Here is a 68467-nt window from a genome sequence, read left to right on the forward strand (position 1 = left end):
TTCAATCACAGAGGGCCAAAATTAAAAATTGGGACCATGTTGAAGGCCAAATAGGGTCAATATTTAACAAACAGGATAGAATGGATGTTGGAGAAAGTGCAAAAAGAAATGGGCTACATTCTTTTATGCATATGTGAGCCAGATGTTTGGCTTTTTTGTTTTTGGCTGCCAGTTCATTAATGTCTGGGTTAGGTTCTGTGCTGTGGAAACTGCCAAGATGGAGTGAAGGTGTGCATCAATGAGATGACTCCTGTGTGGGTTTTTGTTAATCTTCATCACAGAGAAAAGCTGCTCACACAGGTATGACTATTTGAGCAGCATGTAGGCGGAGTTGCGGCATCGTTTCGCGGATGAAGCTTGGAGCAGCGCCCACAGTTACTTTGCCTTGAGAGTGTCATTACACTGGAGGTCTATCAGCTCCATTTGATTGTGCACAGGTGCTCTTTCCACTTCAACGGATTGCTGAGCAGTTAAAATTTAAATTTCTGAACTGCAATGTCGGCAAATCGCCGAGTGAACTCCGCGCCAAGTGCGCCCAGTTTATCAGCAAAATGCGCAGTCGAGAACACAGCGGTGGAGACACGGTTTGTCAGTGTTTGGCAACACGGAAAGTGACCCAAGTTTCCTTGCTGCATCTGAGTCTCCCACAGGCGCAGCTTGGCTTAGAAAGCTCTCACTGCATCATACAATGTCTGTGATCATACATGTCTGTGATCATACAGGTCTGTGATCACCCGTCCCCGTCCCTGAAGCTGGAGGTTTAGCGCAGTGAGATGCTTCGTCATGTCGCACAAAAAGGCCAGCCACTTTTCATCCCGGAGCTCTTTTTTTGACATACCATTCTATGACTTTTTATTAATTTTTTTCGACATCCTATTATTTTACTTTTTTGGACATATTTCATACTGACTTATTTTGACATATTATACTATGACTTTTATCTTGATTTTTTTCGACATATACTATGACTTTTTAATTATATTTTTGACATATACTATGACTTTTTAATTATATTTTCGACATATACTATGACTTTTTAATTATATTTTCGACATATACTATGACTTTTTAATTATATTTTTGACATATACTATGACTTTTTAATTATATTTTTGACATATACTATGACTTTTTTTTTGTTCGACATGCTTTTTTCAACTACTATAAAATTACCTTTTATGAATTTATTTGTATGACTTATTGTGACTTTTTTCGACATACCGATGACCTATTTTTGACTTTATTCTCGACATACTATACTGTGACTTATTTATAACATTTTTTCGACATTGAAATAACATTTATTTTACAATAAATGTTGTAATAGCTCTGTACAAGATGAAGAGGAATTCATCTTTGACAGTTAAAGGAGTTTGAAGTTTGATCTTTTTGTTTCACCTGTTGTCGTCACTGCACAGATGGAGGCAGAGCAGGCATGCGCAGTCTGGTCCCTGCATCTTCATGAAGAAATCATATTTCATTCTTCATTACTACAAAATGTTCCGCTCTGCTCCATCATGCTCGCGGGAGTTAATCAGAACTGTGCCGGAAGTATAAAATCTCTTTCAAAATAAAGGTTACACTGAAATGGCTACAGTTTAAATATTCACCATTATCTCAGTTTGAGGGGCATAAAGAGATTTGCACAAGCAAGTCGTTTACATTTACTGCATGGCCAAAAGTATGTGGATGTTTTCCATACTGACTTTTCTTTGACATAGAAATAACATTTATTTTTACAATCAATACTTGCAAATTACAAGGTAGTAAAAATATAAACGGTACTTTAGTATTTCATTGACTATTACTTACCTAGAAGGAAATAGATCAAATGAGAAGAGAATGGAAATACAAACTATACAAGAGCAATGACACTAAACATTTACAAGGAAAAAAAAGTAGTCCTCGCCGTTTTACTCTGAAAGGGTACGCCGGAAGCTCGTTGCTGTACGTCAGCCAGCTTGTTGCGTGGCTCTCGGTGTGTTCTGGCATCGAGTAACGGAGCGATGTCAGGCGTCTGACCGACGGGACTGAAGGGATTGACGGGGTTTTGACATCAGACCGGACCCCTCTGGGATGAGGTCTGGGTGAGTAAAATCACACCTGACTTTAATATTCAACCATTATCCTCAAATTGACAAAACCCATAAAACCTCACCGTGTTTACAAACGAGGTGTGATGACGGCTGCAGCCTGTTTTCACACGACGACTGCCGTTTAAAAACTCATATTATCACACATTAGGACATTTGTTTGATCTTCAGAAGATGTAATTGTCTGTCTTGTTTTCCTCTGCGGTGTTTTTAAAGGCTAAAATTCAGAAAATACGATGTTTTTGGGGTGTGACTGGGGAAGAGAAAGACTTCAAAATAAGAGTGTTTCAGTTAAAGGAAGAAAAAATAAAATACACTTAATGAATGAGCAATCATTTGCAGTAAATATTGTCCTGGTTTCGTGGCCAGTTCAGATAAATTAAATGAATAATTTATGTAGTTTATTTTTCACTAAACCTAACATGTTTTTTAGATAATAAAATGAAATGTGATGTGTGTGTAGGCGGTATGAATAGGTCTGTTAGTATGAGTACTAGTTGCAGTATAGTCAGTAATACGACTATAATAAGCTTCAACCCTCCTCTGACGGTAATCTGTTGTGAAGGGGGGTGGGCGGGGCTTAAAGGTAGACCACACCTGGTACACGCACGTCACGAGGTGCTGCAGGTATCCTCTCAGAAACTGTAACTACGTACATTTACTCAAGTACCTGCACTGGTTCTTGTACTTTACATAAATATTAATTTTCATGCCACTTTCTACTTCTGCTCCACTACATCTCAAAGAGAAATATACTTTTTACATCAATTAATAGAGAAAATAATTAGCAGATTAATGAAAATAATCATTAGTTAATATTTTAAAATGAGCTCCAGCTCAATCTACATAATGTAATGACATACTGTACGATACTATAACAGTCATAGAGTACGTTTTCCTGATTACACTTACATATGTTTACTTAAGTGACATTTTCAATGTAGGACTTTTACTTGTGTTGGAGTGTTTACTTCAGTAAAGGAGCTAAATAAATACTTCCTCCGGTTATTGACAAGATGAAAGCATCAAAACACTCTTTTAGAAACCAGACACCGGGTCTATGATCTTTGCACTTGCTTGTCCGCCATCTTTTTTTTTTTTGTAAATCTTTAAATTTCTTTCTTTATGAAAGGTTGGTCACACTAACTGTGTCTGCCTTTAATGACTGTCGGTGAGGAGATTAAGCTCTAAACGTTGTCAATCTATCATGTTTTATTACTAATGAATGCACTGATTGTACTATACTAATGAAGTACTCTAGGTATTAGTTCACTGGGAATACTTGCGGTTGACGTTTGATGAAGCCGTTTGTCCTTCTCCTGCCGTGAGATAACAACAGACTACATTGCCCATCATGCTTTATGGCGCTCTGATTTCATTTTATTGTGTGAATGTCACTGTTTCATTTCCTCCACAGTGATAAGGACCAGACAGGAGCAATAACAACAACCATGGTGACCAACAAAATCCGGACGGAGTACATGAAGAAGTTTAGGGATCCCAGATGGGAGACGTTCTCCAAATGTTACGAGGACTCTCTGAAGTACCGTCTGAGCCGGCGGGTGATGGAGCATTCCCACAAGCCCTGGTTCTGGGAGGGCTGGGACAGCAGCTCCGAATCCAGCGGCTGGTCCACGCCGAGGCTGAACAGGAACAAAATCGCCCCCCTGTCCCTCCCGCCGCCGGCCTCGGAGGTGAAACATAAGGTGGCCAGCCCCGCGTCGAAACCGCCTTCTGAGGAAGGACGGACTGAGCTGGGAGGAGGAGACGCAGACGTAGACGCTGCACCGACCGCCGGTGAGGAGACAGTTACTGACTGTAGTTTTAATAACTGATCAATAACCACATACATCAGTTACCAAGTAAACGTCTTTCTTTTTGGACCGTTGGTCGGACTAAACAAGCAGGTTGAAGATCCCTCTTTTGTCTCTCAGAACCTCTGACGGGCATTCCCCACAAACCTATAATATAGTTTGATAAGTAGAATAAACAACATATTAATTGAACATAAGAATATTTGTCAGTATCTAATTTAAGCTTCATCAATCTGAGTTCAAGCATTCAGAAACTTTTACATATTTGGGGGCCGCAAAATATTAGAAATATTAGAGATGATTGTTTTTACTATCAATCAATCTATTGCTCAAAAACTGTCTTTTCTGTCGACGCTACTCTGACGATTTATAGACGAATGAAAATAATCACCGGTTGCAGCCCTGCTATCTTCATCACTCTGAGTTCAGGCGTTTTGAAACTCTAAATTAATTTGCGTTTAAAACCAAATGTTCAGTCAAGGACTCTAATCTCACCCGGGTTCGGGATTCATGTGAGAAAACAGGGATTTATACGACTGGCTATGTACTGTGAAGAGAATGTTCCCGCTGTTTCCTGTCCTCTCTTCCAGGGATATTTTTGGGATAATCTAACAGAACCCCAGGAGGAGTGTGTGTGTGTGTGTGTGTGTGTGTGTGTGTGTGAGCGAGCGTCACTCTGACCGTATAGAGGGCCAAAAGCTGGTTAAACTCAGGAGACACTGATGCTAAAAATATTTGCACTGAAGGTTCAGCGATCAGATGGGACTGTTTCCTCCCGTTCAGACACTGAGCACAGATATAAAAGACCTACTGGGTCTCCAGACAGGAAGGTCTTTATACACAATATTCAACAACATGATAAACGGAAAACCAGCCAGTTATCATTGTGCACCAATAAATATTTAATCTTCTCAAAGTCACTTCTACATGACAAACAAACACATAGACGGTAGAAACGCTGGTTGAAACTAGAGCAGAGACTTTTTGAATATTAATTTTGGTTAGTAGAAAATCCAATACGCAACGTAGCCAAGTGTAGTGATGTCACAGTATTGCCAAAGTTTTGACCTAAACTGAACGATACGTTGACCAAACAGACAAAGTGTACAAATCAATGAAAAATGTTTCTTTGGTAGAACGTTTGTCTCTGTGTCTGTGTGTGAACCAGCAGTTGTAGAAAACGGTGAGAACGAAGCCGGCGGTGATTCTGCGACGGCGGCTCCACACCCCGGCGGATCCTCTGGGGACACGGACAACGGTCCCGCCGACACGACGTCCTCCGACGGGGAGCCGGTAAACCCGGTGCCAAAGCGCCGCCCCCGCCGCCGCAACCCTCGGTCCGAGCCGGGACACCGGGACAGTTCCCATGAAGATAAACCAGCCGTGGACCGCAAAACGCCGAGAGCGAAGAGCCAACCGCCAATCAGCACCAAGGAGAAGGAGAACCGGAGGCCGTCCAGCCGACTGGACTGGACCGAGAGACACACGGACGTCAAGAGGACGCCGAATGACGTGAGTGTTGCAGTGAATGATTGAAGAGGCGCCGGATTATTTACACAATATTATCATGTTTGTTATTAACACGATATCAATAATTCATTTTTAAATATCCGAAAGCAGCGTTTCATGTTGTCATCTTAAGTGCTTTTTATACCGTTGGGTAGTTTAATCAATAACAACGAATCTATAATTACTCATATTTTATAAAGCGAGCGTGTGTTTTGTTGTTTGTTGATCTTTGAACAGACGACATCACATCACATCCTGGTTTTAGTTCATTTTAACATCTTACTCATCACTTTTAAAGCACGTCTGAGTGCTGGCCCCAAAACTTATATAGAAGAAATGTAGACCGCCTTAGATCCTCAGGTGGGGCCCTTCTGTCTGCTCCACAGTCGAGGATGAATCCTAAAGGTTACCGTGCTTTTGCCTTCAGGACCAGTCGGCTTTGGAACCACCTGGCTGAGGATCCATCTATTGTTCTGTTTAATCAGGGTTTAACTCTCATCTTAGTTTGTTTTGCTTTGTTTAGGCTTCACTGTCTCTTTTTTAAAGGTGCTATGTAAAATAAAGTTATGATTATAACGTTACATAAAAAGCAAAAGTGTTTGGATGTAAAGCTTTAATGAAGCCTGAGGAGTCTGTCAGAGCGGCCGGACCTCGTTCACAGGACACCAGAGAAGTGAAGCCGAGTCACCAGAAACTCTGCGGCCATTAATAATAAAACACCGGTGTGCTTTTCGGAAACGACTCCTCTCTCCCTCTCTCCCACTCTCTCTCTCTCTCCCTCTCTCTCTCCCTCCCTCTCTCTCTCTCTCTCTGTCTCTCTCTCTCTCTCTCTCTCTCTCTATCTCTCTCCCTCTCTCTCTCTGGTTCCTCCTCTCAGAACAACACGTCCGACGCCTGCTGTCAGACCCGGCGGGAGTCCGACAAACGGAGCTCCAACCTGGACCGCCGGCGGGCTCGGTCAGCCGACCTGGAGAAGACGAGGCGGTCGCAGCTGACGGTGGTGGACGACCGCTGGATGACGGAGTACATGCGCTGCTACTCTGCCCGGCTGAGGTAGAAACGGGACCCCCCCCCCCCCCCCCCATGACCCCTGACCTCCACCACGTTTCCTTATCAGACGGTGGAACTGAGAACCATGTATGTCTCGTTAAAGTCCAATCAGGGTCCTTCAGAGTGAATCGCTGCTGTCGAAAAACAAACAACCAAGAAGTGTCTGAATTTAAAGTGAATCCCCATTAAATATCAAGTGCAGCTAAAACACAACAGACATCTTTATATAATAAATGATTAAAAAGTCTCTATTTAACTTGTGTGAGGACCTACAGAGTTTTGTTTAAACTTCTCTCCACTGATAAAAACACATCTTTTTGATACAAAATCAGATTTTAAACAATAAGTGTTTTCATTTCAAGTTACTATTTCCTCTTAAAATACACTTTTATAGGGTTGATTGCAGTATTCTGCATTGTTCAAAGGCCCTTCATACGTTTGTTTGCTCGACAGCAGCGAAACAAACTGAACCGGAACAGTTCGGTTCCTCGGGTGTGACGGACTGAAGTATGTTTGATAATGAACAAACATCGGAGAGAATTGACTCTTTCTGAGCTTTTTATTTGAAAACAGAAATCAGTCAGATAACTATTTGAATGTACTTCATTTTATCAGCATGAAAGCCTCCAAACAAACTGCTTCATTTCTTTATTGTTGTTTAGTTTTCTTCCTCGCGAGGCAGCTGTGAGTGTTTATAACTCAAAGGCAGCAGAAACGGACCAAACCGGAGTATTTTTGATATTTGACTACTTTGGATGTCAAGTTTAGATTAGAACAAACTAGAAAATAAGATTTATCAAATGACAAGAGAAGTGTTTTCTGAGTAGAAGCTATATTTAAGATGCGCTGCCTTTATAACAGTCTCAGATTTAATTGTGTTTTTCTTCATTGAGATGCAGCTTCTGGTTTACATTGATTTTAACGAGGAATACTCTGCTACGCTGACAAAACTTAATTCTCTTAATTCACATGTAAGACCAACAGATTCAATAACAGAAGGAGTCGAGCTCAACTTCTTGAGGGTGATTATGCAAAAGTAAACTCTTCATTTAAAGTTTCAGAGTAGAAGTTTTACATAATAACTCTGTGAGATTAATTTAAATGTAAAACTATAATATTATTAATTTATGTTGCTTAAAACAGCTGAAGAGGAGTTGCTTGTTCGCCTCGAATGAAGACCGACGAATTAATAAACTTTTATCAATCAATCAATGATTTAAAGTTTTATTTATAAAGCAGCTTTACAAATGATTGACGAGATGAAAACAAGAGAGAAGATGAAAAGACTAATGCACAACAAATTAATAAAATAAAATAAATGTTAATGAATAAATAGAATACAACACAGAATACATTGATCATGGTAAAAAAAATAAAATAAGAGCGAAATGAAACATGAATAAAATAAAACCTTAATATTCAGATAATTTAAAGCTTATAAAGTGATGTATTTAATGAGTGATCTGCTTTAACGCCTCATTTACTTTTTATTTAACAGGTTTGTCTTCTTCTAGTTCAATGTTTTTTTTTCCTGTTAAATAAAAATGTTTTTAAAAAATCACATAATTTATAAAGAAATGAATGTGCTTGAATATCGGGATGTCATCTTTAAATACAGTAAATAAATAATCAGTGGTTCAAACATTAATTGTTAGATTATTGAGAAATTACAGTAAAATAATGTTTTAGTGTTTAGATCCAGCGCCGGGATGAAAAGGGGAAAAAATAAACGTTTATTTCCAATATATTATAAGTTTTAATCGATTTTAACATATTTTAGCGCCTTGTTGCATTTGACGTTTAGACTTTATCTGTTTAATCAAACTGACGGACTCAATCACCGGTTTTTGACCGTCTTTCTGACTGATCAATGAAACTAACGATTGTAAAAACATGCTGATGTCAGCGTCGCGTCCCGTGACTCAACCCGAGGGCTAAAGTTCACGATGTGTTTCTACTTGATGTACAGTTTGTGAGAATACTTTTGAAACTGAATGCATTTAAACTCACTGAGAATGTTTATTGATTTTAACACCGGCTGAACCTCGTCACTCTGAATGTGCAAAACTATTTGTTTATCTTTTTATTTAATATCATTCTTTATCCTCAGAAGTGTCCAGTCTGAAACAACACAGTGCCGTTACTTTACTTTAACTACACGCACCAGTCTGTGTTGCTATTTATGTTTCTGTTCAAAGTTAAATCCTGTTGAACTCCTGATATGACTTTACTCACATGTTCTCTTTATCAGAACAGAAATACAAACATCCAACTCTGAACATTTGCTGTTTTTGGGGGAAATTTTGGAATATAGAAAATGAGAAAATGTAACGTTTGAAAGATTTCCCTTTTTTAAAACCATCAAAATAATCAAAATGGCCACAAAATATCAACTTCTTCAGGTATTTCAAACATGCTTTTCATCTGGAAGTGAAACTTATATGTGGTTTTAAACTGGACACGCGGACGTCTTCACGTCTCTTCATGTCTTTACTTTAGTTCGTGGCTCTGATGTCTTCAGCATCAACAATCTGACCTTTGTTTCTGCGTCTGAGACTCGTGAAGCGTTGATCTGGTTTCAGTAGAAGTCAGAGCTGCAAATTACTTAAAAGAAGTCTTATCCTCTTTATATTTAAAGCTAATTAAAATCCTGACAGACTTACACATTCCACATCGGCTTGTTTCCCTCCACTTAAGCTGTATTTCACTGAGTAAAACGTTTTGTTTCTTACAGCTTTCAAACATATTCGGCTTCTTTTGAAACTTTGGCAGCTCAACTAGAATTACTAGAAGCAATAAAAGGTTCTTTGTTTGAGCAATGTTTGGCTGCAGAGCGTAAGTTCAGGTCTTCAGAGGGGCTGAAGGGGTTAAAGGAATATGTGATGATAGATTCATGAAGTGATGAAATATGACAAATTATATTTTAAGGAAACTGATTTTGAAGAGATTTCCACATTTAGAAGCAACTTTAAAACCTCAAAACAAACATGAAATTAGAAGCTCTTATGTTTAAAAGTTCAGCAGAACAATAAATATTTAAACATTTGGGAAAAATGAATCTACAGAAAGATTCTGACAGATATACTAATTCTGTGTTATTTTAAATATACAGTTATAAACGTTTCTTTAGAAGAAAAAACAAAGCTTGTGAGAAATCGTCTCTCGGGTGTGAAGAAGACGACATTAAACAGATAAACTGTTCAGTATTTGATACTTTGTTTGGTTCCTGATGAGTCCAGACGTTTCAGACAATCACGGTAAAATATGAACTCGATAAATCGGCACTAAAGTATAATGTTTATGTGAGGAGTTTGTGAAATGCACTGTTGGCTTTGATTTACTTGCTGTATCTACAAAAGCTTTGAGTTAGTGTGGTTTATTATTATTATGTTTGAATATTGATTCATATTTTATCTCCGACTGTTTACATTTTTGGTCACTGTATTTGTATTTGAAAACATGCACTACTACATAAATATATATATAAACACTATATATATATTTTCATCCACTTTGCTGTGAGTAAATCATATTTGAATAAAAATCTGATTTGAATAGTTTATATGTGTCTAGTAATTGAATATGGAATATTGTATTATTCATCTGCATCACTAATGAGATGTAGTAGAGTACTTGTACTTAATAAACTTTAACAAGACTTTATTTTTGTGGAAGGTGAGTGATGATGCATTCAGGGTCTTCACAGAGGAATCAGAGATCTAAGCACTGCACTCTGCTGGACAAAAGAAACCGAGCTGTGGTTCGTTGAAGTCGTGTTACAGCCTGAGCTGAGCTTCAGTGACGCTTTAAACCTTTAATCCAATCAGAGGAGCGGCTCGGATCAAGACGCCCGACAGTTAAACACGTCGGTCCCGGTTATTCGGTTGTCGTGATCAGGACTTAAGATTTCAGTCTTGTGTGATTTACAAATTATATTCGAGTGAAAATAAAATGAATTGTGCTCAGAGTTCAGTCTGGAGCTGGTATTCAGGATTGTTCTCTATTGTATATATTACACACACACACACACACACACACACACACACTAGAGAATAATTGTAATACTGCATTATTTCTCTGGGAACGTCGCCACAGACACAAAGTTCATAATACTGCAAATATACAGATTATGAAATAGTTTCACTGTGCGTTAGATAGACATACCTGAGATAGAAAGTGACCGAACAGACTTAGAATTTAACTTTAAGTGCGTCTTCACTAACTGCTTGTTTTGATCTTTAGTCTACAAACTTTTATTTATGTTGAACGGCTTATTTACAAGAACCGTATCATCATCATATTGTTTGTTGTTTGATTATTTGTGGAGAAAGTCGGTTGACAGATGGAAAAGTGTTACTGTCACGAGTGATGAATCCCTTTCTTCTGATGAATTCTTTTACTATTTCTGACTAATCTAGTCTCTCTGTCCGAAGCACAAATAGTGATATTGGGAATGAGAAAAAAATAAAAACATACAAGAGGAAATCTGATTAAAATGTCTGTACATTTGTATATTTACAGCATAAAAATAGAAACGTTTCAAACTGAAACAAAATGCTGTAATATCATAACCGACGAGTTAAAAACATTTTCTCAACAACTCAAAAACAGAGCGTCAACATCAGTATGAGAAAAACAAATAAAAAGATAATATTATCATAAAATATATACAAATTCTCTGCAAAAACAAGAAAAAAAAAAAAAAAAAAAAAAAACACTGCAAAAAAACTTTGTAGATAAAAAGTAAACTGTGATCATGAGGGGAGTCCTGCAGCGAGGATGCTTCCCAGCAGCGTTCGGTCCTTCAGAGCGTTTTCAACGTCTTTCTCCTCGATCTTCAGAAACACCTGCAGGAAGAAACAGACGTCTGAGATTAGATCCTCGACTTTAGGATTCACAGGTAACGCACGGTGCAGTTTGTGAGTCGAAACCAGAACATAAAACGCACAAAAAGCAGCGAACTGGAAAGCTACAGAGCGACGCGACACTATTTTCTGGCATCTCCTTGATCTCCAAGGTTACCTTAGTGAGACGAGCCTCTTTGGCTTTCTTCAGAGAGAAGATTCCTCGACTCTCCAGCAGACCGCAGAGAGACAAACACTCTCCCTGACCGACAGCGGACACCTGCCGCTGGGCGCACAGACGGCTGTAAACCTCGTGGAGCTGAAACATGAAACGCAGAAAATCAGTTTCACACTTTGTCTAAAGTTTAAATGATCTGAGCTAAAGCGACACCTGCTGGACATTTGAACTACAGCAGCTGAGGAAAGGAATTAGGTTATTTCCATTATATCTGTGTATAGTAACAGTAGCTCTACTGTAATGTATTTTACAGGATGAAATAATGAGACGTTATTGTCTCAGTATCGTGCAAACATCTACTTTGGTCTATTAAAATTTTTTTCATTTGAACACGAACCAGTTGAGTGACTCACCTTCCCGAGGACGATCTCTCTGCTCTTCCCGTTGCGCGTGAGCAGCAGCAGGCAGCAGACCAGCAGCTTCTGCTGCAGCGGGAAACTCTCTCCGTCTGCGCCGCCGGACCGAGACGCCATCCGGTCGCCGTAAACCTCCGACAGCACACGCGCCACCTGAGGAAGGCTGACCCGCGACGCTGCACGAGGACAGCGAGTGGTTCGAGTTGTTAGCGTTCACGGTTCTTGAGAACGTTCGCACTTTTTTTTTTTTTTTAACCATAATTCCTCAGTGAACGGAGGAGAAACTCACCTTTCGTTTCAGCTTTTGGATCCGACGCTTTCTTCCTCTCGTCAGACTCCACAACCTCAACCGCTCTCCTGAAATAAAAACAATCGAATGTCAAACAAACGCAACTCTTGACTTCACGAACTCAAAGAATCAAAACAGGAAGACAAACATACTTGATCCAAAAGGTTTGTTAAGATTTTCACCATCTTCCTAAATTAATATTTTATTATGATGAACCACATAAATAATGATCAGATCAAAAAGCAACACTGGCAGATTTAAACTAAAGCAAAACAGCTTATGCTCTAAAAAAACAAAAAAAAACACCAAGATTGAACTTTACTTTGGCGGGAGAAACTCGTACCTGCAGATGTCCAGAGCTTTCCTGGCGTCTCCCGACACCGCCGACACTTTTCTGGCACAAAACTGAACCGCCGAGGCGTCCAGGATCCCTTCAGCCGACGCCTGAGAGGAGCAGCGGCAAAGCAAATCAATACAAACGTTTAAAAGTCAAGACAATCACACACACTCGTGTTTTACTTTGTTCAAGATGTTGAATCTCAGTCTACCTGAGAGAGCCGGTCCTGGACGATGGCCGTGAGCTCCTGCCGGCTGTAGGGAGGGAAGTGTAGCAGCAGGGGGCGACAGTGAGGCCGAGCCTGCAGTCGGGGGAGGATGCGGTCGGTCAGATCCAGAGCGTTGGCGATACCTGAAAAATATATATCTTTATTTATGTCCTTTAGTTTAGACACAACACAGAATGTCTCTTTACACCGCTGATACAGATTATAATAAAACGCTCACATAGAATCACATTTAAATGTCTTCACTCGTGTATTTTACAGCCGATGCGTTATTGTTGGCGGGCGAAGCTCTTACCGACGAGACAGAGGCGAGACAGAGGCAGGTACGGCCACTCAAAGATGGTGTAGAGGACGTCCTGAGCTTTACTGTCCAGCTGGTCCATCTCATCCAGAACTAGCAGCCTGAGGACCAAACAGAGTCCCGGTTATTGATCGGATCAGAACCTCAGCGAGGCAGAAACGACACGGAACCAAACAAACGCAGTTCTTCTAAAGTCTTAACCAGCAGTTGTTCAATATTTGCAATTTGTACTTAATTATTTATCATCTGCTTTGCTTTATTCCAGCACGAATGTTGACGAATTCAATTTGTTATTAAACTAAAAGACTTCTAGAGGCAGAATGTTCCCCCAGTGACCGGCTGCATCACATATCTGGTTCTCTGTGGTTCCTCAGAACCGGGTCAGGTTACTCACACAGCGGGCCCCGGGGCCGTCAAGAACCTCTGCAGCCCGTTCTGCCCGCCGGGCGCTCGCAGCTTGTCGGCCAGCAGCGGGAAGACGGCGTGGGAGCTCCGCAGACTCATACAGTTCACCAGCACCGTCTGAACGGACGCCAGCTCGGCCTGTTAAAAACAACAACAACAACATAAAAACACTGAATGATAATTATTATTATTATTATTCTCTAAACAGGAAGCAGATCGATACAACTTTCTCTTCACGGTCTTATCTCCAGAACACTAAACTTCATTGTGATCAAATCTCTCCAGCGTGTTTATTTCTTCCATTCTCCTGTAGAACCGAGTACACGTGGTAATACTTCAGCTTAAAAGTACTCTATTACAAGTAAGAGTCTTAATTAAATTACATGCATCATCATCATCAAAATATACTTTAAGTACCAAAAGTACAAATTATGCAGATTGGTACATTTTAGAATCATGCAGTGACTCAAAGTCTCCAGTAGGTGTCACTGCAGCCTTCAACATCTACTTTCACTGTGAACTACTACTACAGTAAGATACCCTCACTACCATAAGTACTACTAAAGTACCTTCATCTCCTGCAGCACACAGTTGAAGCAGGCCGTCTTGCCGGTTCCCGGGGCTCCGGAGATGTAGAGGCTGCCGGGGAGGCGCCGCAGGGCCTTCTCCTCCAGGAAGGAGCGGATGGACGCCCGCTCGGCCTCCCGGGACAGGAGCCGCTCGGGGACGGCGGTGTGGAGCGCCTGCTTCACGCTCACAAACCTCGACTCTGGAGGAGAAAGGAGAAGTGATGGAGTGAGCGACGCTGAAGTCAAATTCATCCTCGTTTAATGATCAGATCCCTGCAGCTGGATTTACATCTGTGAGACGGAGTTAGCTGTGGACGTTTGCCACTTAATTAATACTAATCATTTTGGATCATACAACATCTGAAAATGTCCATCACAGTTGCCCAAAACCTGAAGTGAAGTCTGCAGACGTCTTCTTTTTGTTCAGCAGATCAAAACAAAAAGAATTCTGTTTGTAACGACGCAAATCAGCTGAATCCTCACGTTGGAGAAGCTGGAACCTCCTCCAACACTTAAGGCTTAAAAACACATTTCAACAAATAAACACTGAATATTGTTTCTGTGATATTACACGGAACATATTTGGGTTTTGAAACAACAAAATAAGACATTTTAAATCGAGTCAATTCGGGCTCTGGGAACCTGTGATCTGTTATCTTCTGGACCAAAACGGAAGTAAACACAACGGCTGGATTATTAAGTAACACACGTCGTCTCTTACTTTCTCCAAAGAGCCGAACGACCGGCGGCCTCCTCTCTGGTTTCTGGTGTGCCGGGCTCCCGGCGGGCGTTTCTTGGCGCCTCGGAGACAATCCGGCGGCGGGAGACAGCGGTGACGAGGACGGGACCAGCCGCCGGCGAGCCGAGACCGGCGAGTTCTCGTCGGAGACCGGCTTCCTGGGCGAAGCAGGGGTCGGCTTGCTCTGCTTGGGCGGCGAACCCAGCAGGGCGACGCCGAGGTTACAGACGTTTTCATCACCTGGAGATTAAAAAATAAATAAAAAAATACAAAAGCGTGATGACGTTGATGAAGAGCAAGACCTCGAATATAATAATCAAAGCCAAACAACAAAGCGGCCAAAACCAGAACGTTTGTGAACAAACGTGGATATTTGTGACGCTGTAAATAACGTCACGGATTAAATATTTGGTATAAAGCTCAACGACTACCAGAATGTTGTTGTTTGCTCATTAAAAAAAAGCAACTTCCCCACAACCACGCACCACCTTTAGAGCTTTGTAACCCTCATATAGACGGGTGATGGGAGCTAAATTCTCTCCGGTGCTCACCTGTGCGTTTTCGGGGGCTGAGTGGAAGCCGTGGCTGGAGGGCCGGAAGTGAGAGGTGAGACGGGCGGCCGGCCGGTAGTTTGGGGGAGAGCGGTCCGATCCGGGTCGTTACGGGCCGCTGGGGTCCGGGCTCGGCCGGTGACGGCGCTGGAGGAGATTTGTCCAGCTGGGGCGTCTTGGATGAGACTCTGCAGGATTTGCGGCGCGGGAAGGAGAGCGTGGGCTGAGCCCGACCGTTAGAGCGCGTACTCGGCATGTTGTGTTCACTCTGAAACATGACAGAGAAAGACAGATCGATTAATACACACCCGGGGAACGCCTGGAGACGTGAAGTTATCCGTCAGGTACCACAATATTTAATGTTTACCACAATGTATTTTGTGTTTTATTTCAGTTCGTTACTGTTGTTTCCATTCGACTACAAGTACTTCAGATTTTAAATCATGCAAATATACTTCTTTACTTTAATGAGCACACACCAAATGTTCCTTTATCTTTCTGTATTTGTCTGAGATGAAGACTGCAAACTAAAAAGGTACTGAAAGAATATTTAGGCACCGATAATATACTAAATACTACAACATATCATACAATGGCAGCTGTTGTCTTACGGCCGTGGTGGTGAAAGTAAATGTTTTAAGTAAACGTAACAATACTTCAGTGTTGAAATACTTCATTCAAAACTTAACTTAAGTAAAAGTACAAAAAGTAACTAAAAGTACAAATAGTAACAGCATTAGTAAATGCACTTAAAGTACAAGTACTCATTGTGCAGAATAATGCATATTATTATAGTGATGCAATAATGTGTTCATCACTTGGTAAAGGTAGAGCTCATTACTTTACACACTTCTGGGTAGTTTATTATATCATCTGTAACTAAAAGGTATCACGTAAATAGAGTACAATATAACACAAAATAGAAATACTTAAGTAAAGTACAAGTACCTTAAAGTCGTACTTAAGTATAGTACTTAGTAAATGTACTCAGTTTTGTCCCCCAATGGTTTACAGCACGGTTATTGTAATTGAAAGATTACAATAAAGTTTCGGTATTTTGAATGTAGCTCCTTCATGTTTAACATCAGATTAACCAACAAATACTACAACATGGGAATCTATACTATAACTGTAACGTGTGTAGAGTTCGTAAAAACTTATCCAGCAGGTATATTATATATAATATATATTTATTTACAGTAAAATACCAACAGAACAAACCATGCAGCGTGGTTGTTAAATGGCGCCAAGATAGCAGAGGTCCAAACGGATGATTTTACATAAAATATACTCACATTTCGGGATTTACATGACTGCAGTTTAATCGGAAACATATTACGGTATTATGAGAATATTTCTGCATAAGTGGAACGAAGTAATTGTTGTATTTTAGACGCTAAACTAGCAAACCAACTCTGAATAGTAGAAGAAGAACTCTCTTCCGGTTACGATGCACAAACATATTAAACGTTTCCCGGCTTGTATTAAAGCGTTAGTGACAGATTTACCTTTTTAAACGTTGTGAGAAGTGTTCTCAGCTGAGAGCAGAGTGTTTCCTCTCGTCTTTAAGTCCTCTGCGTGTGTCTATCCGTCTGTCTCCTTCCGCACACTGAGCTCCAAACTAGCGCCAATTCTCCTCCTGGGCAGCTGTGCGCTACGTCACCGCGCTCTGATTGGTCCACTGAAGGTGACGCAGCAGCTTCGCCGACGCTGATTGGCTCAGCGTTGTAAGGGGGAAGTTACGTCAGCGCTTGAGAAGCCGGGCAGGATATGTGGCGGGAGTTTCAATAGAACACTGTTTTTTGGCGGATTATATTTTCCCGGGAACTTCAGTTGTTGTTTTGTTACATCCGTCTGTGACGTCCCGAATTTTAAGTACCAGAGTCCATTTAAAATATCCCTGTTTTTAAGGTAACATTAGATAAACTCAAGGGCAGTAGAGAACGATGCAAATTTACCCAGAATAGTTTGAGGAAACAGACAAATAATCAGGAAAGTTACAAGAAACTTCATAATTAAGTCCGTGAGTGAAGTGGAAGATCTTCTGATGATGGTCCGACTTGTTGCCGTGAGAGAATGATACTGAGGTAACCCGGTGACTCCTTTATGTTCTACGAAATACGACCTCTCCCCCTCTTATCTCCCTCTCTCCCTCTCTCTCCCTCTCTCTCTCTCTCTCTCTCTCTCATGATGCCCATCCACCGTGATTGGCTAGTGATGGTCTTGTACTTAAGGGACAACACCAAGGCCCAGAGAGTGATAAAAGCTCCTTATGCTACATCAGCAAACATCCCAGTTTGATTTAATGCAAAAAAATTAAGGTATCAAACACACATTACTACTTTGCAGTTAAATATTTAACATTTATTCCAATAAGAAAAAAAGCAGTAAATAACACTTTGACAAACACGTCAGGACATCTTATTGTTGTCACTCTCACAGGGAATTCAGTATAATATTCAGTATATACATATATCATATAATAATATTCAGTATAATATAAAACACACACACACATATACATATATATATATATATATATATATATATATATATATATCAATAAAATATAATATAATATAACATGTTTATTTATTGAGATGCCCCTATGGACCTTGTTATAGGAGGTAAAGATCAGGAGAAGTAAACATGAAGTGTAATTATGAATAATAGTGTTAAATTAATTAAGATATGATGAGTTTTCACTGTTAATTTAACATCTCAATTAAATGTTGATGCCTCCATGACCAAGTTAAGCAGATGAGACTGCTCATCTCTCGAGGGGAATAAATAGTCTCAAATAAAACATTTAAAATGAGAAGTGACAAAAACACTTAAGTATCTGAGAACTCTCTCCGACACCTGAAGAGGAGATTGTATCGGCGTATTTTGGGTATATTGAAAGGCTTAGATTAGTTTTATAACCAGACAATAAAATAGTCCTTAATCAACCTTGTTGGATGGTTTTTCCAGATGAATGGTTCTCGTCATGAACCACCACCTCTGTCAATGCTTCTGCGGCGCTGTGAGGGTCTTCATCCCCCTCTTTCACAGAGCTTCACTGAGAGGAGGAGCAACTGTGAGAGAGGAGAGCTGCTGAGTCACTTCTCCTGAAGTGAAAGTGAAAGTTAGTCTGAGCTACAGCAGAGCTGCAGTCGAGACAAGTCTCTCTGTTTCTCTCCAAAGAAACATTCAACTGAATCCAGCAGCTTCTTCTCAACAACAGAGTCTCCGACAAACTCTGGTGAGTTCACTGTTCTACAGAGAAACTCAACATTTGGTCAAAAGTGAGTTCAAACCAGGATCCATAACAAAGAACAAAGTAGCAGCAGATAAGCTAGGCCTGCTAGAAGCTAACTAGCCTAGCTGCTGCTCCCTTTGGATTGTCCAAACACAGAGAACAGCATCTGATGTAATGTGTGGATGTATTTATTGAGTATAGAGGAACAACATTGATGTGTTATAACTTACATAACTGTTCTGTACTTTGGTAAACATCCTTGAACTGTAAAGCCTTTCCTCTAAACGTCTCTGTCTCTGTAGTTCCTGCTGTCTGTCTTTGTGAGGAAGTTCAGCTGATAATATTTACTGTGTTTCAACTCAAACACTTCAGCTCGACTCAGACAGGAAGTTCACCTCACATTCAACCTGAGGTCCAAACATGTCAGTAAATAGTAATGTGTTCAATATAAAAGTGGAATTAAAATGATTAGGCTCCTTACAAATGATATAAATTCACTCTGATAATATATAAGCAGCAGGGTAGCAGTATTATTATTTAATATGTGATGTGACAGTGATGGAGGATCACTCTGTGTGTTTAAATTCTATTTAGTGAGCACCTTTCTAAAGTACTCAAACCCTCTTCTGTAATGTTCCTCTACAGTAGGTGTCTCCAGGACACATTCTACCATGATGACACACAGAGACACACAATGTGAAAACAATACCTGACACACACTGTTGCTGCTGCTGAAGATGTGATAACAGTTTGTTTTCTCACACTTGTTGTCCTCAGAGTGTAGATATGTCTGCTGCCAGCTGTCTGCTGACTGAAGATCAGTTTCTGTGCTCCATCTGTCTGGATGTGTTCACTGATCCAGTCACCACACCATGTGGACACAACTTCTGTAAAGCCTGCATCACTCAACACTGGAACGTTAATGTCCAGACTCAGTGTCCCAACTGTAAAGAGGTGTTCAACTCTAGACCTGAGCTGCGGGTCAACACTTTCATCTCTGAGATGGCTGCTCAGTTCAGACAGTCAGCTCAACAGAAAGCCAGCAGCTCAGAGCAACAAGAGTCCAAACCAGGAGAAGTTCCCTGTGACGTCTGCACTGGAACCAAACTGAAGGCCCTGAAGTCCTGCCTGGTGTGTCTGGCCTCCTACTGTGAGACTCACCTGGAGCCTCATCTGACAATGTCAGGCCTGAAAAGACATCAGCTGATCGACCCTGTGGAGAACCTGGAAGACAGGATGTGTACGAAGCACGATAAACCTCTGGAGCTGTTCTGTAAGACCGACCAGATGTGTGTCTGCATGCTCTGCACTGTTTTAGACCACAAGACACATGATGTTGTTCCTCTGAAAGAAGAATATGAAGGAAAGAAGGCCGAGCTGGGGAAGACTGAGACTGAAATCCAGCAGATGATCCAGAAGAGACGAGTGAAGATTCAGGAGATCAAACACTCAGTGGAGCTCAGTGAGGAAGATGCAGACAGAGAGATAGCAGATGGTGTTCAGGTCTTCACCGCTCTGAAGGAGTCTGTTGAGAGAAGCCAGGCCGAGCTCATCGACACGATCAAAGAGAAGCAGAGAAAGACAGAGAAACAGGCTGAAGGCTTCATCAAAGAGCTGGAACAGGAAATCTCTGAGCTGAAGAAGAGAAGCACTGAGGTGGTTCAGCTCTCACACACTGAAGACCACCTCCTCCTCCAGAGCTTCAGGACCCTGAACACTCCTCCAGCCACCAAGAACTGGACAGGAGTCAGAGTCAGTCCACCTTCACATGAGGGGACTGTGGTGAGAGCTGTGAACCAGCTGGAGGAGACGCTCAGTAAACACATGAAGAAGCTGTTTGAGGCCGAGCTGAAGAGGGTCCAGCAGTCTGCAGTAGATGTGACACTTGATCCTGATACAGCAAATCCTGAACTCATCCTGTCTGATGATGGAAAACAAGTTAAACATGGTGACGTAAGGAAGAATCTACCAGACAATCCAGAGAGATTTGATTATTGTGTTATTGTTTTAGCAAAGCAGAGTTTCTCTTCAGGAAGATTTTACTTTGAGGTTCAGGTTAAAGGGAAGACGTGGTGGTCTTTAGGAGTGGCCAGAGAGTCGATCACCAGGAAGGGAATCATCACACGGACTCCTCAGAATGGTTACTGGACGATATGTTTGATTAATGAGAATCAGTACTCTGCTCTTACTGACCCATCAGTCCGTCTCTCTCTGAAGTCTCAGCCTCAGAAGGTGGGGGTGTTTGTGGATTATGAGGAGGGTCTGGTCTCCTTCTATGACGTTGATGCTGCAGCTCTTATCTACTCCTTTACTGGCTGCTGCTTCACTGAGAAACTCTACCCAGTCTTTAGTCCTGGTTTTAATGCTGGTGGTAAAAACTCTGCTCCTCTGATCATCTCTCCTGTCAATCACACTGAGTAGAACAAACACTTGATCTTCTACAGAGAGACTCTTTCATTTAATGTAACAAATCTATATTATTGGTGATTTACGGTGTAAACTTTATTGATTTTGATGTTTTTTTTTCTATTTGTCTGTAAATGTATTTCTACTCCAACACACAGACATTAAGCCACTGATTGATATTATATAATGTCGTCTAATTCATTCTAATAACTGCATAACCTGCCTTCAAGACTGTTGAATCATCAAAAACAATGTACTCAGGAATAAGAAGCATTTATATAATACATTATGATTACTGACACACATTATTGGATAAAGTCATGTAACACTTATTCTTTAGTTTAATAAAAGGTGTTTCAGGGTTTTAGTTTTCATTATTTTTGAATCAACAGAAGCATCAAGAGGTCTCTGTCTGCTGTGTTTTTAGGGGTCAATAAAAGATGAATTATTTATTCATATTTGTAGAAAATGAATCAACAAAATCTAATAATAAAACATTCAGCTGCTGTGACCAGAGAAGAAGAGTTTAGTATCGTGTTATTAGTATTTCATACAGTCGTCCTCTCTGCAGAATGTTTTATAGCCGGAACAAAGTGAACAAATCCTCAAGAGAATAAAAACAAAGAGACTTTGAACTGGATTTGTATTTTGAGATACTTTATGTATTTGCACTTTATGCTACTTTTTATTGTACTACGTCTCAGAGGTACTTATTGTACTTTTTACTGTACTACATCACAGAGGTACGTATTGTACTTTTTACTGTACTACATCACAGAGGTACGTATTGTACTTTTTACTGTACTACATCACAGAGGTACATATTGTACTACATCTCAGAGGTACATATTGTACTTTTTACTGTACTACATCTCAGAGGTACGTATTGTACTTTTTGCTGTACTACATCTCAGAGGTACGTATTGTACTTTTTACTGTACTACATCTCAGAGGTACGTATTGTACTTTTTGCTGTACTACATCACAGAGGTACGTATTGTACTTTTTGCTGTACTACATCACAGAGGTACGTATTGTACTTTTTACTGTACTACATCTCAGAGGTACGTATTGTACTTTTTACTGTACTACATCACAGAGGTACATATTGTACTACATCACAGAGGTACGTATTGTACTTTTTACTGTACTACATCTCAGGTTTTCTGTTTCTAACAACCAGCATAAATAAAATAAATAAAGTAAAGACTGAAGAACTCTTTCATTGGTAACTTTAGTTCAGCATGAAGATGAGATGATGAGATTACAGAGATTACACTGTGAACCTACCAGAGGAGAGAGGACGAGGAGATTTACATTAAACTCATTCACTTAAAAGAAGATAGGGAACAATCTCCATTCAGACATTCTTTGTAATTTTTACTCAGGAATTCTCAAGTTAACTTTACTTACTACAGATCAGGAAGTTCAACCTGCCTCAGGAGCTGCTGATTCTGTTCTACTCCACCATCATCCAGTCTGTTCTCTGCTCCTCCATCTCTGTGTGGTTTGGATCGGCCACCAAACAGGACAGGAACAGACTACAACGGACTGTCAGGTCTGCAGAGAGGATCATTGGTTCCAGCCTGCCCTCCATCCTGGACCTGTACACCTCCAGAGTCAGGAAACGGGCAGGAAAGATCACTGCAGACCCTTCACACCCTGGACACAAGCTGTTCCAACTCCTCCCCTCTGGAGGGCGCTACAGAGCTCTGTACGCCAAAACCACCAGACAGGAACAGCTTCCTTCTGCTGTCATACTGCACTACTACCTCTGTTTGCACTATAACCTCAATTCCACTGTCGTTGTTGTATTTGTATCACACACACTTTTGGATACATATTTATATTGTACATAGTCATTAAATGTTTATACTGTTCTACTTTTTTTGTTGACCGTGTTTAATTGTTTACATTTTTCTTGATTATTTGTAAACTTGTGTATGTACGTTGAGACCAAAGTGAAAACTGGAGTCAAATTCCATGTATTTGTATCCGCATACATGGACAATAAAGCTGATTCTGATTCAAAACCGTGACAGAGATCTACAGTTCAGGAGACCGTACCAGGCAGGAAGGTGAAGAGTTGAATCACTCTCAACAATAGTTTAGGACTAAAAATGTGCTGACTGACACCAAGAACACTAAGTTTCCTCAGAAGATGAAGTCGCTGTGAGCATCTCTTAAAAACATCCTCTGTCCTTCCAGAGAAGCTCACCTGTTCAGAGCTATTTAAATGTTCAACATGTTGGCCGTCATGTGAAACTGTGTTTGAATGTTGTGACGATGCTTTTTAAACAGTTTATTTATCTAAAGAAGAAGCAGCATTTTAAGGAATATTTCATCGTTCAGTTTATTCCAATTATTCAACATGAACACATCTGGAGATACACGACTCATAAACAGGAAGGAAGAAAATAATGACGGACGAATGAAGTGGAGTAGAAGTATAAAGTTAAGTACAGTACATGAGTACATGCACTGAGTTACTTTCTATAGATTTGACCAGAAAAATAATCCAGCAGTCGTCCAATTTTTTCACTTCACATCAGCAAAAGTAACAATTTACAGTAATGATGTAAAAAAATACTCCATTACAAGTAAAACCCTGCATTCAAAAATAACTGCTCAAAAGTGTCATCAAAAAAGAAAAATACAAAAGAATACCAGTAAACTGAGAAGACCTCAGCGCTGACACACGCATCACTGAAGCCTGGATGAAGCCTGCATGCTGAAAGCCAACAGAAGCTCATTCATCCAACCACTCCAGGTCGTCTCCGCTAAAGGACGTCCTCTGGACTCCGTAGTCAAACCGAAGTTCTTCATCCACTTTGATGTCCCTTAGGGTCTTGAAGAGGATCACACAAGTGTCCTCTCCATCCACCTTCAAGACACACTGAAGTGGCTTCAGGTTTGGCTTTTTGCAGGAATGATTTATTCTTCTGCCAACTGTCTCTACATTTGCGTGGCACTTGCACGGATGGGTGTGGGCGTCGATGCAGAGAGCCCTATCCCCAGACTTGAAGAAGAACATGTACCCCGGTTGGTTTTCAAGGGACTCCATCTTCTTATTCCCCTCATCAGCTGTGATGACCTCACCATGGTAATCACATACAATGTCGCCTTTGGAAAAGGGCCTGGTGGCAACCACTCCTGTAATCAAGAAAAACGTGAAATTTTTGAGTTAGATCTAAATATCAACTGCATAAACATTACAGATTTGTAAACCGTTCAATACTTTTTGTTATGGGCGGAGCTAAAGGTTAGCCAAAAATGCTAAAATGCTCACTTCAGTGTCTCCTCTTACAAGAAGAAAATGAATTGGTTGGTTTTCTTACCGAGCCCTTTCTCTCCACCAAAACTTTTGATGGAAACTCCTTTCCACTTCTGCGTAGCCACGCTCTTGAGGACTTGCTTGTCGCCCTCAATTTCTTCTCTGAAGGCCAGCTTCCAGATCTGCAAAATCTCTTCTGCCGTGGGGCGGTTGGCCTTCCACCCTTCCTCCTCAATAAGCCTGGACACCCTCCTGGCTGACGGCTTGCGAGGTTTGAATTGCGCTGATGGAAAGAACACAAATATATTCAGTCATGCGAGTCATTTGTCACACTAAATGAGTTACCGGGTTTGAGTTCTTTAAATAAAAGTGGCTTTGGATAAAAGCTTCTGCTAAATGACTGTAATGTAATGAAATGAGCTCTTTTTTGATTGTCGTGTTTATAGATTGGAGTGCTTACACAGCAGATATTGCGTTCGCTTGGCATACTGGTCTCCTCGCCACTTATCATAAAAGGTACGGTTGTCTGGAAACCCAGCATCGATCCTCTGCCTCTTCGTTGGTGGCTTGCCGTCATTCGTCACAGGAAATGAAGCGATGAATTCGTCAAAGTGTTTTACTGAAGACGGGACATCTCTCTCTGCAGAATATCTGTAAAATGAGGGAAATAAGTGTTGACATGATGACAAATTCGGACAGCATGGTAAACAACTCTCAGATGTTATTGTGATGCGTTATGTCCGTGTAAGATAAAGAAACCTACCCGGACAACTTTCCCAGCAGTACAGATGTCTCCACGACAGCTTCTGGAACCAGCATCCCGTCGTGTGCTTTGGCCGCAGCAGTACTGTGGGCCATGTAACGGGCCACACCCTTCTTCTGGCGGGTCGTAAAGGTTACATTTGACTCCGTCTTAGCAGCCCTTCTGACCTCATGGCTGGTGGCATGTTTCACCTTGTAACTGCAGTAAGAAAACGTGACATAAAATGTTAACTATGATTTGATTGTGTCTGTTAATATGGTACATATAAGATAGGGTCAGCATTTACACATCAGCACATGGATTTAATTAGCTACATGCCTGTCTTGCAGGCGAGAGAGGTCACTCGTCACGCTGTGGACAGGTTTGCCTTTTGACGTTATGAAGAATCTATCGCAGGGATCGAGGGCATCGATGTACGCGGGGCGAATGTGCTCGTAGTACGTTTGAAACCACTGTGGGAACAAGAAACACAATTACTTGACTGTAAAAGATTGTAGGCAATATACACTTTGTATCATACTAAACATCAATGGTAAGTGAATTTGGCTGCTACAGAACTTACAGCGTCCTCCTCTTGCGTCACGGCAAATGCCGCAACCTGCGTAGTTGCCGTTTCATGCGCACCGACGCCAATCACAAACATGCCATCAGTGGGCCGTCTTTCGATCCACTCGCGCACCTGTAAAACAATGAAAATGAAAATGTATTAATACATGTCCATATATCCATTGCAGCATATCAAGGGGACTCCTTCAAGCTGTTAAAATACAGTAGACTCACAGTCATGCCTTCCACTGCTCCTGGGCACTGAAAGTGACGAAGCACCATGATCGCTTCGCAGTAGTATCGGTAGGTCGTCTTTTCTGTGTTGGAGACCTCTTCGGAGACCTCGCCGTCTTTCGGGACGAACCTCCCAAAGGTGTGAAGGAAGTCTGCCCTCGCAACTCGCAAAACCTCCTGGCACTCTCTAACGCTGCGTGTGTCCTCCACTAACTGCTCGTATCTACAGAACAAAAAGAGAGAAAAAGAGAGTCAGGTTTTTAAATGCAACACACTCAAGATTGTAGGAGTAAACATCAATAAGATTATTAATAAAAGGACAGTACAGAATGAATAGTAAAGTCAAAAAATTACTTTGTATTGATCGCGTCCTCATGGCTCTTTGAGATTAGCTTCCTCAGGGTCTGAACCAGCTCACTGTAAGCCTGGCACTGGTTACGCAATTCAGAGTTGGTGACATCCAGGTCCAACCTCGTCTTCAGGTAATCAACAAACCGGAGGATGCCCTTTATGTAATTGAGTACTGTCAATGCAGTCATGTCTGTGCGTTTTAGAGCTTGGAAAAAGTCTCTGGTCTCGGTGCTCTTTTTTAGGAAGTCCAGAGTCGGCACATCCCCAGTCGGCTGCATATAGCGCAGGAAACGCGATACATTGTCAACCTTTGAAGAAGAATGATGAGAAAGAAATGTCAGCATTAATATCTTGATGAGAAACTAGACGTTGAAATTGGTGTCCTGAGAACTGAAGTGTGAAGAGATCGTACCTCCTGTCGGCAGTTGGGGACATTCAAGTCTTCGAACAGGAACTTCTTAAAGTCTACGATGAGCTCCGTGTCATCGGAAAATTTGTTGTACAGACCGGCCGCTCTCATCTTCACCCGCACACTTGTCGTCACAGCTGGAGGATTTCTGTAAAATAAAAAGATATATAGAAATAAATAAAAAAGGTAATCCGAAATCATATCTTGTAAAAAAGAATAGGTTGCAGACAGTGTTACTGGTTTCATTCAAGACTTGCCTTCAATTATACCTGTTTCATACAAGACAATACACACTGAGACAGAGATAGCATTCAACGCTAACATTTAGAGGCCACAATGTTAAAGATGCTAATGAACCCTCCCCTCCCCCCCCGACTACCAGAGGGGGGAAGCTTTTAATTTGTATCTGTATGAGAGCCACACTTTGACTACTTTCACACTGTGTTCATAGTGTGTGCTGGGAATGAGAGATGAGCAGCTGATTGGGCTTTGGCTGTGATTTCCTACTGACCTCTGGCCTATGTCGACATCATTGAGAATTGGAGACGTCAAAATACAATGATCACCCGAGTTTTCAACTTTGATGACATGAAAACAAGGCTGCTTTTATTCATTCATTCATACGTTTGACTTTGAGATGCATGCTGTCCTTAGTGCTTAGTTAAACATATTGTTAACTTAGTATTTTGGGTCATTTTCAACATTTTCTAGCAAATATACAAAGATCAGGAGTGATATGCACATTGAAAAAATTATTTGAGAATGAATGAAATTATGACTAAAAAGAGCATTGTTTGTAGCCCATGTGATAGAAAATGTTAGTGTGCTAGTACATTTCTACTGTGATTTAGTTTATGTGCCTTACTCACTAACACAACTATATATGTGACATATGATTGTGTACCTAAGAGAGCGGTAACAGGACCATATTATGGGTTATCTCTGCCTTTGCTTTGATAAGAGGGAGTGACTCAATGGGGGTTGCAGTCTAAACAGAGAATGTTTGGGTGTGAAGATTCCCAGGGATAATCAAGGGTAACAAAGAAAGACCTCTTTGTGTGACAAGGCTCAGAAGGGGAAGGGGGTGACTGGAGGTGTGAATGGGGAGCTTGAAACTGCTGATCTGCTGATCAGTTGTTGTAATGTAAATACCTGATGCCCCCCCCCTACTGTGTGCTAAGATGCTTAAGAGCAAGAGAGACACTGGATTCTTGGCTCATCCTCTGCGGACTGTGTTGCAGTCAGTATGACGGTGAAGCCTTCTCTGCGCAGAGAATAAATACTTTAAAGACAAACTTCTTTCCTCAATGTTTCTTGTTTCAGTATTATAGGACTCACTCTGTACTAATTGAATAGTTTTTCCACCACGCCCATAACACGTGTGATTTAGTGTACTTACTTTTGCCATGTAGGGTCACTTGGCCCTCCATCTCGATCAGAAGAAGAGGGAGAGGACTGGTTGCTGGAATCTGGCTCGGAGGTGCTAGCAGTAGCAGTTGCTGAGGTGGAAGCAGGGGCATCAGCCAAGTCCAAGTCAGCCTCATGTGGCTGGTTGTTCACCAAGAAGCCCCGCTCAAGGAACTCCTTCAACAGCGCTAAACGGCTGGGCTTGTGTGGCACGATCCGGCACAGAAACTTGTAATCCCAAGTCCTGGATTCCCGGACCCACTTCCGGCTGGAGGACTTCATCTTCTGCAGCTCAGTCGCCCTTTCTTCTGGTGTGTTTCTCTTCATGCACACCCTCCTGAGATGGACAGAGATGCACACCTGCGGCTTGTTGCACTTCAGGCAGTGCACCATGTTGTGTTTAGCAGACCTTCAAGATAATGACAAAAAGATAGACATTAACAACATTGAAATAAGGAATTCTTAAACTCAAAATGCAGAAAAATGCACTGAAGGGAACATCAATGACACGAGCAAATCTTACCTCATCTTAGCTTGTTCAGACACTCTCAAATGGAATCAGTAATCTGGAAAGAAATAAGTTAGGAGAAATCCGGCAAAAGCAGCAAAATAGTCTCTGTTAGAAAAACACAGTGACCTATATTGCGTTTGCCTCCTGTATATATATAGAGAAACATCTAGCACAAAAACCCTATTGTGATGTCATGATAGCTGTACATGGAATGGACCAATGAAGACACTTTCAGGTGAGATGGGGTTGGGCCATTGTCAGGTAACGGGAGGCGCTGAAGTCATTTGCTTGATGGATGATGAACTCAGTCATTAAGCATAACAAGAGATGTTGCCAGCCAAGTTAGCATGTCCATAGTGTACATTCCAATGAGGCCATCTCAAACCGACAACCATTTGTAACTATTGCTGAGCAAGTGAAAGAGCTATATTGCAAAAATACTTGTTTTTTGAGTTTGCTATGTTTTCAAGTCAGGATTAAGAATTTCAACTTGTATTTGAGTTCAGAACAACACTATTTCAAAACAAATGCTAACTTCATTTAAAAAAGAACTTTATACATTTCCCTCTTCTTCCTTGTCGTCTGCAAAATACTATAGAAGAAAAAACGAACAAAAAAACTGCATATATATTTCTGAATAAAATAGATGATGTTACAGGGTATGTCTTACATTTTCTACATCCTCTTCTGGAAGAGGAGGAGGAGGAGGGACACCGAGGTAGGGGACAGGCAGGTCTTCCTCATCCGAGGTCACCCTAAAGTCACTTTCCTGCAAAATGGCACAATACAATAGCTGTCAAACATAACATCACAATCTAAAAACATAAGCACATGTTCATTAGTTTGAGTAGTTTACCCTTTAATCTGCAAAATGTGTCATATTTCAACCACATTTAAGTATTTTACTTTTACTGCTTTTTGTGAATGTCACATATATTGGTGAATAAAACCTTCAGGCAGTTTCAACTTTTTAGATATTATGGCTTTGAACATTGAATGTTTTTTAATTTGTTAAAAATTTGTTCTGTACAACCGTGGTATTAAACTCTTTATTAATAAAGAAAGGAGGATGGACTTTGTCTTTAAATAGTAAACTGCAGCTTTGGTAAGTGAACTGCTTTTGTTTTCACATCTGCAGTAGCTTTAATATGCTTGTTTATATATTATTATTTGTACAACTTGTTTTTATGAATATTAATTTGGTTTTATATGTGATACGAACTATTGTTGTGTCCTATGTTGCGCTGGGGACACATTTAGCCGGTGCACAGCAACAAGAAGACGCGCGAGTATGCGGGTATTCATGTCTCTGCACTCTGCAGTTAGTGTACCTGTGTTGAGCTTCATTTGTACGAGTGAAGGCCCAGGTATAACATGCACGGCCCGCCACTGAAGTACACCAACAACAGATTGTCATAAAGAAGCCGGAGCTATGAAGTAGTGAACGATGCAAACTCACCCAGAATAGTTTGAGGAAACAGACAAATAATCAGGAAAGTTACAAGAAACTTCATAATTAAGTCGGTCAGTGGCTCCCCTCATCCTGCACAGCCCAAGAGATTGTCTACAAAACCACAGAAAGACAATATAACACCAGAACAGCACGACTTACAGAAACAATACGGCAGCACTCTTGCATACCTGCAACAGCGGCGGAAGTCAAGCAGACCGGAAGCGGGTCACGCGTTTTTTCTATTATAAATAAGTTGAATTGGAGAATTAAAAGTATCACCTCCAGGATCAACTCCATGCAGCGAAGAGAAGCAGGTCTACTGTGAAATTGGTTGGTAGTGATTTCCCTCGTGGTGCGGTGCTTTTCCTCCTCTGAATAGCCCGGTGGGGCGGTGCTTATTTTGGCTCGAGAAAGACATTTTACTGGTAAACACTAGACTAACATATGTTTTGAGAACATTTGAGGCGATAAAAAGGCCATGCAGTTACAGATTATTGATTCATGTTTGATCAGCGCTGCCTAGTTTCACTCTTTGATGCGAGTTTCGCTGAGGTTGTGCAAGTTTACGTTGCACGTCCGTCACGCGGCAGAGAGCCGGCTCGTCGTGACTTTGAGGAGCGCTCCCTCTGTCACATCATCCAGTGTTTGAGGCTCTCTAGCGCTCTCTAGTTTTTAGTTTAAAAATACTTTTCCTGAAGTGAAAGTTAGTCTGAGCGACAGCAGAGCTGCAGTCGAGACAAGTCTCTCTGTTTCTCTCTAAAGAAACATTCAACTGAATCCAGCAGCTTCTTCTCAACAACAGAGTCTCCGACAAACTCTGGTGAGTTCACTGTTCTACAGAGAAACTCAACATTTGGTCAAAAGTGAGTTCAAACCAGGATCCATAACAAAGAACAAAGTAGCAGCAGATAAGCTAGGCCTGCTAGAAGCTAACTAGCCTAGCTGCTGCTCCCTTTGGATTGTCCAAACACAGAGAACAGCATCTGATGTAATGTGTGGATGTATTTATTGAGTATAGAGGAACAACATTGATGTGTTATAACTTACATAACTGTTCTGTACTTTGGTAAACATCCTTGAACTGTAAAGCCTTTCCTCTAAACGTCTCTGTCTCTGTAGTTCCTGCTGTCTGTCTTTGTGAGGAAGTTCAGCTGATAATATTTACTGTGTTTCAACTCAAACACTTCAGCTCGACTCAGACAGGAAGTTCACCTCACATTCAACCTGAGGTCCAAACATGTCAGTAAATAGTAATGTGTTCAATATAAGTGGAATTAAAATGATTCGGCTCCTTACAAACGATATAAATTCACTCTGATAATATATAAGCAGCAGGGTAGCAGTATTATTATTTAATATGTGATGTGACAGTGATGGAGGATCACTCTGTGTGTTTAAATTCTATTTAGTGAGCACCTTTCTAAAGTACTCAAACCCTCTTCTGTAATGTTCCTCTACAGTAGGTGTCTCCAGGACACATTCTACCATGATGACACACAGAGACACACAATGTGAAAACAATACCTGACACACACTGTTGCTGCTGCTGAAGATGTGATCACAGTTTGTTTTCTCACACTTGTTGTCCTCAGAGTGTAGATATGTCTGCTGCCAGCTGTCTGCTGACTGAAGATCAGTTTCTGTGCTCCATCTGTCTGGATGTGTTCACTGATCCAGTCACCATACCATGTGGACACAACTTCTGTAAAGCCTGCATCACTCAACACTGGAACGTTAATGTCCAGACTCAGTGTCCCAACTGTAAAAAGCTTTTCTACACCAGACCTGAGCTGCAGGTCAACACTTTCATCTCTGAGATGGCTGCTCAGTTCAGACAGTCAGCTCAACAGAAAGCCAGCAGCTCAGAGCAACAAGAGTCCAAACCAGGAGAAGTTCCCTGTGACGTCTGCACTGGAACCAAACTGAAGGCCCTGAAGTCCTGCCTGGTGTGTCTGGCCTCCTACTGTGAGACTCACCTGGAGCCTCATCTGACAATGTCAGGCCTGAAAAGACATCAGCTGATCGACCCTGTGGAGAACCTGGAAGACAGGATGTGTACGAAGCACGATAAACCTCTGGAGCTGTTCTGTAAGACCGACCAGATGTGTGTCTGCATGCTCTGCATTGTTTTAGACCACAAGACACATGATGTTGTTCCTCTGAAAGAAGAATATGAAGGAAAGAAGGCTGAGCTGGGGAAGACTGAGACTGAAATCCAGCAGATGATCCAGAAGAGACGAGTGAAGATTCAGGAGATCAAACACTCAGTGGAGCTCAGTGAGGAAGATGCAGACAGAGAGATAGCAGATGGTGTTCAGGTCTTCACCGCTCTGAAGGAGTCTGTTGAGAGAAGCCAGGCCGAGCTCATCGACACGATCAAAGAGAAGCAGAGAAAGACAGAGAAACAGGCTGAAGGCTTCATCAAAGAGCTGGAACAGGAAATCTCTGAGCTGAAGAAGAGAAGCACTGAGGTGGTTCAGCTCTCACACACTGAAGACCACCTCCACCTCCTCCAGAGCTTCAGGACCCTGAACACTGCTCCAGCCACCAAGAACTGGACAGGAGTCAGAGTCAGTCCACCTTCACATGAGGGGACTGTGGTGAGAGCTGTGAACCAGCTGGAGGAGACGCTCAGTAAACACACGAAGAAGCTGTTTGAGGCCAAGCTGAAGAGGGTCCAGCAGTCTGCAGTAGATGTGACACTTGATCCTGATACAGCACATCCTACTCTCATCCTGTCTGATGATGGAAAACAAGTTAAACATGGTGACGTAGAGAAGAATCTACCAAACAATCCAGAGAGATTTGATTGTTGTGTTATTGTTTTAGCAAAGCAGAGTTTCTCTTCAGGAAGATTTTACTTTGAGGTTCAGGTTAAAGGGAAGACGTGGTGGACTTTAGGAGTGGTCAGAGAGTCGATCACCAGGAAGGGAATCATCACACTGACTCCTCAGAAAGGTTACTGGACGATATGTTTGATTAATGAGAATCAGTACTCTGCTCTTACTGACCCTCCAGTCCGTCTCTCTCTGAAGTCTCAGCCTCAGAAGGTGGGGGTGTTTGTGGATTATGAGGAGGGTCTGGTCTCCTTCTATGACGTTGATGCTGCAGCTCTTATCTACTCCTTTACTGGCTGCTGCTTCACTGAGAAACTCTACCCATACTTTGGTCCTGGTCTTAATGCTGGTGGTAAAAACTCTGCTCCTCTGATCATCTCTCCTGTCAATCACACTGAGTAGAACAAACACTTGATCTTCTACAGAGAGACTCTTTCATTTAATGTAACAAATCTATATTATTGGTGATTTACGGTGTAAACTTTATTGATTTTGATGTTTTTTTTCTCTTTGTCTGTAAATGTATTTCTACTCCAACACACAGACATTAAGCCACTGATTGATATTATATAATGTCGTCTAATTCATTCTAATAACTGCATAACCTGCCTTCAAGACTGTTGAATCATCAAAAACAATGTACTCAGGAATAAGAAGCATTTATATAATACATTATGATTACTGACACACATTATTGGATAAAGTCATGTAACACTTATTCTTTTGTTTAATAAAAGGTGTTTCAGGGTTTTAGTTTTCATCATTTCTGAATCAACAGCAGCATCAAGAGGTCTCTGTCTGCTGTGTTTTTAGGGCTCAATAAAAGATGAATTATTTATTCATATTTGTAAAAAATGAATCAACAAAATCTAATAATAAAACATTCAGCTGCTGTGACCAGAGAAGAAGAGTTTAGTATCGTGTTGTTAGTATTTCATACAGTCGTCCTCTCTGCAGAATGTTTTATAGCCGGAACAAAGTGAACAAATCCTCAAGAGAATAAAAACAAAGAGACTTTGAACTGGATTTGTATTTTGAGATACTTTATGTATTTGCACTTTATGCTACTTTTTATTGTACTACGTCTCAGAGGTACTTATTGTACTTTTTACTGTACTACATCACAGAGGTACGTATTGTACTTTTTACTGTACTACATCACAGAGGTACATATTGTACTACATCTCAGAGGTACATATTGTACTTTTTACTGTACTACATCACAGAGGTACGTATTGTACTTTTTACTGTACTACATCTCAGAGGTACGTATTGTACTTTTTGCTGTACTACATCTCAGAGGTACGTATTGTACTTTTTGCTGTACTACATCACAGAGGTACGTATTGTACTTTTTACTGTACTACATCTCAGAGGTACGTATTGTACTTTTTACTGTACTACATCTCAGGTTTTCTGTTTCTAACAACCAGCATAAATAAAATAAATAAAGTAAAGACTGAAGAACTCTTTCATTGGTAACTTTAGTTCAGCATGAAGATGAGATGATGAGATTACAGAGATTACACTGTGAACCTACCAGAGGAGAGAGGACGAGGAGATTTACATTAAACTCATTCACTTAAAAGAAGATAGGGAACAATCTCCATTCAGACATTCTTTGTAATTTTTACTCAGGAATTCTCAAGTTAACTTTACTTACTACAGATCAGGAAGTTCAACCTGCCTCAGGAGCTGCTGATTCTGTTCTACTCCACCATCATCCAGTCTGTTCTCTGCTCTTCCATCTCTGTGTGGTTTGTATCGGCCACCAAACAGGACAGGAACAGACTACAACGGACTGTCAGGTCTGCAGAGAGGATCATTGGTTCCAGCCTGCCCTCCATCCTGGACCTGTACACCTCCAGAGTCAGGAAACGGGCTGGAAAGATCACTGCAGACCCTTCACACCCTGGACACAAGCTGTTCCAACTCCTCCCCTCTGGAGGGCGCTACAGAGCTCTGTACGCCAAAACCACCACACAGGAACAGCTTCCTACTGCTGTCATACTGCACTACTACCTCTGTTTGCACTATAACCTCAATTCCACTGTCGTTGTTTATGTTCATATATAAATATATATATACTTTTGGATATATATTTATATTGTACAGAGTCATTTAATGTTTATACTTACATCTGTTCTACTTTTTTTGTTGCCCTTGTTTATTTTTTACATTTTTCTTCTTTATTTGTAAACTTGTGTATGTACGTTGAGACCAAAGTGAAAACTGGAGTCAAATTCCATGTATTTGTATCTGCATACATGGACAATAAAGCTGATTCTGATTCAAAACCGTGACAGAGATCTACAGTTCAGGAGACCGTACCAGGCAGGAAGGTGAAGAGTTGAATCACTCTCAACAATAGTTTAGGACTAAAAATGTGCTGACTGACACCAAGAACACTACGTTTCCTCAGAAGATGAAGTCGCTGTGAGCATCTCTTAAAAACATCCTCTGTCCTTCCAGAGAAGCTCACCTGTTCAGAGCTATTTAAATGTTCAACATGTTGGCCGTCATGTGAAACTGTGTTTGGATGTTGTGACGATGCTTTTTAAACAGTTTATCTAAAGAAGAAGCAGCATTTTAAGGAATATTTCATCGTTCAGTTTATTCCAATTATTCAACATGAACACATCTGGAGATACACGACTCATACTAAACAGGAAGGAAGAAAATAATGAGGGACAAATGAAGTGGAGTAGAAGTATAAAGTTAAACAAAATGGAAACAATTGCAAGTACAGTACATGAGTAAGTGCACGGAGTTACTTTCTATAATGGCACTTTATAATAATTTAAGGCACAATATTAGTGACAATATTTTTAAAAAACAGTAAAAAGTACCCTGTTTTGTTCTGGGTCACTATTGCTTCTGTAGAGCCAGTTTATTAGGTACAGCTAGTTAAAACTAATGCAGTATAATACAACAGTCCTGCAGTAAATCCCTCCTTCATGTAGGTTGCAATGCTCAGGTTTTGTTTTTGAGGAGATGTACAGTAGTTTGTGGTGCTGTTGAATTGTGTTAAAGTGAAAGATATTTGGAGTGCAAACAGGTTAGCTTTAGTTGTACCTAATAAACTGGACTTTAAGTGTTGATCAATGTATTGGTCAACAACTATAACACCTCCTGTGGGCAACCAAAAGTGCAATATCAGTGTACAGTAACAATATGATATGTACTTGTGTCCTGAGATCAATTAGAGCCCTGATAGCATCTTTACTAAGACACAGTGGTGCTCTGAGCTAAATGCTAACATCAGCATGCTAACATGCTTAGAATGAAAAAGCTAGCATGCTGATGTTTAACATGACTGTATTTTGGCATGTTAGCATGCTAACACTGGCTAACTAGCAACAAACACAAAGCAAAGCTGAGGCTACATGTCCGTAGTTTTGCAGGTATTTGGTCACAAAACAAAGCAAGACATTGACCTGATGATGGCGCTAGAGAAGAAAAGTCAGAGGAGCACAGCGGCTGAAACAATTCATCCTGAGAACGTAAACTCTGCAGCAAATTTCACCAAAAATACACTGGCCCAATTTTCATGAAACTTGGTGGAAGGGTGAAGTAAAGGCAGAGGAAGAACCCATTCACATATGGAGGGGGGTCTCAATCGAGGGGCGGATACACTAATTTTTCACTTTCGTTAACGTTGCATGATTGTGCATTTGGCCTTGGCGGAGGTCTTGATTCTCCGCTAGTCCGTCCAGTTAATAGGATTGTGTTGACCAGCTCAGAACATTTGTGACTTTTCCTTTTCCCATACTGTGTCTGGACCAAATGGACTCATTTATTTCTGTTGTGTCCAACCGGTAATACGTTTGTTTACTAGCTCATGTGGGGAGGTTCACCGTTTTATTTTGGTCTCTAAAAAGCTTTAAGCGCGCTTTCAGCTCGGTGATGTGATGGTCAGCAGTCGGGCCGCCGACCATCACTTTCACCTCTCAGACGTTTAGCAAACCGGTCGCTGCAGGTTCCTCCTGGTCACCGTCCCTTTCTGCTCTTTGGGTGTTTGATTCAAGGTGACGTCCATTTTGTTTTGGCTCCTTCTGTCCGGGGAGCATCTCCATCCGATCCTCTGAGAGAAAGAAAACCAGTTTGTGACATGTTATAAAGGAGCTTGTTTAAGGAAGTAGAGACAACAAACACACATCTTACATCTCCCAAGAGTCATTGAGCTTTCTCGCCTCGCAGGTTTCCATGAATCGTGGTTAAACCTGGACCGTGCTTTTATTATTATTATTATTATTATCCACATTTATATTATATTTGTCCCTTTTCCTGATTCAAATGACACAAACACAGTTATTCATTATTTGCAGGTTCATTATATAAATCTTGATATGTAGAGACAAAACTACAGTGTTTGCAGCTACAAAGCAACACAAATTAAACATATAATAGAGTAAAATATAGCAAAACCAACTTGTTTCACTGGTAACCTTGCTTGATTAAAGTTACTACAAAGAATTACATTTTTTTGTTGATTTGGGGGTTTCCCTGCAGATGAAAGTGGTCGTGTTTGCATTCACCAGAGTCCCTTTAGAAAACCTCTAATTTTACTGCTCAGTCCTGGTTCTGGTTCTCCCGTTAAAAGTTCCTCACAGTGACTTTAAACACCCATCAAGACTTTAAATGACGATGATAAAAAGCCGGGAAGCAGGAGTTTGTTTTTGTAACTCACGCGTCGCTCTGCTCCTCAGAACCAGAAAAACAACAACGAGAACGCAGAGAAGGACGACAACAGTGGAGATGACAGCAGCACGGCCGACCTCCCTGTTTCCACCTGAAAGAATATCAGAGGAGATGTTGAAGGGTCAAGGTGATGCCGTGTCACGTAACAGATGTTACTGTCAAGAATCATGAATAGAATCATTTCATGTCCATCATTTTGTCATCCACATCGTTCATTCTGTAATTTACTTCTGTAAACAAGACATGGCAACACTGGGCTGGGTTTTTCTGTTGAGTACTCTAGCTGATTTCATTGTATGACAAATAAACAAGTAAATGTAGATCGTAGTCACAATTTGCTACACATATTTCTCAAGATTAGAAAAAAGCCAGCCTTTAAAAAACTAAATTTAGACACAACCTCCAGTCAGACGGTCTTGTGTTCAAAGACGCCGTAGAATAAAGTGAATCAAAGTTTCCTAAAGAGCGATTCAGAAAGACATTTACCATGATCTTCTGACTCTGGTTCTTCTTCTACTGCAGGTCCAGTTGTGCTGGAAACATCTGTCTTTGTCTCTTTCTCGTCTGATTCAAACGACACAAACACAGTTATTCATTATTTGCAGGTTCATTATATGAATCTTGAATCCTGAGCTGACCTTTAAACTGCTTACCAACGATGAGCTGGACCTCACACCAGGCCTTCAGTTTTGGGACAAAGCATTTGTATGATCCGCTGTCGGACAGGTTGGCTGAGGAGATCTTGAGGGTCATGATTCCTCTGCTCAGAGCTTCATGATTGATGGTGGTCCTGCCTCTGTATTGATCCACCACTGGATCAAGGTCGTCCCGTCCATGTCGATAGACGTAGACGACCTGCTGGTTGTCAACTCTCCTCCAATCCACCGTGTAACGAGACAAGTTGACCGGGGGATCCAGACCAGAGTGAAGAGCAACATTCTCACCTTCAACCACCTTGATCGGCTGCGTCGGGCAAACGGCACGAGACCCTCCTGTGAGACAAACATGATGTTTAGACAGTTTGAAAGCCTCGAGAACAGACATCTTCTCAGCATTCACGTTGCACAGTCCAGGTGTTTACAGTCCAACTTTGTGATCGACACAAAAGTGTGATAAGAAAAGAGGACGCAGACTAAACCAGAAAGACTTCAGTATGCCAACATTTCCACCTGATGCCAAGTAAAGTAGTGTAAGAAAATAAATCCACTAATTTAATCAATATTATCCAACCACACTGCTTTGAGTCTCCTGAAATGTTTCATACATTTTAAACTATTAAGTTAAAACACATGAGTGACGCTGGATTAAATAGATTATTACATTTACACTAAAACTAAACTAAATCAGCTCCAAAGGGTTCTCTCCAAATCAAACAGGTCTTGTGCTGTCGTCTGTGTTGTTATACTGGATTTATTAGCTTTATTGTACATGAACATCATGTCACCACCAACACCACAGCTAGGAAAAAAGTGACATAAAGATCAAACACTTCGACGCATTGAAATAAGACTAAAAGCTCAAGAAAGTCTCGACAATATCAAACAAAACAAGCTTTAAATAGCGACACTTATTCATGTTATTGTGATGTTTGGGTCAAACGCGTCAAAACTTAAATCGAGCAAACACTACCGAGGTTAGGCTTACCATGCTAATGCTAAGTACGACTGTAGCCGAAGAAGTCTCCGAACAGTAACAACGTAGTTTTTATTTACTTTATTGTTTTTCGAGAGTCAAGATGTAAACTTACCGGCAGCAAAGTGAAGAATACCGAGTAAAGTGATCACTGTCACGATCATTTTAAATACAGACTGTCGCGCTTTAAAAACAAACGTGTTGTTGCACGGCTTTAGTGAGACTTGTTACGCGGGAAATATTTCGCTTCGAAAATGTCGCGCTATGGATGTAACCGGAAGTATGTGTGACTTCCTGAAAACGGTCAGACTTCACAGCAGTTAGTTTTTTTTTTTTAGTGTGGAGATTGGGACATACAGTTTCTGTTTAAACGGTTTTTAAAATGTTTTAATTAAACTGTGCGGTCATTTTATTGTCTACATTTATATCAGTGCAGGTTGACTAAAATAAAAATATCTCGGTTTAATACAATTCAGTTTAACAGTAATACAAAAGATACAACATGCAGGTTGACTGAAGGACTGTTATAGTATTAAAACTGCATTTAATTTTACCATGTGTATTTATTTTAGTTCTGTATATCGAGCGTTTTGCACAGAAAAGTTTTGTATTATTATTATTGAATGATGATTAAACAAGTGATTTATTAGGACTTTGCAGTTAATTTAGAACATTTCCCCCAAATTTGAGGTGTGAAACAATAAGTCAGCTTCAATACTTTAAAATATATATTGTTGGTATTTAAGCAGTTTATCCCTCTACAAACGTCAAATCTACAGTTCTACGAGCGCGTATTCATATTTCATAAAATAAACGCACGAGGTGCGTCAACACATCTTTATAACTCACATTAATTTAAATAAATAATAAATAAAAAATCTTAACTTATTAAGCAAAATCCTCGTAAATAAGTTTTACCTACAAAGTTCAGTCAAACCCTGTTGCACATTGCTTTATATAAACTAAGGATTAAAGTGTTTTACCTGAGAGAGACTGAGTGAAGCTCTCATGCTCGAGAAGCTGCAAATCGTAACCAGTGTCTCCCTTACAATCATTTCCCGCCGGTTTGGGGTTTCCGGCGGACCTCATTGGCTGAGAGGAGCTGTGGGCGTTTCCAAAATGTACTTTTTGGCGGGTTTAAGAGTCTCTCTATGAGTAACACCCACCGTCTCTTCTTCTCTCTCTTTAACTGAACTAGAGACATTTTAAACAATCAGAGCTTTCACTGCAAAAAACTACAAAAAATGAATTCACTTAAAAAAGTAAACAGAAAAACAAAGATGGAAATTATAAATAACAAAAAAAAATAAAATATAAAAAATCGAATGGACTTATTTTGTTCTCCCTCTTAGCTTTACAGTTACAATTTTAAAAAAAATAATTAAGTACATTAAATATACTGAGTACTGTATTTAAGTAAAATTCCGAGGAACTTGTACTTTACTTTTCCCATTTTCTGGTACTTTATACTTCTACTTCACTACATTTGAAGCAAATATTGTACTTCTCACTCCACTAGATTTTACATTAATAAAAGATATGAACTCATAATAACAAAATAGCATTACTAAAGATTAAACCAGTGATTATTAACATATAGCTCAAACAGTATTACACTGCGTACACATTCACAGTCTGACCTCCTGTGTATTTAATCCTACATCTTTTAAATTATTTGTAAAAAGTGAACTCATATTCATCACTTCACAACTGTTGCTGTGGAAAAAGCCTATAATGAGATGATAAGTGATCAAATATTTATACATTTTAATGTTTGTATTTTGAGACAGACTTCCAACACTTCCATGTTTCAGTCTGATGTCACACAAAAACACTGTAAATTCAAAATGTTTAACTGAACAGTGAAACTAAAATACTACTTATGTTAGCACACCAATCTGAAAACACCATTATTATACAAGTTATAAGTACACAAGTCTAGTGAATGTTTAAATACTTTGACTTCCGCGCCGGCAGCAGCGGCTCCTCCCAGTCCTCCACTGCGGCTGCGCGACAGAAAAACACCGTATCGCACGCACTGCTCAGCTTGGACCAGCCGGACCAGTTTATTGGCCGCCCTTACCGTTAGCTTGTTTTCATGTCTGGCATTTAGTTTTTGCACCTTACTTGTTCATATTTCGTTTTATAAAGTTCTATCCTACTTATATATCGACAATGAGACCGTTGTATGAAACTGTAGTTCATATCACTTTCACCTTATTGGACATCTTAATAATTCTTATAATAAAATATTTTTGTATTAAAATGTGTAAACACAGATTCCATGTAAGTACACCAATAACAGATTGTCATAAAGAAGCCGGAGCTATGAAGTAGTGAACGATGCAAACTCATCCAGAATAGTTTGAGGAAACAGACAAATAATCAGGAAAGTTACAAGAAACTTCATAATTAAGTCCGTGAGCGAGGTGGAAATATTTCTGATAGATGTACGACTTCTGATACTGATGAATGTTTTCATTCGTGCCACGGCGTCTTCACACTAGCTACTACTTCTACCACGCCCTCGTACGTAGCCCTGCCACCCAGCCGACCAATCAGAGTGGAGGAGTGGCGGGACAAATACCACGGAAGTAGTAATCTTTCTCTGTCTTCCGCTCTTGAACCAAACGGTCGTACGTACCAAGATGTTTCCTCTCAACACAACATCACTGGAGACCAGCAGGGTCCATTCTCTCTCCTCTACGTGTTTCAGTTCTATTTTCATTCAGAGAAGCCGCTCTACCGGCTACTTCCGCGTATATACCGTATCCTAGCAACCAGTGCCCACCGCCTCTCGAGCAGCTCGTGAGCAGCCGACTGGTCCCGCCCATCAGCGTCAAAAAGAATGCTCTTTTTTCCTATGATCACTTAAGACATGATTTTAAATGATTGTGAGGAATGATTAATATTACCACTCAAAGGTAAACCGAGCAAAGTTATTATACGAGAAGATTATATTAAAATAAAGTCACCCTCCATGTTGGAGTCGTCTTTATTGGCCAATTATATTTGCAAATATAAGTAATTTAAAGTCTCTTAATGTAGACTTCCTCAGGTCTTCAGTCTATAGAATATTTCATCCACACAATGTTTAAAAACAACGTCCCAGCAAAACATCCTAAACAGAATATCATTTTAAATAAATAACCTCATTCTCCTGTAAGAGAAAACATGTTTTCACCAAAGTGCAGAATATTAAAACAGAGAATAATAATATAAATTTACCGGTGCCCGAGTCTGCAAACAGAACAATACTCTGGAGAATTAAAAGTATCAACTCCATGATCAACTCCATGCAGCGAAGAGAAGCAGGTCTATTGTGAAAGAGACCTCCGGTGGTGATGGTGGTGAACTCCATGCAGCGAAGAGAAGCAGGTCTACTGTGAAAGAGACACTTTGATGATTTAAAAAAAGTCAAGTGGTTGGTGACGGTATGTTCAGCAGGTGGGGCGGTGCTTATTTTGGCTCTAGAAAGACGCAGACTTTCTCATTTTACAGCTAAACACTACACTAAAATATGTTTTTGAGAACATCTGAGGCGGTAAAAAGGCCATGTAGTTACAGATTATTGATTCATGTTTGATCAGCGCGGCCTAGTTTCAATCTTGATAGTTTCGCGCCTGCGGACGTTTACTAGCACGTCCGTCATGCAGCAGAGAGTCGGCCTTTCTTATTCTGCATAAATGAAAAGGATCCGCCAAATTCACGGGCACGTGACCTCACAGGACAACGTAACGCCCCCTCACCCCCACATCTCATGTCTCTCTCCACTATCTACATCAAATACAGTCATGATTAATATATAATCAAAATACAACCAAAGATATTAAATAGATAAAGAAAGTGTGTGTGTCACTTGCAGCATTAACAGACTTTCACGTTAAACCAATTTAGAATACACAAAGAGAACTGATGTAAAAGTTTAGAGTTTCCTCCACAACTTTTTGTGAGACGCATTGATACAGATTAAAACAATAAAACCGATTTTCATTTGAAATCTGTCAACTGTTACAAGTTGTGACAGTTTGACCGTCTGTGTTTTAGTTTGTATTATTCTGTTTGGTGCCAGCAGGTCTCTCTCTCTCCTGGCATATTATTCTATCTTTTAAGGCAGACATTACAGGCCGAGTTCTTCCATCTCCGTTGCTGTTTTGCAGCAGTTTGAGGGGTCAAAGGACTACAAATCCCAGAGGCTACAGTGAGGCGTCCATGTCCCACCGATATCTCTCCTGCTCTGAATGAAACTGAAGGGAATTGACTTGTAGTGTGAGTCTGTTTTGTTTATTCTTTTAACCTTTAAGATATTATCTTTAACAATATCCAAATGATGGCGCTCTTGAACATTTGTTTGATCGTATTATTTTATAGTCCAAATGATTCATTCATAAACAGTTTTTTTCCTTTTCTCTTTGGATTTAACTTCTCAACTCACCAAGTTTACTGAACAAAAGTAGAACCCTGTTGGAAAATTATTAAAATATTTTCACCAATATGTCTTATTAGGTTTGTTTATAGCTGTGTATATAAATGTATTTTTGTAATGTAATTGTTCTTTAATCACATTTTGTATTATTTGTGTGTATTACACTACCTTCATATGTTTTGCAAATGTTTATCTTTAATACATTTTGTCAATAAAATACATTTAAAAAAAAGGATGCGACTCTTCCTACTACAAAATAATCTTTACTAATACGAGTGCATTTTATAAGAGTTGAGATTTTCTTTTATTTCAGCCCTGACTTGGATTTGGACTTTCCAAACACATGAGAGCTTCTTACTTTGTCATTGTGTCAGAGCTCCAGACTGAAGCTTCAGTTCCTGCTGCTTCACAAAGATGCAGCTAAACTTTGTGACCGACACAAAAGTGTGATAAGAAAAGAGGACGTAGACTAAATCAGAAAGACTTCAGTATGCCAACATTTCCACCTGATACCAAGTAAAGTAGTGTAATAAATGAAATCCACTAATTTAATCAATATTATCCAACCACACTGCTTTGAGTCTGCTGAAATGTTTCATACATTTGAACTATGAAGAGGGCATAACCTGTCCGTTTCTCCTCAACGTTGTTTAGGGATTTGTAATTGTTATTTGAATGAACCATATTCGATATGCCATATGACTACTATATATGATGTCCCTTCTCTTAGACATATGTGATCCTTACAGTTAACGTGCTATAGTTTTCAAAAGCTTCAACAGGGAGAAATGAGGAGGAGGATCCCTCTTCCTGGACGGACAGACAGGAAATAGACATCTTGTGTACAGAAGTAAAGTACAGAATGAACAATGAGGATGATAAATTATGGACAAGATCGTAACCATGCTAACAGATGCTAAGCTAACTGGTGGTAGCGAGTGGAACTAATGTTCTAATCTAGGAGATGAAATCAACACGTTTCCTAAAGGATCAAACTAATCCTTTAAATCACCTCACAGTAAAATATAAAATCACCTTTAAGATTCTACTTTAGTTCTTGAAGTTTTCATTTAAGAAATGTATGATATTATCTTTAACAATATCCAAATTACATTAGTCATTTAGCAGACGCTTTTATCTAAAGCAACTTACAATTCAGAGTCTATCACACCGTAGGCACAGCTACGGGAGCAATTTGGGGTACAAGTGTCTTGCTCAAGGACACATCGACATGCAACTAGCAGAGCCTGGGATCGAACCGCCGATCCTCTGATTGAAGGACGACCCTGCACTCCACTTAGCCAGTCACCTGTAATGGGAAAATATGTCATAGTCTCATGTGAAGGTTTAAGGAATGTAAGTCCTAAAAGAGCAGACACCAAACTGTAGTTTCAGTAGATGACTTTAATTAGTTTAGTATCCAGGTGTCTTGTTATCTGTTATCATTGTGCACTGTTTTTGTTTACTCTTCGTAAGACAGAGACACAGAGAGGCCTTGATTAACAGAGATCCTCTGTTTGAAATACTTTTGACTTCCTTTGATGACGCGTTATCTTAAGTTGTAAAGGCGTAAACCTTTGCATGCAGATGGGATGGGTGAGGGTAAAGAATGTCTGTTCTGTCTCTGCAAATGGTCATTTTAACGATGTCACAGTGACTTCAAAGGAAGCATCTGTTGTGAGTTTAAACTGATTAGTGTAAGGCAAACTGTGAACAAAGGGATTTGTAAACAGGAGATAAAAGCATCTTCCTGACTGTCTTAAATGATATACTAAGGCTCGAAGGATGACCTGCCTTTTGTTGTGTTCTTTGTGTATTCTTATTAGCTAAAGCAGATAACAGGAAGCTGTCTGAGCATAAATGTCCATGCATTCTGAGTGTTAGGTAGAGCACTCTTCCAGATGACTGCGATGTGTCTGTGAGACTGTTCTCTTTGCTTGCAAGCAAATAAATTGACTTTACAAACCTTGATCGTTCATCAAAACTCTGTTTTACTTTATATTGATAGAAAACCTCAACTTTCTTCTCCCGACTAGTCATAAGAAATATTCCACAACACACCCCATTTTATTTCATGTCAACCTGTAATGAGGCTTTAACCTGCTGTTAAAGAGAGCGATGATGATCAAGGAGCGACCAAATGAAAGCACAGATCAGACTTTATATTAACATCATTTAATTTAAAACTTTACAAACAGTATTTCATAGAATTTCAAGGTAATACAAAAATACACACTGACGTTTTTAATGTAATGTGTTATGTACTTCCTGTTTAATAAATGAAAAAGGCACCTTTCTAGTTTTCCGACCAACCAAAGTGGGTCAGTCTCACACCACAGGGAGCAATTTGGGGTTAAGTGTTGTTAGGGTTAGAACAAAGGATGAAGGAGCTTGCAGGCCGCAGGTACTCTTCTGCTGCGAGCTTCTTACTGCGCACGCGCATCAGAAGAATGAGCTGGACCCGGTCCAAAATTAAAACAATATTTAATGTACTACACAAAGTTCACTTACAAACTGAATTAACTATCAATAGTAATGTTCTCGAGAGCAGAGACCACATACACGCATCTCCTCACAGTCCGGCGCGACCAGTTAGCTGAAAATGAGAGCTGCAGTGATCTGAGGTAAACTCCCTAAAACATTGTCTTTTGTATCCCCTGAGAGTCGGAAAGTGTCCGATACTGTCATAAAACATGTGAATGACCCTCCGTGGCGATCAGTGATTGGCTTCATTTGAATTCTACCCCCTCCCATTATCGATCCCTTAGCAAAACATCTTGAACTCCTCCTCTCTGTCCTGCTGGTCAGCTTGGCATTTGACCGTCCCACTGGCCCCATCCTCCATCGATGAGGTCGCCTCCATTTGCTGCTGCATGTCTGACACCTCACTCAGAATCCCTATCTGACCCTCAAGACTATTCTTAGTGTTTTAATACCTACAGTGACTATACTTCTATGATTTAATACATTCAATGAGTTAATATACTGTAACATATAATATCCTCTATAAGTAAGAATATTGTAAACCTATAATACATTCCATATGGAAACATATTGTGACTAACATATTTATTATTGTGACACTTCTACTCACCACTAGGGGTGTTATTAAATCCTACTAATAATGCATTTAATACTGAAATTCTCCACAGTGTCTTGCCCAAGGACACATCAACATGGACGGGAGAGAGTCGGGGATCGAACCACCGATCTTCTGATTGAAGGACCGGCCGCTCTACAGCCGGTAAACCGCTGACTGTACAAGCAGCACTGATTATTGGCCAAGAAGGACAATTTTTCACATTCAGACACATAAAAAAAAATAAATAAAAAAAAAATACAGTCAGAGCACTTTCAAAGTAAAAACATGATCACAGAGTCAGTGTCTTCATGTCGTCTACGAGTTGTAAATGTGTGCTTATGCTTATGATCAAACCACATGATGAAAAGTAAAAAAGTTTAAAAGGTCCCCGATTTCATAGCACCAAGATGTTTGGTGGGCTGGTATTTAAAAAGCAAACACACTAGAAGACACGTACAGAGGCACCTCGACCATCACTTGCATGATGTTTCCTCAGCAGGGTCCCTTCCTCTATTGTAGTTCAATGTCTCTTGGCCCCTCGTATTCTTGCTGCCTCTCTCCTTTGAGCATCTGCATACATTTCTCTATGAGGACAAGGAAAGCAGTTTATTTTAGCAGTCAGTGTGTACTGTTAACTGTGCAAATACATTCACAACCAGTTATGTTCTTAGCTTGTTGCTCATTTCATTAGTTCAACAACAACCAAAGGGAACGGACAAGACAAATATAGAATATAAAACAGTAAACATTGATGGTTTCCTGTGACTGATATTTGATTCTATGTGACATCATTGGATAGTTAAAAGTGATGCATCAAAGCTAGAGCAGCACCTTACTGTTGTAGGTTGTCGAGGTGGAGCTGGTTTTAACTACTCTATATACAGTCAGCTAAAGATGGAGCTAGTTTTATTTTCCCTACTGGCTCTAATATGAGACGATATAGTTACATTCTAACAATGTATAAAATGCTGTAGAGCAGAAGTTTGTTACTCACCGATCACTCCACATCTCCACAGAAGAAAAGCAGCAACAAGAACAAGGACACCTCCAACAACAGGAAGGACAATTTTCCAGACAGCCGTCCTCTTCGCAGCACCTGAAGGAACATCAGACAGAGTTGATAAGATCACCATGAGGCTCAAAGGTTTATTTAATATGGTTCTTCATTCTGATGATTCATCTATAGGCTACTCCTGGTGATTAAACAACAAAACATTTAGACACAACCTCCAGTCAGACGGTCTTGTGTTCAAAGACGCCGTAGAATAAAGCGAATCAAAGTTCCATAAAGAACGATTCAGAAAGACATTTACCACAATCTGCAGGTACAGTTGTGCTGGAAACATCTGTCTTTGTCCGGTTCTGTTGGTCTTTGGATGCTGTTAAAAAAATATACAAAAGAAACCTCATTATGCTGAAAATACAGGATAAAATATATTCTAGTAATATGAGACAGAGCTGTTTGTTTTAATCTACTTGGGCTCTTGTTCTCAGAGAGACTGAAGGATAAAGTGTAAATATTCAAAGACATTTACCACCATCGTCTGTCTCGGTCACTTCTTCCACTGCAGGTCCAGTTGTGTTGGAAACATCTGTCTTTGTCTCTTTTTCTTCTGATTCAAACGACACAAACACAGTTATTCATTATTTGCAGGTTCATTATATGAATCTTGAATCCTGAGCTGACCTATAGAGTATTAAACTGCTTACCAACGATGAGATGGACCTCACAGCAGACCTCCAGTTCTGGGACAAAGCATTTGTATGATCCGCTGTCTGACAGGTTGGCTGAGGAGATCTTGAGGGTCAGGATTCCTCTGCTCAGAGCTTCATGATTGATGGTGGTCCTGCCTCTGTATTGATCCGCCACTGAACCAGGGTCTTCCCGTCCATGTCGATAGACGTAGACAAAGTGCTGGTTGTCAACTCTCGTCCAATCCACCGTGTAACGAGACAAGTTGACCGGGGGATCCAGACCACAGTGAAGAGTAACATTCTCACCTTCAACCACCTTGATCGTCTGCGTCGGGCAAACGGCACGAGACCCTCCTGTGAGACAAACATGATCTTTAGACAGTTTGAAAGCCTCGAGAACAGACATCTTCTCAGCATTCACGTTGCACAGTCCAGGTGTTTACAGTCCAACTTTGTGACCGACACAAAAGTGTGATAAGAAAAGAGGACGCAGACTAAACCAGAAAGACTTCAGTATGCCAACATTTCCACCTGATGCCAAGTAAAGTAGTGTAAGAAAATAAATCCACTAATTTAATTAATATTATCCAACCACACTGCTTTGAGTCTCCTGAAATGTTTCATACATTTTAACTATGAAGTTAAAACACATGAGTGACGCTGGAAAAAGCTTCACAGGATGAAATAAATTATTACATAAACACTAAAACTAAACCAGGTCCAAAGGGTTCTCTCCAAATCAAACAGGTCTTGTGCTGTCGTCTGTGTTGTTACACTGGATTTATTAGCTTTATTGTACATGAACATCATGTCACCACCAACACCACAGCTAGGAAAAAAGTGACATAAAGATCAAACACTTCGACGCATTGAAATAAGACTAAAAGCTCAAGAAAGTCTCGACAATATCAAACAAAACAAGCTTCAAATAGCGACACTTATTCATGTTATTGTGATGTTTGGGTCAAACGCGTCAAAACTTAAATAGAGCAAACACCACCGAGGTTAGGCTTACCATGCTAATGCTAAGTAGACTGTAGCCGAAGAAGTCTCCAAACAGTAGCAACGTAGTTTTTATTTACTTTATTGTTTTTAATAGAGTCAAGATGTAAACTTACCGGCGGCAAAGTGAAGAATACCTAGTAAAGTGATCACTGTCACGATCATTTTAAATACAGACTGTCGCGCTTTAAAAACAAACGTGTTGTTGCACGGCTTTAGTGAGACTTGTTTTCCGGGAAATATTTCGCTTCGAAAATTTCGCGCTATGGATGTAACCGGAAGCAGTGTTAACTCCGTAAGGAAAGTAGACGTCATCGCCTAATTTGCATAATTGTAATGAGCGCTGTAGGAGAGAGGCGGGACTAGCGGCGGCTTTGCGCATGCGCGATTCATTTGCATTCTGGACATGGAGAGTGTGGGTCTCCTCTTTCTGCAGCTGGGACTGCTGCGCGAGGGGCTACTGTGACACTAACCACCTTTGAGTGCTTTGAGGCGGCGGAGGGACTCACGGCAGCTCCCGCGTGCCGAACGGTACGTGCTTTCACGTCAGAGTCAAAACACCAGAGTCAAAACACCAAGTAGCTAGATTTGTCGCTAGTAGCTTTTGACAGAAAAAGTCGCCATGAGGGTTTGGAAAGTCGCCAGATTTAGCGAGAAAGTCGCCAAGTCGGCAACACTGACCGGAAGTATCTGGTTCTGTGACTTCCTGTTTATTCCTGAAAACGGTCAGACTTCACAGCAGTTAGTTTTTTTTATTAGTGTGGAGATTGGGACATACAGTTTCTGTTGAAACGGTTTTTAAAATGTTTTAATTAAACTGTGCGGTTATTTTATTGTCTACATTTATATCAGTGCAGGTTGACTAAAATAAAAATATCTCGGTTTAATACAATACAGTTTAACAGTAATACAAAAGATACAACATGCAGGTTGACTGAAGGACTGTTATAGTATTAAAACTGCATTTAATTTTACCATGTGTATTTATTTTAGTTCTGTATATCGAGCGTTTTGCACAGAAAAGTTTTGTATTATTATTATTGAATGATGATCAAATAAGTGATTTATTAGGACTTTGCAGTTAATTTAGAACATTCCCCCCAAATTTGAGGTGTGAAACAATAAGTCAGCTTCAATACTTTAAAATATATATTGTTGGTATTTAAGTTGTTTATCCCTCCACAAACGTCAAATCTACAGTTCCACGAGCGCGTATTCATATTTCATAAAATAAACGCATGAGGTGCGTCAACACATCTTTATAACTCACATTAATTTAAATAAATAATAAATAAAAAAATCTTAACTTAGTAACAAAATCATCTTAAATTAGTTTTACTTACAAAGTTTAGTCAAACCCTGTTGCACATTGCTTTATATAAAATAAAGATGAAAGTGTTTTACCTGAGAGAGACTTTGAGTGAAGCCCTCATGCTCGAGAAGCTGCAAGTCGAAACCAGTGTCTCGTGCTCCTCCCTTACAATCATTCTCCGCGGGTTTTTGGGTTTCTGGCGGATCTCATTGGCTGAGAGGAGCTGTGGGCGTTTCCAAAATGTACTTTTTGGCGGGTTTAAGTGTCTATGTAATACCCACAGTCTCTTATTCTCTCTTTTTAACTGAACGAGAGACATTTTAAACAATCAGAGCTTTCACTGCAAAAAAAACTACAAAAAATGAATTCACTTAAAAAAGTAAACAAAAAAAACAAGATGGAAATTATAAATAACAAAAACAATTAAAATGTAATTTAAAAAAAATCTAATGGTGGCCAATTTGTTTTTCCCTCTTAGCTTTACAGTTACATTTTATTTTGAGTAAGTACATTTAATATACTGAGTACTGTATTTAAGTAAAATTTCGAGGAACTTGTACTTTACTTTTCCCATTTTCTGGTACTTTATACTTCTACTTCACTACATTTGAAGCAAATATTGTACTTCTCACTCCACTAGATTTTACATTAATAAAAGATATGAACTCATAACAAAATAGCATTACTAAAGATTAAACCAGTGATTATTAACATATAGTTCAAACAGTATTACACTGCGTACACATTCACAGTCTGACCTCATGTGTATTTAATCCTACATCTTTTAAATTACTTGTAAAAAGTGAACTCATATTCATCACTTCACAACTGTTGCTGTGGAAAAAGCCTATAATGAGATGATAAGTGATAAAATATTTATACATTTTAATGTTTGTATTTTGAGACCGACTTCCAACACTTCCATGTTTCAGTCCGATGTCACACAAAAACACTGTAAATTCAAAATGTTTAACTGAACAGTGAAACTAAAATACTACTTATGTTAGCACACCAATCTGAAAACACCATTATTATTATTATATAGCAGACAAGTTATAAGTACACACGTCTAGTGAACGTTTAAATACTTTGACTTCAGTAAAGGACTAAAATGTTCTTCAAAGGACACAGACTCATTAAAACAGAAACACGCTGCATCAGGTCCCTTTTTCCCATATTTATTTGAAATTATTCCAAATGATAAAAACATGGTTGATTAACATGAAACGACCACAGGGTTTATTTTGCTCTTGGAGTGGACAAAGTGAGAGCAGGAGGAGACGCCAGCGTGTCGGGTCACCTGTGTGACGAGCTGAGCAAAACATCCGGGACAGGAAGTGTAGTCCCACTGTTGTGTGATGTCATCACAGTACCCGACAAATGGACTCGTATAGAAACAGGATCCCCAAAAAAATGTCGTCTCGTTGGCAAAACGTCACACATGCGTTGAGCTCGTCGGCCCTCGTTGGTCCGAACATCCAGAGAGAAGCGCTCCAGAGTCACACCAGAGCTCAGCGACTGAACATTGTTATAATCATTTCTCTTTCCTATATTACAAGCTTTTTACAACATCAAAAATAGATCAACAGCTATGATTACCATATTCCTTAATGTAAATATACAATATTTATTGCATTTTCAAATAAACTTGTTTCTCATATACCTTGTCGTCATCGTCTTTACCCCCTAAAAACGAACAAATGAGACGTACTGGTACCGATGAGAGTGACAACAGACTAGTGTAAGGCAGAGACCAGCAGGGGGCGCTGCAGCACCGAGCGTCTCTCTTTCTCCCTCTTAGTGTGAATTTGATGGAATTAGTGTTTTAAAGTAATGAACCTCCATCTGCTTAAACGGTTCTCTGGCACTTATGTGTTCCTCTTTTTTTATAGTATTTTATTCTTTTGGTTAGCTACTACCAACTACACTCTGTACAAACTGCTCCTTGCATAGCAATTAAACAACATGTCGTCTTCCTCTGGCCGTTAAAGTCCTTCTATGGAAACAATAAGAAAGTAAAAAGGGGCCACCGGCAGCAAAAGTTAATCGATGGATTCACAACAGAGTTCAGCTTTTAGGTCGACTTCCCCGGACAGGAGGTTGATAAACGATCCCTTATAAACGCCGTGAGACCTGCAGCTATCACACGGTCTCGGTCCAGTAAACAGAGAATGATTTAGTGGAACCACAGAGTGTTTGGAGGAAGATGATCAGAGTGTGAGTTTAAACGCATCAGAAACATTCGGGATGAAGCTGATCTCAGCGTCTCCTGGCATCGTAGGTGCATAAACAAGCGTCATGCACAGTGTCTCAGTTCAGCAGTTGAGCTTCCGTGCAACATGGCCTCAAGATGGAAATATAACCCCCCACACACTATAAAGGAAAGTAGGGGGGGGGGGGGCACAGAAAACAAACAGGAAACAGTTCCTCTCCAAATGTAAAAATAAACGACGAGGCTTCTGTCAGAACTTGGCGAGCTTTGCAGTTTGCAGAATATGAAAACATCTCAATTGAATATGTATGTCTGCATGTATGTATATATACATACATACATATAAATATATATATGTATGTATATATACACATATAAATATATATATATGTATGTATATATACATATAAATATATATGTATGTATACATACATACATACATACATACATATATATAAATATATAATTATTTGACCCCACCCAGTTTTGGCACACTTGACACAGAGTTGATTCAAACACACCCTCACCTGGCACTCCTGGAATGGCTATTTAAGACAAAATACAACTAAAATAAAACAAAATAACCGTCATCACCCCCGTCCTCCTCCCACACACACATTCATGGCATTTGTTGAAATTCATCTGCTGGAAATACAAATTCAAATAAAATAAAAAAGACAAGTTTCCGCGATATTAATGCCAACACCAAAATACAAAAAAATCAAACGTTATTGAGAATGATGAAAGTCACCGTTATAATCATGATTATGGATTAAGAATAAAAAGAAGGAATGCACAGAGCTGGAGTTTGGTCCTGATATGTTTAGCGTGGAACAGAAGCCTCTGAGAGCGAGCGGAGAGTCGAGTCAAACCTGCTGAGGTGTCGGTGTTTACGTTGTGCTTCCAGCTGGTGGTTTTAGTGTTAGTGTGTGTTGTAGTGTGTTGTGTGATTAGAGTGCTTCGATACCACTCTCTCTCTCTCTCTCTCTCCCTCCGTCCATGGAGTCGGCTGACTGAGAGTTAAAGTCCTGAGCTGAGGTCCGTTCACCTCCCCACCGGCGGCGCCGGAGGAGCTCCTCTCATCATGGCTAGAGAGAGAGAGAGAGAGAGAGAGAGAAAGAGAGAGAGACAGGAGGGTCACTACAGGTCAGTTCTCCCACTTCAACACACACACTGGTGGAAATGACTAACTGATAAACAGGCTCGACATTATAATAAATACGGCTCCACTAAGGCCTCCAGAGTTGTGCTTTCATGTGTTAAAGAGTCAGTAAACTGCTGAATGTTTGACTGCTAATGCTAATAGTAACCAGTAGAGGGCAGTCACTGTGTGTTTTCATACCCAATATGTATACTTTGCACTAAAATGTCAAGATCAGGACTCAACACTAATAAACAGACGTGTACATTAGTTTGCAGTTTTGGGGGTTTAGTTACTCTTTAAATGTTGACGTTAAGCCCCTCCTCCTCTCGCCCTATACTGAATATAAAAGTTTGTAAATGATAAAGTTAAAGCTCAACGATCTATTTGATCTTTCATATTCATAAATTATAATTAGGTTTGTTTATAAAACACACCGGTCAAATAAACCAAAGTGGTGTGACAAGAAGCCTCTCAGTGAGCAGCACGGAAACCTAACGGTACACGTAAGCAGCCGACATAAAGTACTGAAGAGTCAAAATAACACGACTGTACTCTGCGTACTCTGCGTACTCTGCGTACTCTGCGTACTCTGCGTACTCTGCGTACTCTGCGTACTCTGCGTACTCTGCGTACTCTGCGTACTCGTACCCTTGTTGGTTTTGCTCGGGTAGACCTTGGTGAAATGCCGGTACTCCTCTGGAGGTGGAAGGTCCTCAATCGGGTGGAAGTTAAACTTGGATTCAAAATCATCTGAGGAAGAAGAACAACATTTAAAATGTGTATTATGAGGCACACATGAACAATCTAATCCTTTTAAAGGCTTTATTAGCTGGTGTTGTTTTATAATCTTCGGTTTAATAAAAGTCATAGACGCTCCTCTAAAAACGAGATGTAATCAAACTCTAAAACTGCCATTAAATATCTGTTGTTGATTGTTTACGAACACAATATTTTGCATCTTCTAAATCAAGTATGAAGTAGCTAAGTTAGTTAGTTAGTTAGTTAATAATAGCAAACCTGTTAGACCCTCAGAACTCGTCCACAATGACCTCAAAATAATCCCAAAACTAAGAGAACGTCTCTCACACTCGTAGGAACTTTATCAACTATGTTTTGTTCCTCATCAGACGTTTCATCCCGATGCACAGGGTTCTTTACTGTGAGCAAGAACTTCACTTAGAACTCTTAGTCAAGTCTCTTCTACATCTCGTTAATGTGTTGAAGTCACAAAGTACGACGACGGCAGCGTGTTCTGAAACATCGCTGAAACTGTCTCACTTATAATTAGATGATGTGGTTCATTGTGTGCTGCTGCTGCGCTCCAGAGATACGGTCGGAAAATAAGTACATTATTTGAATAATGGCGTGGAGACATGCGAGAAAAACAAAAGTTCTCTTCAAGAACTCAAAGTAACACAACGGGTGAAAAGAAGACTCCCTAAAACACCTGTATAGCGATTGTTTTTAGTTAATATCAAATGTGCTGAATCAGTATCAATGTGTTCTCTGTGTGTACGACATGAAACAGTAATCTAGGAAGCGTCCCTTCTCTCCTGGTTTGTTTCAGGAAACAACAGAAAGGTCACGTTTGCATGACTGGAGGATTATTTGACTATCGAAGCCGACGGTCTTTAATCAAAACAAACCACGCTAACAGCTGCTGAGGATTAAACACACAGCGGAGGAGAACTCTGCACACACTAGTTCTACATCACAACAACGCGGACATCTAGAAAGAAAACACAGCGGTGTGTTGGAGCCACGGCCCATAATGCAACTCAAGATGCCGCGTTGCATTATGGGAGATGTAGGATCCTGTGTTTTTTTAAGCTCGACTCATACTAGAGACTCGAAATCAGCTCTCGGCTGCTTTGATTTTTACCTTTATGTTACACTCTACCACCATGAATGTGGGCTTATAGTTTCCTCTTTAGCTCATTTAATTTAACACTGTTAAGTATTTAAATGTGGATATTAATCCAATATTAGTTTTAAAAGACTAAGGCCGTGGTTACATTCGTTTTTGTCACGTCTGTACATTTCCTAGAAATTTAGTTTCCTAATTTTGCTGCTAAAATGCTTTTTAAATAATAAAAGGACTTTTATTGTGAAAGAATTAACAGGAAAACGTGTTCATCATAGAATTAGCGGAGCTTTGTTTGCGGCTATTCTTCAATAAAACAACTCTACTAATACCACAGAGGAAGAGGAAGCAGCTACATTAGCAAAATTAAAGCAAAATGTGAGAAAGCGCAAAAGAAACATACGTAGACAATAATCACACCTTGTGACAATAAACAACATATTTACATCATTTAGTTCTCATTATTTGTGGTTCTGACTGGCTCTCTTTTAATTACGTCATCTGGTCGTCATCTTTTATTCTACAACGGTAGAACATCACCAGACTGAAGAATTAGCGCCAACCAACCAACTCCATATATTCACAGCAGTGGACGAAGAAGACACCGCCTACGTTCTTCTGATGCAGATAAACTTTGTGCTCCTTTTGGATGGAAACGTTGCTCATAAATGTTCTTAAAGACCAGCTTGACGTTGGTGAAACCACGAATGGAGGAGGAGGAAGGTGACGACGCCCGACTCACCTATGATGAACTTGGAGGAGGAGATGGAGGAGTGGCCGTTCCGGATGGGCGGGGGCGGTGGAGGGGGTCCAGCTGGGGTTCGGGAGGAGGAGGAGGATGAAGATGAGACGGAGGAGGAAGAGGAGGGAGGTGGAGGAGGTTTGCCCACCCGGCTGTGTGCCTCTGAGGCCACAGAGCTGTGGACGCGGTACGGAGGAGGAGGGGGAGGGGCATCACGACCGCCGTTATTACGAGATCCAGAGGGGGGCACCTGGGGAGCTGTGTGGACAACACACACACACACACAGAGAGCAGACACACACACACACACGCACACGCACACACACACACACACACACACACGATGACACGTATAATGTTACTCTACATTATAGCAATCAAAACAGCTGTTTCAAAGTGATGTTATTTTAATGGATGTCGATGGCAGAATTTGAGTGCGTTAAAATTTAAGTTAGTTGTTTAGTGTATTTTCATTCTTTGCCATGAATCACATATTATAGATGATTTTGACATCAACGTACTGCACTAAACATATACAGAACCACACGTAACGGTGCTTTAAATGCTGCGAAATAGTGAAATCTAACAACGTAAAACTAGAGCATCACACAACAAACGTCACCAACATGACCTGTTGGTTCTAGAAACGTTTCCTACGAACCAGTGAGCGCCGTCTGAGAGGGAACCGGTTATAAACTGCAGCTTGTGAAGCACTGCGGCCTCCTTACAGCTTCGAAATATCAGAACATAAAGAGAGAACAACGAGGAGCACCGAACGGGAACAAGACGTCGCGCAACTTAACGTGAGAAGAAGGAGAGAAGTCCGAGTGAAAGTGAAGAGGAATGCTGGAATATTCCACAGGGCTCCAGGAATGCAGAGAAACCACGACGTCACAACACAGAGCGCCGGCTAACAAGTGCCTTCCTGTTTTCTGTGCTCACTCTGAATTCAAATTATGAATATATATTTTCCAGAGAGCCATAAATAAAAAGACGCTCCGAGGAGACAAGATCACACCTGAGCTTATCTCAGTTATAAAAGGATGAACTCCAGAAAACTCAAACGTTTTGTCTAAAATATCTCAAAGTGTTTCCTTCAACATCAACACACACGAGCAGCTACACACTTAAACAATAAGGACGCATCTAACATGTGTCATTATCTCCTCCACAGAAGCAGCTGTAGATATATCGGGGAACATTAAAGGTCTATGCAGACACCCGGCTTCAGAAGAACGTTACGTAGAGACAAACGTCGCTGCTCTACTTATCAGAACTCGACCGACAGTCGGTGAGATCCTCGTGGAGGAAATGTTTCCGCTCCATCGAGACGCTCAGAGATAACGAGTCAAAACTTGCTTCGTCCTCTGAACGAACATTCCTGTTCAGATACATCCTGAACGTGTAGATACGCAGTGAAGCACAATCAACATCATTTCCAGTGTCAAGTCTGACGCAACCACTGGTCAGGTCACTGGAAATATATCAGTATCTAATACTGCAACCGGTCAAAAGTACAAAGGGGACCCAGAAATATGAGGTACAGCTTTAGAACTGTGTTTTTAGAGGGACTTTCCCTTTAAGAGTGCCTTTTAAAGCCCCCTAAAAAATGTTATTGACGGACACAAATCTACAGTACGACGTGGTGACCTCTGACCTGTAACAGACGTGATCACTGTGCGGGTGTTTGTACCTGTTCGGCGCCCAGGTGGCTCTCTGGCGGGTGGCGGCGGTCTGCCGGCCTGCTGGGAGGCTGAGGATGGAGACGGTGAGGGAGGAGGTGGAGGAGCGTGGCTGCGTCCTTGGCTGCCGCCTCCCGACATGTGTTTTCTGTGCAGAGAGTTGTGCCTCTGCGGCAGCTGCGGAGCCCCGCCGCCATCCACGTGGGACGGCCCGTTGGAGACGCCGCCCGACGTGTGCGGCCTGTACGGCGGAGGAGGCGGAGGAGCTGAAGAGCCACCGGTCGGCGGCCTGCTGGAAGACGGAAGCGGCCTCGCGGAGCTGGGAGGGGTGTGGCCTCTGCTGGGCGTCGGTGGGAGGGGCTTTTCTCTGCTGTGAGAGGAGGACGAGGAGGGCGGAGCGTGTGCTTTCTGGTTGGGGGTCGGCGGAGCGTTGCTGCGGCCTCCTCTGTTGAAGGGTGGAGGAGGCGGCGGGGCGGAGGTGCTGTGCTTCATCCCTCCGCCTGTGGAGGAGCTGCTGTTGCTGCTGCTGTTGGAGGGGCGGGAGATGTCGGGCAGCGAGGGGCGGTGGGAGCGCTGGTGCTCCGGTGGAGAGGGCTTGTTGGGCGGAGAGGGCGAGGAGGAGCGGCCTGTGGGGGGGCGAGGGGCCGCGGCCCGGGACCCTGGGGGCCGCAGGGCGGACCTGCCCACCGAACCGCCGGCTGCACCATCTGGGTGGAGGACAGAGAGAAGATAACGTATCACAGGACGCCCAGTAGGAGCAGGAAATATATTATATACAATTAATGTCATCAATTAATCTGTGGATTATTTTCATGATTAAATCAGTGAATTGTTGGTCTTTAGAATATCAGAGAACGGTGAAATGGAGCGATCACAGTTTCCTAAAGACAAAGACGACGTCTTCAAGCGTCTCGTTTTGTTCGACCAAAAGCTAAAAACCCAAAAGAGTTTAATTTAACAATCACATGAGACGAAGAAGAGCAACACATCAAAAACCCCGAAGAAAGTAAAGTACAAAATAATATCAAAATAAAACAAATGAAACGCCTGACAAAGTGATTGATCTGGTCTAACGCACCAGATTTTCTACTTATTTAATATTCTTTACTGTTTTATTACTTATTTATAATCCTTTGGTCTTGTGTTTTTACTGTCTCTTGTTTGCACTATACTGTGTGTGTGTGTCACACACACACACACACACACACACACCTGTAGTTTTCCCCGCTGCGTGACTAATAAAGGATGATCTTATTTGAACAAATACCATTTCTATTTATGAACCCAGATTAATCATTCAAATATTGACCCCTAAGAATCTTTTATTTTTTAAATCACAGAATCAATTCTCCATGTTTTACATCTTCAGCATTTAGCTTCTCCCAAATGCAGAGAGGTCAAAGGTCACAGTCGCTCCGTCTAAAATAAGAACGTTCATTCATAATTCATAATCCTGTTTAGAGTCCATTCAGCTGGAAGGAACCGCCTTCGTGTCCGGATCCACTTTCCCGGCTCGTGGCCGTTTAAACGTTCTGCGTGAGTTTCTATTCAGACGTGAATAAAAGTAAAAGCTCGGTAGAAATGTAGAAAGAGTTTAACAGTCTTCTTTGTTGTTCATAACATGTTATTATTATTATAATATATCCTCCATCTTGTTAACATCCTTACGTAGTCGTATCTTATAAATATTAACTTTGTGTTTGCTTCAAGAAAGCCCGGTGATGATATTCATCTTCGTTATGTTTGAACTTTGAATAAACTATTAACAGATGATCAATGATTGTTATGACCGATAGATTAGCTCGCTTCCTTCAGAGCTGGACTTAGACTTCACGTCTCCTCTCTGGTTTATTTATTCACACATATGATAAGACACTTGTGCAGCCGGTACAGATTCACAGACAAAATATAAAATATCAGATCGTTAAAAATAGAGCAAAGAATATGTTTCTTTACCTGTAACTGGGCGTAATTTTGGCACACCTCCTTGGAAAAGGCCTCCCATTGCCATTGGCCCACCGCCTCCAAAACCACCACCTCCACCACCACCGCCACCACCGCCACCACCACCGCCACCTCCTCCTCCTCCTCCTCCTCCTCCTCCTCCTGGTGAAAAAAGTAAGACTCGTGTCAACATCAACCTGAGACATTGATAGAAAAGTAATGAGTTTTGTGAGTGTGTGTACGAAATGAACCTGCAGCGACTCACTCTCTATAATCGGCGTGCTCCGGTCGTTGACCACGCCCACTTTCTTCAGCCTGGCGCCTTTGCAGATGTCCGACAGCAGCGCACCTCTGTCTTTAGTCTCGGATGAGCCCAGTTTGGGAGGAGTCGTGTTCGCCTGCGGAAGGAAGTTTAACAAATAAATATTCGCACCTCCGGTTCCTCCGAACTGTAGCGGAACGTTTGGTTTGTTTGGGATCAAACTTCGTCTTGTAAACAAACGTCACATGACTCAGCAGCCTGGAGATTTGGACTGCAGACCCTGAAAATACACGATCTTCAGTCCAGACGAGGTTTTCTTGTTGTTACAATAAGTAGAGTGGAAAACCTTTTTTCAGGCACGAAAACATGCAAGAAAACACTTCAAAACTACGGCAGGTTAACGTTAATTCGATTTTTGTTTTTCTACTTAACTGCCATGATACTTTACGGTAACCAGTCTGCCTTCTGGCCGGCGTGAGAGACAAATATGGTGTTGGAATAACCAGAAACGTAATGATTATTCTCTGTGTAAAGACTGGGTGGTCTCAGGTATACAGGTACAGAATAACGGTATTAGTTCAGGTCGCTCACTGACCTGACTGAAGGTGGGGGGAGGCGGGGGTCCTGGGGGAGGAGGGGGTGGGGGAGGAGCAGGCATCCTGTCTTTCTGTTGGCACCTCTCTGCGTGGGGTGGTGGGGGGGGTGGGTGAGGACCGGTGACGTCACTGTCTCAGCTGGGACGACACGCGTGGACTCCTGCAAAACAACCAGACATGTTAAAATCTGTTAAAAGCTCAAAAAAAACGATGATTCAAACACCGAGTACACCGGCAAATAAACACTCCAAGATCTGTCACACGCATAAAGAAAACTACATGTTAATGTGCATATAGTTAATCGTCTTCTTGCTTTCTTGATGTTTTCTTAAAGGTTATTTTCTAGGATGTTTCAGTAATGAACCTTCTGTGCAACTGTGGTTGGAAAAAACAGCCACAGTGTGAAACGTCTTTCCCAGAGGAGGGAACACTTCTCTGCTGCAGCTCGGTGACATAATGAGGATGGGAGGCTTGTATACGAGGTGGTTACGCCTCATTGGCTCACGACTAGATACCGTCTAACAACGGGATCCCACCAGATCCCGCTCCTCTGGTGAGTACAGCATCTTAAATACACAAGCACCCTTTGGTTCTATGAATAATAAAGAAACGTAGGTTGAATATCATGTAAACTATTTGATTTGGATGCAAAAAATAAACTCAAATTTTAAAATGTAATGTTATTTAAGACGTCCGGTTTCTAAAGTATCTAAAAACGAATAATCCCGATATGTAAACACCCCCCCTCACCCCCATGTTTTGTGGGGTTGTTCATCTCAGTCTGTTGAAGTGAACAGCTCCATTATTGCCTTCAGTAACAAGGACTAAGTGGACAGAAGCCGCTGTATTGTGAAGGCAGTGAGTGAAAGTGCTTCATTGTGTAGCGGACAATGTTAAAGTGCTTTCTGTGGAGTCTATCCCTCCGTCTGTGGCCGTGACGGCGCCCAGGATGATGCACAGGACTTGTGACGAGACGAATATGAAACACATCTCGATAACTATCGGACGGATTGCCTTGAAATTTGGTAGAGAAATGCATGAATTCTACCGTATGAATTCTAGTGTATTTAGTGATGTTCAGTCTTTTACAGTGGCAGAGTTTTTCAGAAAGGCTTTGTACTGTAAATGTACTATGTTGGTCTATTGCGTAAACACGACATCTATTTCCTACTACTTAAATGAATGCTTGTCCATATGATAAACCTGAGACGCCTGAAACGACTCTAAATGTTTCAACACAGCGAGTGAGGTCACTGGATCTCCCCAAACCAGTTAGCTGTCTGGGCCCATTGTTGGCTCATGCAGGCACCACCCTCCACTGCTGCCGAGTGTTGAGGCAGGTTTTCACCGAAAGGAATCTCACCGAGCGAGCAAGCCAGTCATCGACGTGGTTTAAACAGAAAGGCACAGAGACAGAAACTGAGGATGGGGGGGTTATCTCTCCTCTGGGAGGGGGGGGGGGGGGGGATAATTGTCTGGAGGTCTGCTGAGTGTATAAAAACTGAAGCCACTAAGAGACTAGTTTCAAAACCAGGCGGCAACCTCCTTTAAAGCTGCATTCTCTCTAGTGACCAGCAGGGGGCGACTCCTCTGGTTGTATAGAAGTCTATGAGAAAATGACTACTTCTCTCTTGATTTATTACCTCAGTAAACATTGTAAACATGAGTTTATGGTCTCAATCTCTAGTTTCAAGTCTTCTTCAATACAGCATGATGTTCATTTAGTACATTATGGTCCATTTAGAGTCAAACAGACCATAAAGCAGGGTATGCTTGACCTTTGACTCCTATAATCTGAATAAGTCTGAAGTGGTCCATAAGTAGGTCAAGATTGCTGATGTCTGGTCTCCATTAAGCTGTCCACCCAAACAGGAAAGAAGACATCTACTCACATCAATAGTGTGATGCTGCACAGGGAAATACAACCGAGGAAAGGAGGGGGGGTGAGGAAGTAGGATGCTTTTGTGGTCAAGGAAAGACACAGAGCTAAAGGCCCACGGCTCTGTGTGTTGTTAAAGCACTGACAGCTCAAGTGAAGCAATAACATAGCCCGTTTGTTTGTGCTCATACACTTCCAGGACTAATATCCCCTTCAGCTAAATTGTTTAAGAGTGGAACACGAATGTACTCATCCGATTATTACGCCATAAATCATAACTGTTGTTGGACAAATTCAAGAGTTCCCTGCAACAAAAACATGCACGTTACCTTTAATTAAGTGAGGTTTTTAAATGCAGGATTTTTTTAACTTATTGTGGAGTATTTTCCCTGTGTTGTATTAGTACTTGTACTTAATTATCTGAGAGCTTCTTAGAACATAAAGCTCAGTAAAACAGGATGCATCAGGCCTGGGCAGGTAGTTTAGCCGCCTCCCAGGTGAGTGAAGAAATACACCTGGTACTAGCATAAACAATATGTACCTCTCAGATGTAGTACAGTAAAAAGTACAATATTTACCTCTGAGATGTAGTACAGTAAAAAGTACAATATGTACCTCTCAGATGTAGTAAAGTAAAAAGTACAATATTTACCTCTGAGGTGTAGTAAAGTAAAAAGTACAATATGCACCTCTGAGGTGTAGTGAAGTAACAAGTACAACATTTAAGTAAATTATCTTGAGTGCTTCTTAGAACATAAAGCTCAATAAAACAGGATTCATCAGGCCTTGTACAGGTAGTTTAGCCGCGCCCAGGTGAGTGAAGAAATACACCTGGCACTAGCATAAATTTAGCATAAAGTGGAGTTAGCTTCAAACATCCTGATAATGTACTCACAGAAGAAGTGGTGCTTTGATAATCTCGTCCTCCAAAAACAACATGAATGGAAAAGTTCCGTTGAGTGCGAATCCGTTGTCGAGTGAAGTTTGACAAAAATATTATTATGTAAGTTAACGTCACCAAAAACAACAACACCACTCACAGGTTAGCCGGCTAACGTTAGCATTAGCTCAGGCTAGCAGCGTAGCTAGCCGCAGTTAGCTCGTGGCTAGCCGCAGTTAGCTGGTTAGCATTGATCTGTTTACTTTCTCCAGCTGTCAGTGTGTCAGCGCAGTCCGGCTGCTTGTGTGACTTCTGTCGGTAAAGACTTCTTTTGAGACAACGAAGCGTTAAAGGAAGTCACTTTTTAACTGTTTCACAGGTAGCGACGGACAACTTTACCCGCACTCCTGACCGGCTGCGACCAGCAGAGCCATTACTCCGCCGTTGACACCGTTTTATTATCGGTCCTGTTCTCGGAAACCCGGAAACGGGCAGACCGATACAAAATGGAGGCAAGAGCTGCGCTGCGTTCAAGGGCTGTCGGAAATTGCAGTTTCCAGAATCATACGCATACAAGGAATCTAGACAGACAGACAGATACTTTATTAATGCCATAAGGGGAAATTTGTTCGATACAGCAGCATTATGATACAGGTAAGCAATCAAAATAATAGAGTAAAAAATATATATATGTTAAGTATAAGAATTCACAATATATACAATCAAATATAATCATATTAAATCAACTAACTAAACAGTAATAATTTGACTCCGGTTTACACATTACTCTTAACGTACAAACATAGAATATACAAATAAACAAGAAAAATATAAAAACAAGGACATTAAAGTAGAACAGAGAAACTAAGCATAAACATTTAACATACAATACAATATTTACCAATATTTACCTCTGAGATGTAGTAAATTAAAAAGTACAATATTTACCTCTGAGATGTAGTACAATAAAAAGTACAATATGTACCTCTGAGATGTAGTGGAGTTGTAGATACAATATAGTTGTACATAAAATCGAAATACTCAAGTACCTCGAATTTGTACTCAAGTACAATACTTAAGTATAAGGATGTTTTTGAAAGCAGAAAAAGTCAGGTGATTCAGTAGTGACGCATGCGCAAAATACCGTGTCAAGTCACGCATGCGCGGTGCGACGTAGTACAGCATTTCCTGTCAAAGATGTCGCTGTCCAGAGGAGCGGTGTTGTGGAGGACATGCTCCAGGTTGTTACCGAGACACTCTGTCCGAACACAGAGCTCCGAGGCCCGGGACCTGATGCCCCGGACCTCCTTCTCTAGGCCTCCGTGGCCGGAGCAGATGAGCCCGGTACCGGAGGAGGAGGAGCGGAACCGACACGCCGCGGTGGTGAGCACCGTGAACCAGCGGATCGACCGGCGGGACTTCGGCCGCCTGTTCGCCGTGGTGCACTTCGCCGGCCGCCAGTGGAAGGTCACCGACGAGGACCTGATCCTGATCGAGAACCACATCGAGGCGGAGTGCGGAGAGCGGATCCGCATGGAGAAGGTGCTGCTGTGCGGCGCGGAGGACTTCACCCTGATGGGCAGGCCTCTGCTCGGGAAGGACCTGGTCCGGGTCGAGGCCACCGTGATCGAGAAGACCGAGTCCTGGCCCAAAGTCCACATGACGTTCTGGAAGAGACACCGGTTCCAGCGCAAGAGGATCATCATCCAGCCGCAGACGGTGCTGAGGATCAACAGCATCGAGCTGGCCCCCAGACTCACATGAAGAAGAAGAAGAAGAAGTAGGAGAAGAAGAAGAAGAAGAGTGGACTACTTCACACAGACTGTTTGTTTTCAGTCAACAAACTGTTCACGAGTCGCTTTAATGCTGCAACAAAGTGACTCTTTGGGATAAAAAGTGTAAATAAAGCTTCAACTTTTGCAGATGATATTTAAGGATTCTGTTCTATTGTTTTTAAATTTAATAAAAGTCATATAAAGTCAGTGGTGCTTATGTCTTATATATCTTACTTTACTAAAGTAAAAGTAGCAGTGCTACGGTGTAAAGAAATACTCTGCTACAAAGTCCTGCTTTGTAAATCTTAGTAAACGTACAAAGGTATTGGTATCAAAATATTATTAAAGTACTGCAAGTAAAAGTATTAGTTATGCAGAATGTCTCATTTCAGAATACATGACTGGATGATGATCATTGATGCATCAATATGTTTATTTAATGGTTCAGCTGGTTACGGTGCAGCTCCTTAATAATCTATAATAATATATCATGTTTTAGTTTACTGGATCTGTAAAGTAAAGTAACTAAAGCTTGTCGGACGATAGTAGTGGAGTAAAAAGTACATGACTTCCCTCTGAGATGTAGTGGAGTGGAAGTATAAAGTAAAGTACCTCAAAGTTGTACTTCAGTAAATGTACTTAGTTACTTTCACCTCTGATTGCAGGTAAACGCTGCGTCTCAAATTCAGTCTTATTTCATAAATCTTCCAAAGTAGTTTTTCTTGTTAAAAATACATATAATATATATATATAATACATGTAAAATATGAGATATTAAAAATATATTAGAAAACAGATTATCCAAAAAGTTATTAGTCGATTAATCATTAATTTCAGAGGTGGAAAGTAAGTATATTGACTGAAGTACTTTACGTGAGTATTTCCATTTCATGGTACTTTATACTTCTACTTCATCTCAGAGGCAAATATTGTACTTTTTTTTCCTCCACTACATTTACTTGATAGATTATGTATCATTATAGTTTAAACTAAATAAAATCAGCTGCAGCACTAAATAGATGAACACATGAACACAATAATTATGATCCAGAGATATAAAACCGTCACATTATTCATTCATTAAATGACAATTTTACTTTTGGTATAGATATATACTTCTACTTATCTGTTTAACACACAGAACTTAATTTTCTTAAAGCCATGACGTGTATTAGTGATTCATTAATATATATTATATACTATATAAGTAAAAATAATAGACCTTTAATCGTCTTTAGATAAGTCTTCAATCAATGAGATTTATTTTGCAATATGGCTGCACTTTGTGTATATATATATTTATATGCATATTATACATACATATAAATGTTTATATATATTCATATAAAGAAGTCATGTGTCATACAGTACGTTTAAACTATTATATCATGAGTTAAGATGATGTATAACCTCATTTAAATTAGATTTATCTCAGAATCACTCGGCTCTACATTTAAGCGTCTTTTTCCCCAAAATAATCAGAAACAAAAATGAACGAGACAAACGTTTTTTTAGTTGTTTTTTTTTAAACAGTCTGCAAAAAACACTTCTGCTTTATTTAGAAACCTGATTGCATCGTCTCTGAACAGGACAACGGAGAGCGATCACTGGAAGGCACTGTTGAACATTTCTGCTCATCGGTAGCGAGTTTCACTCTGACGCCACACAGCAGGAGGTGACGTTCGTTTAAATCAGGAGCGCGTCCAACAGGCAACCAAACAGAAGAACAGTGACCGATCAAATTAAATGCTGCTACTCATGTCAACAGGCTGGGAGCCATCTGTCCCAGTGAACCCACATGATCACATTTAATGTCGAAAATAAGAATCATGACAACATTTTCAGCATCTCACCGACTTCCTCAGAGACACATTACTAACAGCTGTTTACCGTTACAACCTTCCTTTATGTTCAATAACATGAAACCTCTCTCTCTCTCCCAGGAGAAATAAACCGGTAGGAAACCTCATGTTTATCTTCAAAGATGGCCGACAATGACTGTATTGCTAAGTAGTGTGTGGTTCTTCTATTTAAGTTAAGACAAGCGGTTTCATTCATTCACAGGCCGAGAGGTGAGAGTCAGTCACCGCTGTTTGAATCCAACTCTTAATTTGAAGATTTATGCTGAAGTCAGGAGGATTGGTTTGGATGTGAAGTCTAAATAAAGACGAGAGATGTTCCTCCTGTTCGTACTGAACGTGACGAGATTCATTCAGTTCACGGTCTCCACCTCCAGTACTTTACAGTCTCAGTGTTTCACTTAAGTCGACGTCGAGCTGAAGACGATCGGATCTCTGCAAAACTGAAACGCTCGATGACACAAGAGACAAAGACAGTTTCATTCACTGAAGGTTTAAATAAAGACGGTCTACGTTGGAACGGCTCTGTTCCAATCCAGACTTTTAGTGATTTTGACTTCCTTTCTTCTAAAACAGAACTTAGATGTTCTAATTTCACTTTGGCTCTCTATGAAGTTACTTTCATAAGAGTCTACAAGTCCTGTTTGTATCCTTCAGACCCGTTTGTCCTCTGAAACACCTCCTCACAACATCTACGAGACCCCGATGAGGAGACCAGTACAGGAGGATCGACACGGTGGACCACAAATAAAACTGCTTTTTCTCCAAAACACAGGAAAAGATGCAAACCTCAAAACGAAGTCTGTTTGTCAAAATGCATCTGAACTTCTCTTTCTGATGCATTCAACTATTCTTTTTCTTAAATACACAATCCGACAACCACCACCACCAACACTACTTCTTCTTCTTCTAAAAAACAAAAAAACAACGATTGGAGGTTAGAAAATAGGCAGAATTTGAACTCTAATTAAGAAGTATTTTTAAATACTTCACACAGCGACTTCTGTTGCTTTTTGTGTGCGATC

The 68467-nt window shown here is 40.8% G+C and overlaps 10 protein-coding genes across 21 annotated transcripts in view; 4 read left to right on the plus strand and 6 right to left on the minus strand.

Annotated features, from left to right (window-relative positions):
• Positions 1-1916: 1916 nt before the first annotated feature.
• On the plus strand, positions 1917-10026 carry ccsapa (centriole, cilia and spindle-associated protein a). Of its 2 annotated transcripts, XM_076091818.1 has the most exons (4): positions 1917-2087; positions 3511-3890; positions 5076-5419; positions 6294-10026. In XM_076091818.1, exons 1-4 carry the CDS (start codon positions 2077-2079, stop codon positions 6471-6473), a joined length of 915 nt encoding a protein of 304 aa, XP_075947933.1. In that variant the 5' UTR covers positions 1917-2076; the 3' UTR covers positions 6474-10026. The 2 variants fall into 2 exon arrangements, with proteins under 2 accessions (XP_075947933.1, XP_075947932.1); XM_076091817.1 differs by lacking the exon at positions 1917-2087 and having other exon boundaries at positions 2913-3890.
• Positions 10027-10951: 925 nt separating this feature from the next.
• Positions 10952-17262, minus strand: cdc6 (cell division cycle 6 homolog (S. cerevisiae)). The gene is made up of 12 exons (XM_076091780.1): positions 16830-17262; positions 15322-15589; positions 14753-15010; positions 14032-14231; positions 13452-13600; positions 13052-13158; positions 12742-12881; positions 12537-12637; positions 12194-12261; positions 11902-12080; positions 11489-11629; positions 10952-11313 (listed from the first exon to the last, which is right to left on the minus strand). Exons 2-12 carry the CDS (start codon positions 15575-15577, stop codon positions 11221-11223), a joined length of 1692 nt encoding a protein of 563 aa, XP_075947895.1. The 5' UTR covers positions 15578-15589; positions 16830-17262; the 3' UTR covers positions 10952-11220.
• Positions 17263-18406: 1144 nt separating this feature from the next.
• Positions 18407-21331, plus strand: LOC142949906 (E3 ubiquitin-protein ligase TRIM21-like). Of its 3 annotated transcripts, none has more exons than XM_076091784.1 (2): positions 18407-18565; positions 19340-21331. In XM_076091784.1, exon 2 carries the CDS (start codon positions 19349-19351, stop codon positions 20981-20983), a length of 1635 nt encoding a protein of 544 aa, XP_075947899.1. In that variant the 5' UTR covers positions 18407-18565; positions 19340-19348; the 3' UTR covers positions 20984-21331. The 3 variants fall into 3 exon arrangements, with proteins under 3 accessions (XP_075947899.1, XP_075947900.1, XP_075947901.1); XM_076091785.1 differs by having other exon boundaries at positions 18437-18608; XM_076091786.1 differs by having other exon boundaries at positions 18463-18565; positions 19499-21331.
• Positions 21332-23199: 1868 nt separating this feature from the next.
• LOC142949895 (uncharacterized) lies at positions 23200-30206 on the minus strand. The gene is made up of 14 exons (XM_076091761.1): positions 30105-30206; positions 29923-30027; positions 29134-29232; positions 28476-28518; positions 27945-28361; positions 26549-26693; positions 26140-26444; positions 25786-26008; positions 25568-25684; positions 25324-25457; positions 25006-25203; positions 24703-24893; positions 24307-24525; positions 23200-24121 (listed from the first exon to the last, which is right to left on the minus strand). The coding sequence occupies exons 4-14, from the start codon at positions 28478-28480 to the stop codon at positions 23718-23720; spliced, it is 2358 nt and encodes a 785-aa protein (XP_075947876.1). The 5' UTR covers positions 28481-28518; positions 29134-29232; positions 29923-30027; positions 30105-30206; the 3' UTR covers positions 23200-23717.
• A 403-nt stretch (positions 30207-30609) lies between these two features.
• LOC142949905 (E3 ubiquitin-protein ligase TRIM21-like) lies at positions 30610-33595 on the plus strand. 3 transcript variants are annotated; one of them, XM_076091781.1, is made up of 2 exons: positions 30610-30736; positions 31509-33595. In XM_076091781.1, exon 2 carries the CDS (start codon positions 31518-31520, stop codon positions 33153-33155), a length of 1638 nt encoding a protein of 545 aa, XP_075947896.1. In that variant the 5' UTR covers positions 30610-30736; positions 31509-31517; the 3' UTR covers positions 33156-33595. The 3 variants fall into 3 exon arrangements, with proteins under 3 accessions (XP_075947896.1, XP_075947897.1, XP_075947898.1); XM_076091782.1 differs by having other exon boundaries at positions 30623-30779; XM_076091783.1 differs by lacking the exon at positions 30610-30736 and adding an exon at positions 30780-31155.
• A 1771-nt stretch (positions 33596-35366) lies between these two features.
• LOC142949931 (selection and upkeep of intraepithelial T-cells protein 6-like) lies at positions 35367-39204 on the minus strand. The gene is made up of 4 exons (XM_076091824.1): positions 38108-39204; positions 37941-38018; positions 37444-37545; positions 35367-36837 (listed from the first exon to the last, which is right to left on the minus strand). Exons 1-4 carry the CDS (start codon positions 38496-38498, stop codon positions 36704-36706), a joined length of 705 nt encoding a protein of 234 aa, XP_075947939.1. The 5' UTR covers positions 38499-39204; the 3' UTR covers positions 35367-36703.
• Positions 39205-45671: 6467 nt separating this feature from the next.
• LOC142949930 (selection and upkeep of intraepithelial T-cells protein 4-like) lies at positions 45672-49001 on the minus strand. 2 transcript variants are annotated; one of them, XM_076091823.1, is made up of 5 exons: positions 48305-49001; positions 48130-48204; positions 47908-47973; positions 47589-47690; positions 45672-47178 (listed from the first exon to the last, which is right to left on the minus strand). In XM_076091823.1, exons 1-5 carry the CDS (start codon positions 48693-48695, stop codon positions 47105-47107), a joined length of 708 nt encoding a protein of 235 aa, XP_075947938.1. In that variant the 5' UTR covers positions 48696-49001; the 3' UTR covers positions 45672-47104. The 2 variants fall into 2 exon arrangements, with proteins under 2 accessions (XP_075947938.1, XP_075947937.1); XM_076091822.1 differs by having other exon boundaries at positions 48130-48207.
• Positions 49002-51765: 2764 nt separating this feature from the next.
• On the minus strand, positions 51766-61182 carry wipf2a (WAS/WASL interacting protein family, member 2a). Its single transcript, XM_076091837.1, has 7 exons — positions 61049-61182; positions 60457-60589; positions 60204-60332; positions 58259-58954; positions 56566-56823; positions 54608-54709; positions 51766-53903 (listed from the first exon to the last, which is right to left on the minus strand). The coding sequence occupies exons 1-7, from the start codon at positions 61109-61111 to the stop codon at positions 53860-53862; spliced, it is 1425 nt and encodes a 474-aa protein (XP_075947952.1). The 5' UTR covers positions 61112-61182; the 3' UTR covers positions 51766-53859.
• Positions 61157-68467, minus strand: part of cunh6orf120 (chromosome unknown C6orf120 homolog) — a 10783-nt gene continuing 3472 nt past the window's right edge. For all 6 annotated transcript variants that reach the window (XM_076091826.1, XM_076091828.1, XM_076091831.1 and 3 more), the window contains 3 exons: positions 64794-68467; positions 63824-64389; positions 61157-61209 (listed from right to left, as the gene is read on the minus strand). The exon at positions 64794-68467 is cut by the window's right edge and continues 1331 nt beyond it. The gene's annotated coding sequence lies outside the window, so the exon portion shown is untranslated. The remainder of the gene's footprint in view (positions 61210-63823; positions 64390-64793) is intronic.
• Positions 64974-65790, plus strand: mrpl21 (mitochondrial ribosomal protein L21). The gene has a single exon (XM_076091825.1). It carries the CDS (start codon positions 65006-65008, stop codon positions 65570-65572), a length of 567 nt encoding a protein of 188 aa, XP_075947940.1. The 5' UTR covers positions 64974-65005; the 3' UTR covers positions 65573-65790.

Source organism: Anarhichas minor, unplaced genomic scaffold, assembly GCF_050575085.1.
Source record: "Anarhichas minor isolate MPS153535 unplaced genomic scaffold, ASM5057508v1 ptg000014l, whole genome shotgun sequence".
Lineage (NCBI taxonomy): Eukaryota > Metazoa > Chordata > Actinopteri > Perciformes > Anarhichadidae > Anarhichas > Anarhichas minor.

Bases quoted from the DNA above. Each gene is read 5' to 3' on its own strand.
- LOC142949906 (XM_076091784.1), top strand. From the start codon at position 19,349: ATGTCTGCTGCCAGCTGTCTGCTGACTGAAGATCAGTTTCTGTGCTCC.
- LOC142949930 (XM_076091822.1), bottom strand. From the start codon at position 48,695: ATGTCTGTTCTCGAGGCTTTCAAACTGTCTAAAGATCATGTTTGTCTC. The intron at 47,691-47,907 runs GTAAATGTCTTT...ATGTTCCTTCAG, and splicing joins AACTGTACCTGCAGATTGTG to GTGCTGCGAAGAGGACGGCT. The intron at 47,179-47,588 runs GTGAGTAACAAA...TTGTCCTCATAG, and splicing joins GTGGAGATGTGGAGTGATCG to AGAAATGTATGCAGATGCTC.
- LOC142949905 (XM_076091781.1), top strand. From the start codon at position 31,518: ATGTCTGCTGCCAGCTGTCTGCTGACTGAAGATCAGTTTCTGTGCTCC.
- LOC142949895 (XM_076091761.1), bottom strand. The intron at 24,894-25,005 runs GTAGGTTTCTTT...CTCATTTTACAG, and splicing joins CTGCTGGGAAAGTTGTCCGG to ATATTCTGCAGAGAGAGATG. The intron at 24,526-24,702 runs GTAAGCACTCCA...TCTTTCCATCAG, and splicing joins GCGAACGCAATATCTGCTGT to CGCAATTCAAACCTCGCAAG.
- LOC142949931 (XM_076091824.1), bottom strand. From the start codon at position 38,498: ATGTCTGTTCTCGAGGCTTTCAAACTGTCTAAACATCATGTTTGTCTC. The intron at 38,019-38,107 runs GTAAGCAGTTTA...CGTTTGAATCAG, and splicing joins TGAGGTCCAGCTCATCGTTG to ACGAGAAAGAGACAAAGACA. The intron at 37,546-37,940 runs GTAAATGTCTTT...ATATTCTTTCAG, and splicing joins ACCAGAGTCAGAAGATCATG to GTGGAAACAGGGAGGTCGGC.
- mrpl21 (XM_076091825.1), top strand. From the start codon at position 65,006: ATGTCGCTGTCCAGAGGAGCGGTGTTGTGGAGGACATGCTCCAGGTTG.
- wipf2a (XM_076091837.1), bottom strand. From the start codon at position 61,111: ATGCCTGCTCCTCCCCCACCCCCTCCTCCCCCAGGACCCCCGCCTCCC. The intron at 60,333-60,456 runs GTGAGTCGCTGC...GAGGAGGAGGAG, and splicing joins GAGCACGCCGATTATAGAGA to GAGGAGGAGGTGGCGGTGGT. The intron at 54,710-56,565 runs GTGAGTCGGGCG...CTTCTTCCTCAG, and splicing joins CTCCTCCAAGTTCATCATAG to ATGATTTTGAATCCAAGTTT.
- cdc6 (XM_076091780.1), bottom strand. From the start codon at position 15,577: ATGCCGAGTACGCGCTCTAACGGTCGGGCTCAGCCCACGCTCTCCTTC. The intron at 12,638-12,741 runs GTAGACTGAGAT...TGCTCCTCTCAG, and splicing joins TCCAGGACCGGCTCTCTCAG to GCGTCGGCTGAAGGGATCCT. The intron at 12,081-12,193 runs GTGAGTTTCTCC...GTCCTCGTGCAG, and splicing joins TCCAAAAGCTGAAACGAAAG to CGTCGCGGGTCAGCCTTCCT.
- ccsapa (XM_076091817.1), top strand. From the start codon at position 3,485: ATGTCACTGTTTCATTTCCTCCACAGTGATAAGGACCAGACAGGAGCA. The intron at 3,891-5,075 runs GTGAGGAGACAG...TGTGTGAACCAG, and splicing joins AGACGCTGCACCGACCGCCG to CAGTTGTAGAAAACGGTGAG. The intron at 5,420-6,293 runs GTGAGTGTTGCA...TCCTCCTCTCAG, and splicing joins TCAAGAGGACGCCGAATGAC to AACAACACGTCCGACGCCTG.